The 72,089-nt window shown below is 26.8% G+C and overlaps 2 protein-coding genes across 2 annotated transcripts; both read left to right on the top strand.

The window, feature by feature from the left end:
* The first annotated feature begins 34,942 nt into the window (after positions 1 to 34,942).
* Positions 34,943 to 35,503, top strand: LOC124810026 (protein archease-like). Its single transcript, XM_065788730.1, has one exon. The coding sequence runs from the start codon at positions 34,994 to 34,996 to the stop codon at positions 35,438 to 35,440; it is 447 nt and encodes a 148-aa protein (XP_065644802.1). The 5' UTR covers positions 34,943 to 34,993; the 3' UTR covers positions 35,441 to 35,503.
* Positions 35,504 to 36,456: 953 nt separating this feature from the next.
* On the top strand, positions 36,457 to 63,995 carry LOC100204272 (porphobilinogen deaminase). The gene is made up of 12 exons (XM_065788729.1): positions 36,457 to 36,597; positions 47,137 to 47,209; positions 51,575 to 51,624; positions 51,843 to 51,898; positions 51,970 to 52,047; positions 52,197 to 52,274; positions 53,083 to 53,158; positions 54,507 to 54,620; positions 54,708 to 54,746; positions 55,478 to 55,597; positions 63,304 to 63,357; positions 63,442 to 63,995. Exons 1-12 carry the CDS (start codon positions 36,481 to 36,483, stop codon positions 63,748 to 63,750), a joined length of 1,164 nt encoding a protein of 387 aa, XP_065644801.1. The 5' UTR covers positions 36,457 to 36,480; the 3' UTR covers positions 63,751 to 63,995.
* Positions 63,996 to 72,089: the final 8,094 nt, after the last annotated feature.

Raw genomic sequence — 72,089 nt, 5'->3', positions numbered from 1 at the left:
AAGATGATACCACGGCTAAGAATCACTTCGTAATAACACCATTAGATAACTTCTGATTGAAAACGAGGAATTCATATGCATTGTGTTCATCGATTGCACTTAATGCCCTTATTCCTTTTTCAACATCATATTTGTGTGAAGCCAAGTTTTCAGCTACGCTATATCTTGAAACTAAAAAATGAAATAGACACAATATCAATTCAGATATTAGATCTGTTCTATCAAAAACTAAACCGAATTTTCAGATATTAATTGCCGTTAAGCAGTGCCAGAATTCCCACCGACCTGATTTTATATTATATATTTGGTAAGAAAAAATACTTTTGTGTCATTAATAGACTGACATATTTTTGCATAAACTGTCACTAGGCAATCTAATCAAAAATACCTTCACATTGTAAAAATTTTTAAGAGCAAAGGAGTCCTTGAAGATTTCATGATGTATCATTTGGGGAACGGGCTAGAAAAGGTTGGGAACCACTGTAATAGATTGTCAAATTCAGAACGATTGATACAGAGTTCTAGACTAAAAGATGAAAATGATCCATCAACTGGTGGCAATCGAGATAAATCGGTTTCATTAATTTAGCTTTTGAAGTTTATCTGTTTTTTCTAACACGTCCCAGATTACTTATAAAATTTTCAAATAAAAATGGGTAATATATTGCCAAAAGACCATATTGGTGTTTAGCAAAAACCTAGCAGAGCAATTCATATATTGTTTGCGTATTTTATCGTATTGTTTGCGCACTTTATAGCAATGTACCTTTACGCCATACCATTGTGCTGTATTATAAAACAGCAGTGCAAACACTCTTACAACATTTTATGGTCAAATTGGAATAGTTGCAGCACAAGACCATATAAAATAAACCAGTTTTTAGATTCGAACCTATTTTGACTTGTTCATTTATTCCAGAAGAGAGTGTGATCAATGACTTAAGTTCTGATCAAAGATTGTTTGAAAATATGTGGCTGAAAGAGATTGGAAAGTACATTCAGACAGAGATTGGTCCAACTTAGAATTAAAAAATCTACATACTTTATTGAAGGGCCAAGAATTTTACACACAACATTAAAAAGAGTAAAAACATTTAACCAAACTATGCAAGACTTTGCATTTTACTACACATTGTTTTAAGAAATGTCTATTGTCTTTTCCCAAAAATCATTCTTGTTTTCCTCCTTTCAGATGTTTTAAAAGATAAACAAAATAGAGCAGTAAGACAAGTATTAAAATGTCAAGACAATCCGTTCCAAGATGATAAAGTTTATGGTTGCATTAAAGTTAACAAAACCTCAAACACTAAAAATTAAAATATGGAAGGTGACACATGGAAAGAGCATGTTTCTGATAATTTACTGATCTAGGAGCCTTCTGCAATTTAGAGCTATCTCGTCAGGCACTTTTAAAAATAATTGAATGCAAAACAGATCCTAGTCAGCTAGCTAGCTTCTCTATTGCGCTGTCAATCTATAAAGTTGATTTTTGAAGTTTCAAAAAAAACCTACTTTAAACAGAATAGGCATGATTTAGCATTAGAAAAACAAAAAAGTTGAGTGTCAAGGAAAATATTTTGTTCTAATAACGATTAGGATGCATAAATTTTTATGGTCTTTAACTTTCTCAATATCCTATATTTAATAATGAATAATGTTATAACAAATTTTAAAACTATTAATAAAAGAATAGCTTTAAAAGATTTTTGTAAAAAACTATTATTTTCTTGAATAATTTTTCTAGAGCTCTACTCGGGCTCTCGACACGTGCAATAAATCTTTTGCACGAGCTGAGGATATTCTGAAAATTAAAAATATTTTTGCAAGTCTTTTTCAAATTTGGTGTTGTGTGTTAAATTTGAGTAGAAAGTTGAGTGCTCATTTTCATAAATATTTAATTTGAAATATGAATGAAAAGGGCTTTAATTGTGCTACCAATATAACTTTGTTCAGATAATCTTCAATTTTATTCTTGCTTCAATTGTTGGGATCAAATTTTTTTCTCCCTCCCCATCATATTATCGGGTGCTTCTGCCCTGTAAATATAAACTGTTTAATAATTAAAAATAGTATTTAGGTAAAGAATGAAATTGAAATTAGCAATACGGCAGTTTTCTCATTTTGAGGAAAAAATTTGATTTACAAAAATTATGATTTATAAAAAAAGTTTTATGTTAGAAGGTATGTTTTGCGGTTTTTAGTGAAAATTTAGCGTTAATTAGAAACTTTCGTTAATGATTTGCTTTGTTATAATGATACAGAAACATTTTTATTATAAACGGGGGCAAGAGCTTAAAAAAATAAAGTAATCTGAAGTTATTAAATCAATTCTTTTTATTTCCATCCATCAATTGCTACATACACTTTCATTTAAACGTTTTTACTTAGTATTCCTAGCAAATTAGAAAAACTTTGAATAAAGTTAGAAAAATAACAATGATTGATTTGACCAATGACCTTAAAAAAGGTGTTATAAAAAGTTAAGTTTGTGAGTTTAAAAGTGCTGAAATTAGTTATTTAGAGCTTCTAAATTCACAAAAGACTTAAACGCATAGTTCAGGCAGAAACATACTTTTTTTGCTAATTTGTTTAAAGTCAATGTTTTCATTGACCCTGGAGACCCCACTCAACCCTTATATTGTTGTTATAGAGAAATTAAGACCGTTGGAAATTTTACATAGCCATGACTTTTTTCTTTTTTTTTCTAGGTATCCAAAAAAGTCCTTTTGGTCTCACCAAAGAGTACCGCAGAAGAGCATTTGAAAGGTAGTTCATGCCTCCTTCTTTTCCGATATTATAAAACTTGCCCAGATGTGGCATTGAACCACGGATCTCTAGCTTCGGAGGCAAGCGCTCTAACCACTGCGCTACGACTGCTTTAAATTTTTGAATGTTAAAAGATTATCAAATAAAATTAAAAACGTGTTGATGAATTTAGACAATAATATAGCTTAGTACTTTTAACATAATGATCAGTATTTTTTTTATATCAATACCAGTAAGTTTTGATCAGTTTTTTAATTATTTTTTCCTAGTAAGACGGATAAAACAATCAGTAAATTGTTAAAATGACCACCAGATTTATTAAAATGACCAGTAAATAGTTCTAACATGACAAGCAAAAAATGTAATTATACCATAATTTATTTTAAATAAATAAATAACAGCACAAAAGGGGAAATGATTTGCTACTTCTATATATTCAATATAAGGGAAAGTTGCATAAGTTGAGCATGTTAACAGTGAAAATTATTATTATTATTATTATTATTATTATTATTATTATTATTATTATTATTATATATATATATATATATATATATATATATATATATATATATATATATATATATATATATATATATATATATATATATATATATATATTAATCCATTTATTTAACCATTAAATATGAAAATTTACAATAATATTTTATAAACTCACATAAACAAGGTTAGGTGTCACTTATATAGTTAAAAACAACTCAATGGAGTGACGCCTAAAAAAAAAATCACTATCATTGTAAATAATATTAATAAGATTTATAAAACAAAGGTAAATTGATGATAATAGTAATATTAGTAGTAGAGTTAAAAAAGACAGTATAAAGTAAAAGTAGTAATAGTTTTATAAATACAGTAATATAAAAAAAGCAATAACATTAAAAGATAAAATTAATATTCATTAAAGATATACTCAAATACAAATTTCTTTATTTCGTTTTGATTGAGAAGAAGAATGTTAGTAATAAAAGGGTATTTAGTAAAAATCTTTTTTTTTTATAAATGGTATTTTTTTATAATTTGGTTCGAATGAGAAATACATTGATGTTGTATAGAGAGCTTTCCATATTTCATAGTGTTGAAAAAGGAAGTGTGCAAGTTAAAATTTTCAGTTTTTCGAGTGTAATATTTGTGTGTGTCATTTGTTTTAATAAAAAAATTATTAAACCAATTTGGTAGTTTATTTTGAACAAAATCAAACACAAAGAGACAATTATAAAGCTTTACAAGATCTTGAAATTTTAGAACTTTAAATTCAGAAAACTTATTTTCGATATTAGATCGTAAAGGAGAAAATGTCATAATTCTTATGGAAGTGCATTGTAAACTGTTTATACGATGTAACAGAAAACCACCTTTTTGACCCCAATCAGTGCAGCAATAACTTTTATGAGAGAACAAGGTAAACTGATATTAAAATATGTTGGGGGAACATAGTGTCGTGTTAATGACAACATACTATTGGCACGAGAAAATTTTTTATTTAATTGAATTAGTTGATAGTACCATGACAAAAACCAAGGTTTTTGTCAAAAAATAGCCTGAGATATTTTATATATGTAGATGGGAAAAGTCTGTTACCATTAATTCTAATTTTCACATTATCAGTATCAATCTTTTTTTTTGGAGGGTGAAAAATAATAAATTCAGCTTTATTGATATTTAGAGAAAGACGGTTACTATTTAACCAATTACATAAATGATGGAGATCTGAATTAACTTTTATACAAAGCTGCGCGAGTGATTTTTTATGCATAAAAGAATAGTGTCGTCAGCAAAATGATGAACAATCGAATTATTTATAGAGTGAGGCAGATTGTTAATATATATTAAAAACAGTAAAGGTCCTAGAACAGAACCTTGTGGGACTCCATACTTAATAACTTTACTTGTGGGTTGAAACCCATTAGTCGAGATAAATTGAGTACGATTTTTAATATAGGATGAAAACCAATCATTAGCGATACCCCTTATACCATAGTGATATAATTTTTTAATTAAAATCTTATGGTCAAGTGTATTAAATGCTTTTTAGAGATCAATAAAGATGCCACGAGCAAAAAAAACACTTTCAATTGCACCACAACTCATTTCAGTAATGCCAATGAGTGCATGGGAAGTAGAGTGTTTTAAACGAAATCCAAACTGGCGGCCGAAGAGACACTTAGAGTTATCAAGAAAGTGATAGATACGAAAATACATTCATTTTTCAAGAACTTTTCTGATATTTGATAATAATGATATTGATCTATAGCTATTGCAGTCAAGTTTTGAATCCTTTATATATATATATATATATATATATATATATATATATATATATATATATATATATATATATATATATATATGTATATATATATATATATATATATATATATATATATATATATATATATATATATATATATATATATATATATATATATATATATATATATAATTATATCGGCTGCGTATAAACTTTTTTGAAAAAATATATATTTGTTTTTATTTTAATATATATTATTCGATATTTCGCTGATCTATTGTGATCAGCGCCATCAGGTATAATAAAAAACGTTAGAAAGAAAACCGTTATAATAAAAACAGACCGTTAAAAAGATAACATTAAAAAGAGCATGAGAAAATACAAAATAGGATTAAATGTTGACGTCAGATAGTCAAATAAATAATGGCCCCAAAGCTTTTGTTGTGACGCTATCACCAACATCCCTATTAAGAACATTTTCGCCACTTCCCTACTCTTGTAGAATTCTTGTTATTCCAGTTATTACGGATATATTAAATAATGACATCGATGACTTAAAGACTCGAACAAAACTTTCCCTTGTAGACATACACCAATTAATAGATCTTTCGTTGAGTATTTGCTATTTTTTATACGAAAACAAAATCTGAATAAAACCTAATTAAGGTCCAATAGGTTTGTCCTTAATGGTTGTTATTACGGAAGCGTTTCTACCAAATATAGAAAGAAAAGCACTTAATATAGCTACTATTCAAACAAGTGAACCAAAAACTTTCATGAGATATGTAGACGATTGTCACGCTCGCTTTAACTCAACAAAACAACAACAAATGTTTCTAAATATCCTAAACGAACAATATCCTGCCATAAAATACACTCGAAAACCACCAGGAACAACTTAATTTTCTAGATATTAATATTACGAACACAATGCATTGAGCTTATTGAATTTCAAATATATCGAAAAGAAGCAATAACAGATATTCAACTTAAACCAAATTTAAATATCAATCCTAGTATTATCACTGGCGTATTTAAAGGGTTTTTATGCTACGCAAAAAGAATATGTTCTCAAAAATACCTCCAACAAGAAATTGATTTTTTAATAAAAATATTTGTTGAAAAAAGGCACGACAAGAACAAATTAACTAATATCGCTAGAGATTATATAAAAGTAGACAAAAAAATACCAATTATCAACCAACTGACAACATACCATTTATAAAGCTACCATGGATACCAATTGTTGATCCCAAACTTAGAAAAAAATTTAAAAAACAAAACAAAAAAGTTATATTTACATTAACTCCAAATTTAAACTATATATTCTGTAACAATAAAACAAAACTTCCTCTATATACAAACCCAGACGTCTATCAAATAAAATGTTCATGCAACTCTATAAACATTGGTGAAACCAAAAATAAAATTGTATCAAGATATATTGAGCATCAGAAAAATAGTAAAAAAGGAAAATGGGCCAGTTCTGGTGCTACTGAGCATTCCAAATCATGCCAAGGTACGTTTGACTAGTTAAACCCAAAAACCACACCAGTTGCTCCAGAAAATCATAATTGGAAAATTCGAGAATTCCTCGAAATAAACAAAGCCAAAGTTCTACAAGACTTAGGAAGTGGCGTAAATGTTCTTAATAAGGATGATGATGGTAACGTCACAACAAAAGCTTTAGGGCCATTTTTTATTTGACTATCTGACGTCAACATTTAATCCTATTTTGTATTTTCTCATGCTCTTTTTAATGTTATCTTTTTAACGGTCTGTTTTTATTATAACGATTTTCTTTGTAACGTTTTTTATTACACCTGATGACGCTGATCACAATAGTCTGCGAAATATTGAATAATATATATCAAAATAAAAACAAATATATATTTTTTCAAAAAAGTTTATACTCAGTCGCATTAATTGAATTTTACTAACATCGTATCGTATAACAAGAAAATGACTTTCAAAAACTATATATATATATATATATATATATATATATATATATATATATATATATATATATATATATATATATATATATATATGTATATATATATATATATATATATATATATATATATATATATATATATATATATATATTTATATATATAACTAAACTAACTTAAACTAACACTACTGATGAAACATTGAAAGGCCTCTAGTGTTAAATATATTTTGTACTAATTTCTTACAAACCTTTAAAGAAATATATAAAAAAAAATTTTTTGAAGTTGAGATTTTGTTTGACATACATTTTTCATTGTATATATATATATATATATATATATATATATATATATATATATATATATATATATATATATATATATATATACATATCTGAAGTCTTATATCTCAGCTGAAATTTTTTATGATAAAACATTTTTAGTTATTGTGCTTCGTTATAGTAAAATAAATTTTAGAAACATCATAATACATTAAGTGTTTTAGCGACATTTCTTGTAGTACGTAAATTTATAATAAGTTATAAAGCATCCAAAAACAGCATTGTGCTAACTAATTTTTCTTTTTTGTGATTTTCGGTCTAATTTGTATAGACCATCATCAGACGTAAAATACCAATTTTCAAAATACATTAAAAGTACCAAATTGCATTAGTAAGTTTGCAAAAATCAATATTTGGTTTTTTTGTTAAGCAATCCAACGACAAAAGATTTATCTTAAACTATTACTAATTTTCTTTATTTATAAAAAGTTTATATTTTTTGAGACAGTATTTTTTATCCTCTTTTAGAATCTAGTTTTTAAAAGATATCTGGAATTGAACTTTTTGAACAGTATTAATTTCAGCAAAATGACTTTTTTGGGGCGTATCGGGACAAAAAGTCATTTTTATAACTGACTATATTACTACCATTTTGTGATGTTGTTTACAGCTTGATAGTTTTATTTTTAAATTAAAAGATTATTTTCCTTATTTAGAAAAACAGTATTAGTTATAAATTCAAAAAAGTTCTTATTTTTATAACTTAACTTCAATTATTATTAGAGTTTGATGTATACAAAGACGGTAAGAAATTATATGAGAAAGATCAATCATCCAAAATGGAATGAAATACAGTTTTAACTGTGAGTAAAAAAGAACTTAGAACTAGAAAAACTATATGCAATGTAGAGGAAACTTAAATATGCTGCTTAAATATGGCATTTTTAAGGTTGCTCTATATTGTATATAGCTAATAAGCCAGCTCATCAAAAATGTTGCCAAATAGTTTCAGGATATTTTTTGAGTGATTTATGTGATCCATCATACTATTTGTTTAATTTTACATTTAGTAGTAGTTATCAGTTTTATAATATATATATATGTTAGGGTAGAGCTGAGGTATTTTATAATAAAACACAAAAAGTTTTTTTTATATTAGTTGTTATTTTTTTTGTGGTGTATAGGTGTTTGGGCGTATAGGTTAAATGGGTATGTTATTAACGTTTCATGTCTGAACATGTTTAAATGATAGATAGCCTTCATTTTTTATCATTTTTAAAGCTTTACAATTAACGAATAACTGCTGCTTTTTAACTGTCCCATTTTGCCCTTGCAAAATGTAAAAATTTTGCTAGTCTAAAGTTTCGTTACTTGGTTGTCGTAGCTTACTTTTAGAAACTTTGTTTGTTTGTTTTTTTTGTTTTCTTATATAAATGAATTTAAGGCAATTTATAAAAACAGTCTTATGAGTTATGTTTCTCTTATTTCTAAAAATGTTTGCGATACTATTTTTTGAAAAAACTTTCACTCTTGAAGTAGTAAAATAAAGTTCTGTGGAGAATAACTTTAAAAAAACGCGCTTTTCTTAACAAAAAGCCTCTCATCTTGAGCGTCTCAAAACTTATTATCTTAACCAACTTCACCGAGTACTATAATAATTTAAATAGCATGACAATAGCATATGCATTATCTCATATAACCCATGGAATTAGCAGTAGATAAGCATAAAATATTGAGGATATAATAATAATTTTATTTCGTTCACACGTAATTAAAAAATGTTGAATAATAAAAAATATAACGGGGGTGAAATTTTTTTTTAACAATAAAACGATGAAAGGGATAAAGGTAAAATTAATGACAACGTCGAACTTGTATGAATATACAAAACCAAAAAAGTTCGCAAAAAAATCCGTAAAAGTGATTTTGCCATCTTAGGAACCTGCTCGTCTTATGCAACCTTCCCCCATTTAACATTGCATGATTTATGGACGATCCAAAATATTCTCAATTGACTTGAGCATAAACATACTTAAGGTGGTTTACCTATAAAAAAAAACTATTAACTAAAATACATTTCACCAATTTAATTTTTTTTAAACAATTATATAAATAATATAAAAATGAAAAACAAAGTTTGAAATAAATTTGCCTCAATTATCCATATTTTTTTTAGGATTTCGTGTAAAAAGCTTTAAACTCCATGACTTGACTACTAAAAAAGTTCATGGCAGCTATTAACAAAATTATGCATATTGATTTTTAAATACAATATCTTTTATTTGTGCCATGGACATGAGAAATAAATGCTCCCATGTGATATAATTACATTTTTTGTAAAGATTTCACTAAAAGTCACGGTCATTGCACAATATATTGTTAAATTAATCAAAACTTGCCATCAACATTATTATACATTTTGGGCACAAATGAGTTTTTTTAACTATAATGAAAAAAACTGTGAAAACTAAAGTTATACTATTTTGAATTTTTGAAAAATTGCAAAAAACAGTTTTTAGAAAATCAACTTTTCAAATATTTTTTAAAATTCAAACGAATATAAATAGAATTAACATATAAAAACCCATTGACCAACCCCTTCAAACCCCCTCAACATTGTATTCCATTTGTTACCTTGTAATCTTTTTAAGATCAAAATACCCTATTTTTATTATTTGATGAATTTTCCTTTTTTTTTAACAGGTTGTAGAGGACAGTGTTCCGTACATTTTAATTGTATAATATTTTGTTTTTGAACAATATTTTGTTATTTCAACTATTACAAAACAGTTACATTCAAATGTTAAAAAAAATTTCTCGGACACCTTTTACTTTATCATTAAAATGTATGACTACAGAGCATACTGCCATTTTGAAATTTTCAGTGATAATGAAACCTAAATATACTTTTGCCACACTTATGAAAGACATTATTTAGCTTGCCATCAAATAGAAAAGAGAAAATACGGTCTTACAATTAAAAAGACAAATATATTTATAAAAAGACAAAGATAAAAAAAAATTTTTACGTTTACTTTCAAAGATCGGAAACATATTGGATATATTAAAATTAGGTATAACAATTTTATTCCAGAGATATGGTGCTCAAAATGTAATGCAAAATTTGTTAAATTTTGTTCTTCAAATTGGTTCATATACAAAATTTTTATTTTTTAAATAAATATTTATTAATTGGGTTTAGAGAAAAAAGTCTTTAAAGGTAGGTAAAGTTAAATCTTTTTTCCACATGTAAATAAAGCATAAAATGTTATAAACATTGAACTCGTAAGTATTAATTATTTTCATCTCCATAAATAATGGTTTGGAATGAGTAAAACGATCTGCAAAATTAATCAGTCGGATCGCACGCTTTTGACGGCGACAAAGGCATTTTAACTTTTTTCGGTGCTTCGCCAAGCTATATTGGCATAACTTATATACGTGTGAATAAATGAGTAATAAAGTTGGGTTAAGGTTTTTTTGTTTAAATATGATTTGGATTTATATAAGTTACTTTTAGATTTATTTAAGCAAATATAGTCAATATGCGGTTTCCATGTAATGTTCTTGTCGAGAACCACTCCTAAAAATTTAATAAGAAAATCTCTTCTATTTCTATTTAAATCTATTTCGACTTCACCAATAAATATTTTGGGCAAGTCTTGGGGTAAATAGCGTTTTTTAGCGAGCGAATGTAAAAGAATCCATTTGGTTTTATTAATGTTAACCCATTGGGAAATTAGCTAGCTTTATAGCAATTTTAAAGCAATTTTTTTTTTCTTATTTTATTTCTTCCTAATGTCATTAACATCTTTAAAAATTCAATTTTTAGTGTTGAGTCTATTTTAATTATGAGAATAATTGAACTTTAAACATTGCAATTTTGTAGCAATGTGATACTCATTAAGTTTGAGGCTTTATTTAACTTATTTATATAGATTAAGAACAAAAGTGATTCCATGGTAGAACCTTGAGGAACACCACAGAAAATATTTAGAAGATAGCTTTGGTTATCGTTATCAATAAAAAAAAATTGTTTGCGGTTTGATATGTAACTTCTAAGCCATTTTTTAATTATATAGTTTATTCCGAAGTATTTTAGTTTTTCGAGCAGGATTTCACGGTCGACAGTAACGAAAGCCTACAACAAGTCAATAAAAACACCTGAAACGAACTTGAGATTTCTCATACAAATTGGATGATTACATGTTCAGTGGAATTATTTTTTTTGAAACTAAAAAATTGGTTATTATATAAAAGATTATTGGAAAACAAGATAATTATATACTCTATAGTACATAACACGCTCTTTTTGAAAAAGTAGAAAGGATAGATATAGGGCGATGTTACCGATATTGTAACAGTCCCTTTCTTTCAAAATTAGAATAGCTTTTGCAATTTTAAGTCAATTAGGAAAAACTCCTTGGCGGACAGATGAATTATAATCTTTAAAAAGAATATCTTTGAGATGATCAAAACAGTCAATAATTATGTCACCATTAATTCCATCAGATCCGATAGCTTTTTTTTTAGTGATTTAAAGGCAATTTTGAATTCATCAAAAGATAATTCTGAGTATACTTCTTGGGAACAGTTGCAATCATCGATTGGTACTAAGAAGTCATTAAAGGCGACTGGAAGTAAAGGAAACTTTATTAGCTAATTTAGGGCCGATTTCGATAAAGTATTAATTAATTTCGTCAGATATAGCTTTTGATTCATAAACACATTTGTTATCAATTAGAATCATTGGGGAGGGAAGGGGGAGGGATCCTGAGCATGTTTTTTGATTGCTAGTAATTTCTTTTATTACTTGCCAAGTGTGCTTTGAGTTATTCTTAAATTTGTCTAATATTCTAGAGCAGGGTTGTTATTTGTCAAATATGTCTGAGACATATTTTCTGCTGACATAAAATATGTCAGACATTTTTTCTATCGACATATTTTTACATAATTTTATGTCTGAATTATTTTCTGTTGACATAAGATATGTCCCACATATTTTCTATCGACATATTTTGACATAATTTTATATCTGAATTATTTTCTGCTGACATAAAATATGTCAGACATATTTTCTATAGACATATTTTAACATAATTTTATGTCTGAATTATTTTCTGCTGACATAAAACATGTCATACATATTTTCTATGGACACATTTTGACATAATTTTATGTCTGAATTATTTTCTGCTGACATAAAATATGTCAGACATATTTTCTACGGACATATTTTGACATAATTTTATGTCTGACATATTTGCTGTTTTTTAAGTTTTTTAAATGAGTAAGTGTTACTTGAAAAAGTAATTTACTTGTACAAGTAAAAGTTATTTACATTTTTAGTTTTACTTGTAAATGTAACTTACTTTTAATGGTAAGTTATGTAAACTACTTTAAAAAGTAATTTTGGTAATAATTACGTAAAAAATTTACATCGAAATGTAATTTGCTTTTTAAATGTAAAAAATTTTATTTATGAAATAAACTTACGTAAATATAATATTTAAAAGACATGACACTTACTTTACAAAGTAAAATAAAACTACATCGTAACAACAAATTACTTTTACGTGTAAAAGTAAGTAATTAGCAAAAACAGCTTACACAAAAGTAATTTGAAAAAAATTGTTATTTACTTTTACAAATAAAAGTAATTTTTTTCTTTGAAATTTTATACTTTACTTGGTAAGTAAAAAGTAAGTTATATTATTTACTTTCTCAAAGAACAGCCATGTTGATTTAACATAAATTTTGAGATAGGTAGCGTATTCAAATATATTGCCTGTTTTTTTTCACCTATATCGTAAAGGGTAGTTCTATTATAATTAGGGACAAATATAGCCTATACTAGTAGTATAGAGACGGGCTCCCTGTCGTTTGAGTACTAATAGAGGCTGCTAAATAATCATTGATTTTTAATTTCTTTTTGTTTGTTTAGCAAATTAGGTTAATGGCCATAATGAAAGTTTGTCGGGGGAAGATGGGGGAAAGGGGACATAATTTCTAAGCTATGGGTAATTCATGCATGTGTAAACCTTCCAGCATTTGTGTAAACTTAATAAAAGTACAAGTTGAAATTGTTTTCAGAGAACTGAAGCGAACTCCACTTTTTTGAATCTTTTTTTTTTTTAATTTTACTTTATCATTCCGGCTTTACTTTGATTTTACTTTATCTTGACAGCATTTGTGTAGTCCCGATGAACGTACCTGTTAAATTTGTTTCCTGGGCAAGGAGGTACCCTTACTTTCTCTGATATTTTATTTTTCTTTAAAGTTGGGGTTTATAACTTTTTAGAAAGAAAGATTTTTTGCATAAAAGCTTTAAAAACATTTTTTTGATTTATTTGTTTCAGTATTAATTTTTTTTTCGAGAGGAAATAAGTTAGTGGCCCTGATAAAAATTTACCGTAAATGAGCCGGGTATATTTGTAGTTATGCTGCTGCTTTTCGCTTCTCTTATTTAACGTGGTTGTTGTCAGAGCCGTCCCGAAGAGGTCTCTGATTGAGGAGGGGGTTCGTATGTGTTTTTTGCCAACTAGAAACACACACGCACACAAAAAAAAGGGTCCTCGATATTTGATATTTGCCAACAATACTTCAAAACTTGCCAACTAAATGTACAAATGTGCTAACTCAAATACTTATATAATAGCTTTTGGGTGGGGGATACCCCCTCACCTCCATTCGGCACTGGTCAACTCTGGTCGAAACAGTCACTCACAAATTAAAATTAATTTTATTTGTTTATTTATTAATAGCTATTCATAAAACTGTTGTCTGGAATGAAGTAAATTCAATTAGTCCATTCCAGAAAACAATTATTCCTTTATTATTCTATTATCTAACAATTATTCGAGTTGGTCATTTTCAGAAATAACTTTTTTTGGTTAGATTGGTTTTTAACAACCACGCTGAATAAAGGAAACCAAAATACAAAACTTAGAATAAAATTGCAAAATGTAGAGCCATTTCCAAAGCAAAAACATTAAACCAGACAGTCTTTCAAAAAAAACTTTCAAACAACTGATGTAAATAACATCAAGATTAATTTGAAAAAAAAAAGTATTAAAATTAAAAACGCATAAATGTAAAAGTATTTAACTTAAAAAAAATTTATAACTTTTTATAACGGCAAAAACCGCTTATTTTAATTTATTTAATATAGCGTATTTAGTAGGATGGTTCAAAAAAGCACACTTTCAAGTTTAAAATTATATGGTCAATTGTGAAAAAAATTGTCTTGATGTTGTTTTATCATACAGATGAAATAACATCAAATTCTTTTTTTTTCCAGTAAATTTTTGTTACTTTTTTTACTGTAAATTTTCAAAAAATAACAAAAGTGCAAATGACAATATTTAAACAACCAGATTCCAATCACATATTTAAAATCAGGCCCGTAGCAAGCTTTTTGTTTTTGTTTGAGAACTTAATTTTATGTAACGACATGAAGCAAACTCCAAACATTAATATATTCATGTTTATGTAAAGCTTTACAAAAGTATTGCGATAATCGGAGTCTGCTAAAAATAAACCCTTAAAAATGTTGACTTCCTTTTTATGCCATTGGTGTGAGAGTGATGAGTTTATAACATTTATAAATACATTTTTTTAACATTTTAAACTAAATTAAAGTTTATTAACTAATGTCATGTCATCAACTAATGTCTCTTAATGTTCAAAAACTATGTTAAAGTTTATTAACTAATGTCATGTCATCAACTAATGTCTCTTAATGTTCAAAAACTATGAACATATAAAATTTGAGCAACCTCTCCAATTATTTAGGGGATTTAAATGGGATTTGATAATTATCAAATTAATTTTTTTCTCAAATATAATTTCGTCATTGGTTGTTGTTTTTTTTATTATTATATAAAGACATTCTTTAATACAGTGATGGATTTTTAGTTTTTATAATTTTTTATTTTTCTTAATTTGCCGTAACAAATTATTAATTTACTTTTGTAAAATATACGAAAGGCGGGGAAAAGAATAAGACAAAAATAGTCCTATTGCCAAGCCTCTAAATATTCGTACATAATAATGACATTAAAAACTGAGTTTAATAACCTTATTTTAGTTGACAATTATAGTTTTCTATTTTTTGAGAATATATCTAAAAAATTAAAATATATGTATCTGAAGTACCTAATTCTCCTGTTTTAGTATGATATTTTAGAAAAAGGTGAATCTTTTTTTAAAATAACTTACTAAAACAGAAGAAATATTGCATAAATAACAGAAATTTTGAATAATTTTTTTTTTTAACATAAAAATAAAATGGTTTAAAAAAATTTTATCCATGAAAACATAAATTAAACAAAATACATGATTTAACTTTAAATGGATTTAAATACAGGTATTGTGTGATACATTAAAAGCGATGTAAAAAAGTTTCATAATTTGAAAATGCGGCGTATTCTTTTATTACCAAACCTATTAAAGTTACTTAATCAACAGCATCTTTAACTAATAGTATTATTAATAGCTACGTACAAATGAGGTCTTAAAATGTGTTGTTAAAAATAGCAACCAGACAATCTCTAATGGACTTATTATAAAAGGACAAAAATAGACTTCGACAAAGCACTAATTGCAACAATTTTAATTACAACTATCAAAAATGAATTGTCTATAAAAAATGTTTGTCTTTCTAGACAATCATTTTAAAAACGGACACTAAATGAACAATCTCGATTTTTTAATGAGGTATAGAAGATCTATTTAATATATAATTTGGACTTATAACGAGTAATTAAATTTTCACTGCAGCATCGTTTCAAAAACTGAAAACGAGCACAAAATTAAAAATACAATTTTTCTAACAGAAGTTCATTTTTTAATTTTTTGTCCAGCGTGTGCTGTTGATTAAAAAGTTAATGTCTATTTAAAAACCTCAAAATGGACTATTTTGTGCTCAATTGAAGTTCATTAATTACTCAGTTCAGTTGTTTTTCAATTCTCAGTGAATGTGCGTGAAAATTTATTTTTAAAATGCCCTCTCCAGTTTGGGATTACTTCAAAAAAGTTGAATGTAAGTTTATCATTTAAAAAATTTTCCTTAGTCACTAAAATCTTTATCACCTTCAATAAAATTATTTTAAAAATATGTGATCAAGGAGTTGTCCTTTATAAAATGTGGATTAGTAAGTAGAAGATTCCAATAGGTGTTAAAATTTATTTAGGTTTGTGAATAAAACAATAGTGAAAAAGAAAAATGTTTTTTACTTTCATTTTATTGATGAATATGTACGCAAGTTTTAAACAATAATTAATCATGGGCAATGATCGTCATTTGGAGTTTTGATGTCATTTCATTATTTTTTTAATATTATAAATTTACTACATAACAATCTTCAAATAATACGGTAATGAAAGATTTCTGGTTTTATGAAATCAAGTAAATTTAGACAAAATCATAGACACCAAATAGACAAAAAATTATGCTTTGTAGACTTATGAAGTGAAAATTATTTTTTAACTGAGCAATCTTAGGACACCATCAAAAATTTGATAGACACAACAAGGACAAAAAATTAAACATTTGTTGTGTCCATTACAACATACAGAATTGTCTATGTCTGTGTTGTAAGTCTATCCATAGACTAGTCTGGTAAAATGATTTAAATGAGTTTAATATGGTTTTTACTAGTTAAAAACCATATTAAACTCATTTAAAGACTATGGTAACCAACAATATAATGATGTCTACTTACGTAAACTCTGAGATGTAATATTATGATTATGAAAAACCAATGATTTTGGTTAATAAATATACTTTTGGTAAATAAAACATACTTAAGAGCCAAACTCTATGCTCTTGTTTATATCACATTAGAATGTTTAGGAAAATGTAAAAAAGTTTTACAATTTGTACATGCGACGGTTCCCTTTATCAACAAACCAATTACAATTAATTATTCAATAGCCTCTTCTTTAACTAATAATATTATTATATAGTTACGTACAAATGAGGTTTTCTAAAAACCTTTTTATGTGTTGTTAAAAACCACATTAAACTCATTTAAAGACTTTATGGATAACCAAATAACCAAGAACACATTGATGTCTTTAATAATTACATTAATATTACATCTCAAAATTTACTTTCGTAAATTATGAGATGTATTATTAATATAATTATGTAAACGCAATAATTTTGGTCAAAATGGTTTTTATAAGATTTCATATTAAATTTCCTTTAAAATTATGCAATGTTGTGGTATAAACAAAAACATAATTAAGTACCAAACTTAAGTGTGTTCTTGCTTATCACATAAGAATGTTTAGAAAAAGATTGAAACAACCACTTTATTTGGCGAGGATGTAAAGTTAGTGTAAGAAAACAAAAGCAATAAAAATTACTAATTTGTTGCCCTCACATTTGTAGTAGAGATGGTAAATGTTTAAGGGCATTTTTGTATCCAGGCTCTAATCACCACAATTTTTATTTCTTTATCTACTTATAAATGGTTTTTACGCTACAGCTCGGGATATAGGTATATTACACAGCGGCCAAGCAAAGTGTATTTTGTTATTAGACATACATGGCCAAGGTGCCCAGTTACTGTTTCTCAGGAGCAAAAATTTTTCTAAAAAAAAAAAAAAAAACTCTTTAAATATATCTTAGAGCTTCTGAACCTTGCTTCTGAACTTCTTGGTTTTATTGCTTGTGGGACCGTAAGTTTTGCTTACACTGGCCTTGCTTTATCTGAGTGTAGTATCAGTGGCCTAGCTAGGCCACTGATACTACACTCAGAGAGTGAACATTTTTGAGACGGTTTGATTCGGAGAAAGTTTATTATAGCTAAAACTATCCTGGACCAGCACTAGAGAGAGTTTTAATGATGGGCGGAAACCTTTTTATTGATATTTTCCAACTTTACAGGGAAGAAATAGCTAAAACCGCGCAAATCAAATGTTGCGGCAAACTAAATGTGAGTGCCTTAAAGTTTTATTTTTTTGCATTACTTTTGTACAAGATCCTGTCAAAGTTATTTCAAAATATAAGTAAACTTATTTCCTTACTTTATATAAATTACTTTACAAACTATATAAATTGTAAGCTTATGTAATTTAAATTTTATTTTATATAATTTATTTTTAATAAAGGTTTGTTAATACTTTTAATATAAAAAATTGCTACTTAAAAAAGATTATTTTATTTGTAAATTTAATTTACATTTGGTAGCATATTACTTTTATGTAATTTACTTCCATATGCAAGTTACTTTATAATATAACTTTTTTTTAATGACTTACTTTTAAGGTAAATGTAAATTACAGTTTGAGGAACTTTTATATTATGTAATGTAATTTTAAAAGTAATTAACTTTTAAATGTAAAAGTAAAGTAGCTTTTTCACGTGACTTACTTTTACACGTAAAAGTAAATTACTTTTTGATGTAATCTTCTTTTACATAACTTTTTTTTGAAAATAAAAAATCTTACTTTAAAATGTAAAAGTCTTTTCAAAAAAATAAGTTACTTATACGGAAATGTAAATTTACATAAAACGTTTCAAATTACTTATGTAATTTATTTTTTGATAAAAATTAACTTACTCGAGTAAGTAAAAAAAAGTAAGTAAAAGTGCCATCCCTATTGATTAGTATCGATTTATATTGGCAATTTCCATTATAAGAATGTAAAAACCATCTCAAGCTGAGTTTTTATTACTGAAAGTGGTTTTTATTAGTATGAATAAACTTAAAATTATTTTTTTGATTAAAAAAATAATAAAAAAAACTGTTTCAGTTATTTTTAATTAATAGTTTAATTAATATTTGATCACGAAAAAGATTTTTTTTTGAAAAATTGAATTCAAAAGATTCTATGAAAAAAACGGATCACATAATTTCAAAAATTTCGTGCCAAATTAAATTCGTTTAAGATGAAGAATTTGAAATATTTCGCAAAAATTATATTCAGCTCATTAAATTCATATTAAGAAGACTAATCGGTAATGATTTATAACTAATTACGAATAATATGCTTATAGTTATAACAGTTATAATTTATTTAAAAATAAAATAATTGACAATTCCTCAAAAGTTTTCATAATGAAAAATGAAATCTCAAAAGATTCTATGGAGACAAAATTGAATCTCAAAAGATTCTATTGCAAATTAAGAGACCTTGAGAAAAACATTTGTTTGACTAAAAGAAAATGAGAATTGTTTGTTAAATAAGTAAACAAGTTTTTTAAACGAATTTTATTTTATCAATTAAATCCAGATTGTTTTTTACAACCATGATAAAGTTTAAGAAATCATTTAAAATGCAAGTACGTAGATGGCTATAAACCAAAGCGAATCCAGAGAAATCACGTTCAACTTTAACGCTGGAAAACGCTGCACCGTAAACTACTTGTGAAATTTCATAGAGCCGATCCCATTTTGTTTTTTGATTTTTTTTCCAGTAAGCAAGAATGTTGAACTCAACGTCTAATGTCACTCGCGCTTCATTAAGATCCCATTTTAAAATTAGTTGACGAATATCTTCATCTGATTCTGAAGACGCATTAACAATACCTTGCCTTGTTCCTCCAGTATATTCAATAAAACGGCGTACTTTTTCAGCTTCAACATCTTCTGAGTTCATCGGAATTATCTCTTCAGAAGTATTTGATGAATATGACGCATTTAATTGTATGGATTCTTCTGTTGATGAAGAATTTGACTGTTCTTGTCGAGTGCAAAGTTTTTGATGGATTTTGATCAACTGTGTGATTCCTCTATTCAGCAGTTCTGTATTAAACAGTTGATGACCCGATGTAAAGCAAAATCTAGGATCCAGAACTAAAGCAGCAATAAATGCTTCACATTTTAAAAAAACTTGTTCTCGTGTATTAATTGCGTTGGTCAGTAACAATTTTAATCCAAAATCACCTGCTGGAACGTCCTCGATTTCTATTTTCATTTGAATCCATCGAACGTAGAATTCACTCATTGATAATTTTGGGGATTGAAAATCCATCATGGCCGAATGTATTGGTAAAAATGCGTTGAAATATTCATCTATTAAGCTCCATGATGCATCATTTAACTTTAACTTGTCGTGTCTTATCCTTTGATATGATTCTGCGTTGGTATGAAAATCTTTTATCATCAAAAAAGTGGAATCCCAACGAGGTGCAATGTCTATACGAGGCTTTTTTAGATTTTTATATGTTTGAACATATGCTACTTTTTTGGATTCAATAGCAACCTTTCTTATATTATTCAATGCATCTTCAAACATTGACGTTACGTCCTTGGCAGCTAGCTGACACACATGTGCGCCACAAAACATGGCTGAACAGAACAATCCAACCGATTTTTCAACGCAAACAGTGTGGGCTTCACTATAATTCCCTTCTTCATTCTCTAAAGCGCCAATATCAATTTCTTCGTCTTCGAAATCTATATATTCGTCACCATAAATTTCAAGGATTACTTTCATTTGATCTTATGCATTTTGGAGAATATTTGAAGCCTTTATCATATTCTTTCCCTGATCTGTGCAAGTTGTGTAGATATTATTAGCACATTTTCCAATTTTTCCAATCACATTTTCCAATTGAGCAGCCAAAATTTCGCCAACTGTCGACCTTCTTGATTAATTATGCCTAAGGTTCTGTCAACTATTTCCCCGTTCTTGATATATCTGCAACTAACTCCAAAAACGTTTCTTCCATATCGCGACGCACTATCAAACATCAACGACATAAGAACATTTTCAGTTTCTTCTCTTATTAGCAAAAAAGTATTTTCACATGCATGTTGAATGTAGCGTTTCATGCTGTGACGATTTATAAAAATATTGAATTTTTTGAATGCATTTTTTACTAAAAACATTTGTCCGATTTCATCAGCTGATGCTAAAGACAATTTATGGCGCATCATTAATCGAATCATTTCTCTAATTAATTGATTTACATCAACTTCTAGCTTGATTCGTTTAATTAATTGAATTTCATCGTCATTTCGATGCCTTGTAGCTGGGGTAGCTTCAACAAATTTAATTTCGTCGTCTTTTTCTTTGTGTTTTCGAAGAAGGTGATCTTTGAGGTTACTTAATTTGCCTTTGTAAAATTTTTTGCAAATTTTAGATTTTCCTCCTTCTTTACTTATTTCAAATTGAGTTTTCACTTGTTCATTTATTAAATTATTTTCCATTTTTGACTTTAAATCGTAAGGAAAACAAAATAAATAATTATTAATATATTTCACTCAAAACATTTTATGCATGTTTATGGCAGTTAACTATGCAATTATAATGCAATAGTCAGTTTTTTTAACGATAAATATATCATAACTATTATAACTATAAGTATATTTTTCGTAATTAGTTATAAATTATTAGAATCTTTTGAATTCAATTTTTCATAATGAAACCTTTTTCAAGATCAACTATTAATTAAAAATAACTGATAATGTTTTTCTATTATTATTTTAATCAAAAGAATAATTCTAAGTTTAGTCATACTAATAAAAACCACTTTCAGTAATAAAAACTCAGCTTGAGATGGTTTTTAGATTCTTAAAAGGGAAATCGCCATACTAATCGATACTAATCAATACTATCAAACGATGCATCAATACTAGTCAATATTAGTCACAACTATCAAATGATGCATCGCTAAAAAGGGCAGAAAAAGACCTTTATGAAAATAAAATTATTATAAAGCATAACTGATTGCAAAAAAGCAAAAAATTTGTTAGACTATTTTCACTTTACTCTTTAAATTAAGCTGAAATGCGCAATAAATTTGTTAGATTGAAATAAAATAATATGTCAGACATAAAATTATGTCAAAATATGTCAATGGAAAATATGTCTGACATATTTTATGTCAGCAGAAAACAATTCAGACATAAAATTATGTCAAAATACGTCGATAGAAAATATGTCTGACATATTTTATGTCAGCAGAAAATAATTCAGACATAAAGTTATGTCAAAATATGTCTATAGAAACTATGTGGGACATATTTTATGTCGGCAGAAAATTTGTCTAAAAATATGTCGACAGACCTGCCAGACATATTACGTCGTAACAACCCTGTTCTAGAGTAATAATTTTTTCTAAGCGTTTACGAATTTTTTCGAACAAATATTTATAATCTTAGTATAGGGGAGAGGGGGGCAAGTTGATACGGGGGTAAATTGATACAAAGCTAATAAAACAGCTATTACACTAATTGCACGAATAAGATTTGGTACGGGAAATAACTTTTTAGTTCCCTAACGTCCGATGTAAAAAGATTTCCGTTCATTTCAAAATTGATTAAGCTGGGAAGCATTTTATAAATCGAGCAACTTTCGAAAAAAACTGACAACGTGTTTCGTAAGAGATTTTACAAAAAAGGTAAGTACATTTAGCTCATCAACCCTTTGCATAAGTTTAAAAAAACATTGCTAAATGATTTTGTATATGTCACTTGTTTGTTCGTTGCTTCTGTTAAAATTCGAATTTAATGCAACGCGGTCTAAAGGTTCACGTTGATACAGACCTCTTGGGGCAAATGATTATCTACTACTGCAGAGGAGCAAGATCTTGTTAACTATCTGCTAGACGCAGCGAAAATGTTTTTTGGTCTTTCGCCAAAAGAAACAAGAAAGCTTGCTGTTGTTCACTTAATCTTTTGTGTTTGTTTACCTAATCTTTTGTGTTTGATTACTTAACTAGTTTTTTAAAGCTTCATTTTCAAGTCTTATTAAATGTATCAACTTGCCCCATGATGTGTATTAACTTGCCTCAGCATAGGGCAGGTTGATACACAAATCTTTATCTTACTTTTTGTTCTGTATTTATTTTAATTATGTTCTAATCAAAAAAATTGTGGTACTAAAATATGCAGGATACTTAGTGTAACATACACAAATTATTATTTCCACTCTTAATATAATATTTAGCTTTTAATGTCAGAAAATGTAAGTTGTCTTTTAAGCGAAATCAATTTAAAAAATTAAGTTGTCTTTTAAGCGAAATCAATTTAAAAAGAGGAACACAGGATTCACGAAAGTTTAAACGATTGCGGAATTTTTATCAAGTATGTTTGGTTTTTGTTTAATAAAAAAAAAACTGTAAAATGATATCGAATTATTTTTTTTATTTATTAAAGAAAAAGTAATTAGCTTTAAAATAAATATGAACATATTATAAAAATTTCAATATATAGTTAGAAAAAAAATCATTACAAAAAATCATATAGGAAAAATAAGAAGCACAAAAGTTTAAACAAGTAGTTCTTAACCTGTGGGTCGCGACCCAGCCAGGGGTCGAATGGCGGTTTGCCAGGGGTCGCCCTAAGACTATCGAAATATGGGGATTTTTGTCTCTATTCTAATATGTAAAACATGATGTTATTGTACAGATTTTTTCAGTGGTAGTTGTCGAAAATAATCACTCAAAAAACTTAATGGGACTGATTGAATAGGCTAATACTGAATAATATAATCATGAGGAGGCTAATTAATACTTAAAAGAAAATAATAAAGAGATCTATATATAGCTAGACCCGACTATTCAAAATATAAATATGACAGAATTCTTGAGGGTATGGAGAATTATAAGAGAGGTTTCAATAAAAGTGTTAGAAATTCACGATCCATATATATCAACTTCTTGGTGGGCACCCTCGCGAGTATGAGGTACATCATGCTTTTCAAAATTTCACATAAGTATGCAACATAAATAGCGGGAATACGTGATATAGAAAAGTAAATATAAATGCAAGTCATAAAGATAAAATTCATTTACTTGTAATTTAATTATAATTACAAATCTATTTTGAACAAAATGTAATTACATATTGTTTTGTGATTAAACATAAAACTTTAGCTATGTTCAGTTTTTCACAATGGAAATAATTCCTGTATATGCGGAAATTTATATTGCGATGTATAATTTTATATTATAACCAGTGGTTGTTAACCTGTGGTTTCGACCCCTGGCGCGGTTGCGACCCACAGGTTAAGAAATACTGGTTTAAACTTTTGTGCTTCTTATTTTTTCTATATGATTTTTTGTAATTGTTTTTTTCTAACTAAATATTAAAATTTTTATAATATGTTCATAATTATTTTAAAGCTAATTACTTTTTTAATTTAATTTAAAAACTTTATTTTTTGTTGATGGTTACGATAGTTTTAACAAGAATAAACTAATTAAAATCAACACATTTAACAATTATAGACAATACACACTCACATGAATCGTTAAAAACAATAAATAATAAATAAATCAAAAAAAAACAAAAAAAAAATAAACAAACTACAATTTACAAAATTATAATATAAGTTACAAATAACATTAAAAATATTCAAATTCAAGTTCAAATTACAACCGTTTCATTACAGAAAAATGAGTAAATATTGTATTATAATGTCAGGATAAATAAAAATAGTAATTAAAAACGACAGATTTTACAATAACAATTTTTTGCATACCAATTTTTGATATGTTTTTTGAACACCTCAGAACTTTAAGAGGACATGGTCTTGTTATCTAGAGTGTCCCATAACGAGATGGCTCTAAATATAGTACAACATGTATCCTTATATTTGGAGCCATTTGAAGGTAGAATCATTTTTTTACTACAACGAAGTTTAAAAGGAAGGTTTTTTGTATTTAATAAATCCTTCATAAATTGTGGATTTAGACAATTAATTGATGTAAAAACTTCTATCATAAGAAAGCGCAAATTTCTTAAGTGGATCCTCGGACTATTATCAAAACTTAACAATTCATCAAGAGATAAGTCAAACCTTTTATGGACAATACAAAGAGCTTTTTTATGAATTTTATTTATAAGATTGTCATAGTATTTAGAACAAAACATCCATATTAGGGGACAATAAGAAAAATTTGACATTATGAAGGCGTTAAACAACAATGTAGCTTTATTACGGGATAAAAAGCTTCTTATGCGTGAAAGAGCAAAACATTTACCATTAGCTTTACTGCATAAGTATTTAATGTGTTCTCCAAAACTTAGATTCTTATCAATTGTAACACCAAGTAGTTTCACTCTATCAGAGGCAAAAACAGTTATATTACCTATTTTTAGGTATTGATTTTTTGTGTTTTTTAAACCAACTAAAAGTAATTGGAATTTATCAGGGTTGGCAACCATCGAGTTAAACTTAAACCAGGCAATGGTATTAGTTGCTTCTTTTTGCAATCGAAAAATAACCTTTTCTAAGCTGTAATCACAGGCATACAGCGTATTATCATCTGCAAAGTTGCACAATTCAGTATCTTTAATAAAGAAGAATATATCATTTATAAATATATTAAAGAGGATGGGGCCAAGAATGGAACCTTGAGGCACTACCGACAAAATATCAACCCAATTAGAAACAGAAGGTCCTATCCTTACCCTTTGTTTACGACCACTAATATACGATATAAGAAATTTAAGGCTTTCTTTAGAGAAACCATACGCCTCTAATTTAGCAATAAGTAGGTCATGCGGAATGAAATCATACGCTTTAGATAGATCCATTAATAATGTTCCAACAACACCTCCATTGTTAATGCATTCATGCCACTTATTAAGAAAAAAAATAAGTGTATGCTGAGTACTATAACCTCTACGAAAACCACACAAAAGTTTGTCAAATTTTGGCTCCATAAATAACAAAATCTGTTCATAAATGATCATTTCAAAAACTTTTGAGAGAGCGGGTAGGATACTTATAGGGCGGTAGTTAGCCTTATCTGTTGGATCATTTTTTTTAAGACACGGTAAAACATCCGCCATTTTTAGAAATGACGGGAATGTTCCATCTAAGATGCTATTATTGATACAATTTGTAAGACTATCCCTAAAGTATATTAAATAAGATTTTAACATAAAAGTTGGTATTTCACCACTTGTTTTTTTTTTTCTCATTTATAGACCCTATAATTTTTGTAATATCATCAGGAGTAATACAATGAAACTTGAAATTATGTGTATTCATTTTGAATTTATTTTTAATGTTTCTTATACTAGGATGGTCAACATACTTTTTTATAGCTGACTCAACTGGGTCTGAAGTGCAAGTTGAAAAAGACCAATTAAAATGGTCGGCCATATTTATTAAAATATTTATTAAAAATATTAGTCAACAAAGAACTGTCTGAGATAATGTTGCCATTTTCAGTCAAAGTGATACGCTCGTTAGAATTTGTAGATTTGTCCGAAAAGAAAGGCTTAGTTAGCTTCCAGAGAGATGTATTTAAAGTCGAAAGTGTATTGATTTGCTCAAAGTACTTCTTCTTATTTTTTCGGTTAAGCTTAACCATCAAATTCCTTTGTTTTTTGTACATTAGAGCTGAAAAATCTGATTTATCAACTAAAAATTTTTTATATAATGAAGAGCGGAGCATAGTTGCTTTTCGTAAGTCTTTATTGTTACCTCTTAGGATTTTTGATTTAAGAGGGGCATGAATATTAGGCAAATTGCTGAATATCTCATTAAAAGTACTAATATCATAACAAGATTTTAAGTTGAAACGGAGTATTTTTGCAAAAATCTCACTTGAGAAATTTTTGAACGATCTATATATAAGTTTTTTAGGTGGTAACTTACAAAAAGTGGATCTTAGCATGGTGTATATTAAATGGTGATGATCACTCACACCCGTACCAAAGGTATTTGAATGTTGGAAGCTCAGCTTTCTGTTAGTAAGGATAAGGTCTATACAGGAAGGGTTATTGACCGATTTAAAACAAGTCGGTTGTTTAATTAAATTACTACATTGATAAAGTTGAAGGAACTCCTTCATTTTTTTTTCTGAAGGTTGTATATTAAAGTCTCCTATTAGAATAAAATCAAGATATGATTGCAAATAAAAGTCAAGCACTCCTTTAAGGTGATTGAGGAAATAGTCACAATTCTGATTTGGGGGTTTATAAGTGGCTATTATGAGCCATTTCCGCATTCTTAATTTAATTTCAAAAGTGATAATTTGAATGTCTCTGGGGAAATCCTTTTTAGCTAATCTTTTAGAAATGATATTTTCATTTATGTATACAAGAAGACCTCCACTATGTTGAGAGATATCAAGCCGATAAGGCGTTTTATAAAAATTGATTTATTGGAAAGGAGTCATCTAACTTGGTTTCACCTAATATAAGTATATCAACAGTTTTATTTATATAGGTAACAATATCTGAAAATTTATTACGAATTGAATTAATATTTAAAAATGCTAAACTGATATTTTTGGGATATTTGGCCCTTAGATTATCCAAATCAGAATTTAGACTAATTTCCTCAATAGTACTTGGTAAGGTAGATTGGTGATAAGAATCTATAGGGTAATGTCTATCAAATAGACTTTAGATATGCAATAAAGTTCATGGCAAGTCTACCTGATCCTCGTGTGTTTAGATGAAGACCACGTAGCCCAAGGTGTTCATTAGACAAATTAGAGTTATCAATAATATTAAATTTAGTTAGTTTTAATTTTTCGGCTAAGTGTAGCGACGTTAATTGAGCTTTAGCATTATCGAAACGACGAACTGGTGTAGATAAAATTATTGAACATGAAGGGTTAGATTTTGAAATGAAGGAAACAAGATCTTTTAATTTTGCCAAAGCAGATTCAGACGAATCATTTGCACAATTATTTGTTCCAACATGCAGGATAATATTTGAAGGTTCTTTTTTCAAAAGTGGAACTAGGTTATAATGCATATCTTCAATGGTAGCACCACTAAATACTCTTACTTTTACTTTTCCAAGTTTATGCATTTTTTTTTCGTTAATCCCCATCAAAATAGAGTCTCCACATATTAGCGTCGTTCCTACTGGCCATTTATATTCATCTGTTTGGTTATTACGAGGATTGATTATTTTAGTGTCATTGTTTACTTTTTTTTGTTTGATTTTTTGTATTTTTTACATTTCCAACCGCTTTTGTACTGAGGGAACTTGAAGTCAAAACAACACCATTTGATGAAAGATTTTTATACTTTAAAAAGTCTGACTGATAATTTTTTCTGACTGAGACGAGTTGATTTGTTACATTTTCAAAATTATTTATTGAATTACGCATTGTTTTATTATTGTTTGAGTTTGAGGATACAGCTAGTTCAGGAATATTATATTTTTTTAAATTTAAATATTTAATGTTTAATTGACGGCGAACATCTGCTAAGTCATTATTTAAACGGTCTTTAATCTCTTTACTTTTACTATCAATAATTTTAATACTACATTCTTGTTGCCGGAAGGCATTAATGGTTTCAGCTTTTGGTGAATTAATTGAGTTTTGGTTTAATGGGCTATTAAAATCAAAATCGTTTAAAAAGTTAAAGTTTTGACTTGATTTTAAATCAGTCACGGTTGATTTGACTTCTAGCTTATCGATTAAAACGGCAATAATTTTCCTGAACTCCGATAACTCCTCCTTTAGAAATAAATTTTCATCTTTTAAAATTGAAAAACTAATTTCACTGCTTTTTAAGTTTTTTAATTCGAAATTCAAAATTTTAATTTCAGATTCTAACGTTTTAACTTTTTTGTGATTAATTATACAAAGATCAGGTTCTAATTTTACTTTTTCTTTAATAAATAAAAAAAATAATTCGAAATCATTTTACAGTTTTTTTTTTATTAAACCAAAACCAAACATACTTAATAAAAATAGCAAAAGTACAGTTACTTAGGCCTATGAGCGTAAATAATTTTACAGTTGGGGTCGCTATATCATAGGGGTTGTATTAAAAGGGTCGCGGCAAAAAGGTCAAGAACCACTGCAAAAAGGTTGCCAACCGCTGGTTTAAACGGCAAAAAGGTTGAGAACCGCTGGTTTAAACGAATTGCACCATTCAAACAAAAAATGAAGAAAAAAAAGCAAAATTAATATTTAAACTGTCCTCCTTTATTTTTATACCAAAGATAAACTCGTTTATTCATTGATTCAACTAATTTCATGCACATCACGCGAGGAACCTTCAGCCAGTACTCATTCAAAAGTTGATTCAAATACTGAGTTGATTGAATTTCATGGTATGTTAGTTGATTGTCGATCCAAAACCAATTAGTTACAATTGGCTTGAGATCTGGTAATCTAGGGCACCAGGGCATCACATTGAACTTTTTTTTCAAAAAATATTCTAGGATTGAGTGAGCTGTGTGAGCTGAAGCCCCGTCTTGTTGAAAGATGAATTGCTTGCTTCTGCCATACAAGTGTCTGATTGATGGAACTAAACACGTTTCCATGTGTTCTTGTAGGTGTATTGGTTAATTCGGCCTTCGTACAGCTCACAGAAGCCTATTCCTTTGTGAGAAAAACATCCCTAAATGCCAACCGAACCTCCACCGCCTTGTCGACGATGTTGCAAAAATCTGTCTGAATATTTCTCAGTTACAAATCTTTTGACATTGAGTCTTCTCTTGCGGTTTATAACTTAAAAATTAGCTTCATCACTCCAAATAACTTTTGCTCACAGTTCTACAGACCAGTCCAGCCTTTCTTTGGACCACACTCGTCGTTTACGTTTATCCGTGATTGAAAGAATAGGTCTTACATCTGCTATGTACTTTCCAATACCTTTGTCCAACAATGTTCGTCTCACGAGCTCAATGCTAACTTTTGGATTATTTTCTGACTCGTTGAAGATTTTTGCTAGCATTTTGTAGCTGAGTCCGGGGTTTTCTCTGCTCATTCTGAATATACCACTTTTGTCACGGTTGCTGAGTTTGGGTGGTCTCCCAGTACGCAGCATGTCGGAGACGTCCTTGGTAAGTTCCCAGGTTTTGATGGTTTTTCGAATGCAATATTCAGAAACGTGAAGTATTTTGCCTATTTGAACGTTTGTATGATTTTTTGTCCTCGCCATACCAATAACTTGCCACTTGATCTCACTAGAAACTGATTTTCGACCCATTTGTACGCAGTTGAATTAATTTGAAATTTACAATACTTCATGTTGATTTTTAATGAATTAAAAGCTGCCTAATGATGTTGTGATGAATTTTTTGATTGTAAACTACTCATTTTAACTTTATTTAAAAATAAAAAAAAATTTCGCACCGGATTTATTGACTAATTAGCTAATAATTGATCCTAAATAAAATCGTTTAAACTTTTGTGACACCTCTTAATATGTATCACCTACCTTTTAATTTCTGAGTAAACAGTGATGAGTCGAAACCTACTTTTTTTATTTTTTTAACAAATAACCTATTTACCAAATTGGAAAAAAAAACTATTTTGATATCTATTTCCGTTAGATTTTTATTCAAGAAAAACCGAAGATTAGATCTTAAAAATCTGTAATGTTTAAACTTTTGTGAATAAAAATGTGAAGTATTATTAAGGTTATATTGTAATCGTTTAAACTTTCGTGTATAAAAATGTGAAGTATTATTAAGGTTATCTGAGTTAATCCATGTTTCAGTGAAGCAAATAATATTAAAAATTTTTTTGTTTCATCTAATAAATTTAGTAATTATTCAAAATTGCAACTAAGGTTTCTAATATTTATGGGAACAATTTTAACCTTATGCGCCATTCTGTCATTAAAATATTTAAAAAGAAATTCATCTAATTTATTTGGAAAATGATAGGAGCAATCAGTAAACGAATTGACAAAAAAGTTTACATCAGGTCGATGTTTTTATTAGTCATGAATTTATTTATTTCAGTAAAATTAAAGCTAAGAGATTCGAAGTCGTTAATTTTAGCTATATTTGTTGTTGGTAATATTTTATTAAAAAGATTTCTTTTTAAAGCTAGGTGGTATAGAGTTTCTGAGATCTCTGCAAAAAATTACATCATAACAAATAATAATATATTTACCTTCTTTGCGCAGTTTTGCTTTCGCAGTCAACATCTTCAATTTGGGAAACTTTGACCACATGTGAGCACATTGGATGCGAGGTTGATGTTGCACTACGTAGTTTTCTGATATTCCTATCTCAGACAATAAGTTATTCGTACAAAATGTAAGCATATATACCAGCCTGTCATTCAACTTTCATTCTGTTGCATAGTTTCTTTCGTATAAGGTTTGTTTCCATATAGAAGTCTTTGGATATGTAAATGTTTATGCCTTTTAGTTTAAAGAATTCTTGAGAACTTCGGTTTTGTCTTTAAAATCTAAAAGTTTCAGGACGGTGTTTTTTATTTTAAATTTTTTCCTGTCCTATGCGCTCTTACAATGTTAACTTTTAGTTCACAATCATTCCAGCTTTCGTTATCTTTTCGGGTATACCATCAATCCTAAGGTGGTTCCGCCTCGATCGATCTTCAGTTTCTCCAAGTTTATTGATGATTTTAGTAATCACGTCACTATTTGATATTTCAAAAGTTATCTTTTGTAATAGAATCAATTGTGGTTTTGATTTTTATTTTAAATAGGTCTGGATGAAAGTTTAAGCTAATTATAATTTCATCAACTTCCTTCATAACCAATGCTATTTTGTTTGAGTTCTCTAAAATCAAACGTTCCACTTTATCTAAGCGATCGTTTATTTTTTTAGTGTTTGAACTAACGATGTTAACAAAAGTGTTTTCCTATTGTTTCAGCATTTCTTTGGTCTCAATTTGAACTTCTTAAACATTTCCTTCATCAACTTTTTGACTTCCTCAAGCGTAAACAGACATGATTTAAAAACTTTTTACAAATTTATATACTTATAAACACAAATACTATGAAAAGTTTAGATGGGTTTTTTTCCTTACTTTAGAACGACTAGAGCTACTCTAGAATTACTTTAGAACTATTTTTTTTATAAATAAGCGCATTATTTCTGTTACTGAACATATTTTTGCAAACTTCTCAACTAAAACTTTTTTAGTGGAGAAGTTTGCAAAATGCCTACTCCCCTCCCACACACACGCCTGTAGAATTGTCCCTGAGTATACTGCAGCTGTTTTACGAAACGCCTGACGATATTAAATTACGTATTTCGAGGAAAATGCAATTTAAAAAAATTATTAGGAGAAACACTTTGTAAAACGATTTTTGAAACTAATTATTTTTTATGACTTTTTTAATAGTTCTTCAAAAATATCTATTTAATAACGTTTGTAAGCATCTAAAATATTATTCTAAAAAAGTCAAATTTGACCTTAAGGCGTTTTGAAAAACGGCTGCAGTATATTGACTGAAAGTGTCACTTAGACATTTTAGTATAAGTATAAATGCTATCTTATTAACTTGTCTCGAGTTTAAATTTTCTTTAAACTATCCTATTAACTTATCTTTAGTTTTTTAGATGTGATTATTTTTTATTTTCTTTTCCGATTTTCTTTCAGTTATAGATAAGTAACTGATCTGAACATACTTGTAAATATTTGTATATAATTTTTGAATGGTACAAAGTAATTGTATGTTTACATTTAATAATGATAATAAAATGTCATTATACTGAGTACATCCTCATGATTTAAAACTTGGATGGATGAAGATTTTATGGCTAACGGAAGGATGAATAAGTGATTAGACACTTGGATGGTGACCTTTAGTTGCAAGAGATCCAGCGTTCGAAACAAGCTTTGAGCATAATTTCGCGTCATTGGTAAGGAAGGAGGTGGAATTGCTTTGTTAAATGCTCTTTCGCGGTGCTCAGTGACAAGACCGTTAGGTCTTCTTGGGCATTTAAAACAAAATAAAAAATGATTAAATTAAAAAGAATATAACATTCTGACCACACCACTGACGGTTTTTAATCGGCAAAAAAAACTTGATTTTTTTTTAAATATTCTGAAAGCTGATTTACTAAGAAAGAAAACTATTTTATAAAATTCTTACGAGTCATTTTTTATTTTATAGTGTTTGAATTGATTATAAACATTATTCTTAAATTTAAACGGCGTTTTTTTTAAAACTAAGTCACGAAAGGCTTATTATATAAGTTTTGAAATGGAAGTTCCGACGTTTAAAAAATGGGAATAAATAAATTGCACCATTTAACGTTTTGTAATATAAAGCAATTAATTTTTAATTACGAATTATTTAAATACGATCGTAATAAGTTATGCATTAATTCGGTAATAGAAATTTTGTTTATAAAAAATGAAATAAAATACTTTGTACCAGATTAAATAACCAAATATATTATCGACATTACTGATTGCGTACTGGAAAATTTCTTTAGTTCAGTTTGTTATCTTATCATAATTTTAATTTATTTAATATACAACATAACACATATATAAATTAATGTATGTATATATATATATATATATATATATATATATATATATATATATATATATATATATATATATATATATATATATATATATATATATATATATATATATATATATATATGTATATATATATATATATATATATATAAATTAATGTATATATATATATTTATATATATATATATATATAATATATATATATATATATATATAATATATATATATATATATATATAATATATATATATATATGTATATATATATATATATATATATATATATATATACATATACATATATAAATAGTGCATACAATATACACTATTTATATTATATGTATATATATATATATTTAAATTATTTATATGTATGTGTATATATATATATATATATATATATATATATATAATATATACATATATATATATATATATATATATATATATATATATATATACATATATAAATAGTGCATACAATATACACTATTTATATTATATGTATATATATATTTAAGTTATTTATATGTATGTATACATTATATATATATATATATATATATATATATATATATATATATATATATATATATATATATATATATATATATATATATATATACATATATAAATAGTGCATACAATATACACTATTTATATTATATGTATATATATATTTAAGTTATTTATATGTATGTATACATATATATATATATATATATATATATATATATATATATATATATATATATATATATATATATATATATATTTATATATATATATATATATATATTATATATTATATATTATATATATAAATATATATATATATATATATATATATATATATATATATATATATATATATATATATATATATATATATATATATATATATATATATGTATATATATACATATACATATATAAATAGTGCATATAATATACACTATTTATATTATATGTATTTATATATTTAAATTATTTATATGTATGTATACATATATATATATATATATATATATATATATATATATATATATATATATATATATATATATATATATATATATATATATATATATATATAAATTAGTAAAAACACTTATCTAATTTTTAGTTGTCTTCAACAGCATGTTTCTCCATCAGTAGGTTCATCCTGATAATGGAGAAACATGCTGTTAAAGACAAGTAAAAATTAGATAAGTATTTTTACTAATTTATTATTGCTCTGTTCTTTAAGAACATTGAGCACTCTATTTATAGAATATACTAACATAATTTATATTTATATATATATATATATATATATATATATATATATATATATATATATATATATATATATATATATGTATGTATATATATTATATAAATACATACATACATATATACATACATACATACCTCTGAACTACATACACTTATATGTATTCATAAATTTTGTGCATAAAAGTATGTATTGGCAACAATTTTAAAGCAAATTTGAAATTAAACTTATTTCTTTAAAAAAAGATAAATTTGTAGTTTATGTATAAATAGGTCTGATTAGATTTGATATGGAATCTGATTCAAGTGATAACTATGGATATGAATATTTGGATCATCCTGCTGATATCCAGATTCACTCATGGGGCCTAACACTAAAGCAAGCCTTTGAGCAACAAGCAATAGGAATGTTTGGGATAATGACAGATTTAAATACTATTGAAAATTTACAAGAAGAAGTTATTGAAGCTGAAGGTCATGATTTAGTGTCTCTTCTTTATAAGTTTTTAGATGAATGCTTATTTACATTTAGTGTTGAACCGTTTTTATGCGCATTTGATGTTAATATAACAGAATTTGATGAAGAGAAATTTGTTATTAAGGCGGTTCTTAAAGGTGAGACATTTGATTTGTCTAAACATCCACAAGGTACTGAAGTTAAAGCTATTACTTTTTCTAACATGCAAATAAACAAAGAAAGCGCACACTGGGAATGTTATGTTATCTTTGATATATAAAATAATATGGTTTTTATTTGTTCATTTCTTAGATGAAAAAAAATTTATTCAAGCTTTTTATTATGTAGCAGTTTTCTTTTAAAAAATTATTACAATTTTTTATTTTATTAGTTCTACACATTCTGCTTTTATGTCACTATACAGTATAGTTATAAAGGGGTAAAACTACAGTTAAGCAGTCTAAAATAATGTGCGCCTCCACTGACAAGATAAATCTCGTCAGTGGTGGCTTTTTAAATATTAGAAATATTAATTGAAATTATAAAAGAAAAAAGGTTGTCCTATTTTTTAATGCTTATTGTTATTTGACTGATTATTTTAATTAACTTTAGCTTTCTATGAACTCTTTGTTGTGCAATAACCAGCTTCAGCCATTTATTTACATTTTAATGCTTTGATATTTGAATTAGAAGTAATAAAAAAAGAATCCTTATTTGTCTGAAAAAGTTTGTTTAAAAAGGCTAGATAATAACAACTAATTTATTGTATGTTAAGAATTATTTTTAAAATAATAGCCAATAGGGATGTGACTAAAAAACGTTTGCTTTGCTTTTAAGTCTTTTATATTAATTACAATAAAGATTATAACAAAAAGTTATAAATTTAAACTATTTACTATTATTTTTATTCATTATTTTTATTTAATATTTTACTACTATTGGATATTATTTTTATTTAATATTTTGCCATTATTTACTATGATTTTTTTCATAATGCAAATTTAATATGTATTTTTAGAATGTTAATGGGTATCCTTTGGGAAACCAAACCCAAAGTTAAATTAATTTATGATAACAAAAAGCATTGCTCCTATATCTCATAGTATAAAAGTGTGAGGAAACAGTTTTGAGCATGGTCATAGTTTTATGATTTAACTATTTCTAATGGAATTCTATGTTATTTTTAATGCACATAACTAATTTCTATTCATGTATATGGTATAATAAATATATGTATATAAGAAATTAATTACGTAGAAAATTAATTTTCATCTTGAATTTTACTTGAAATTTATTAATTATTAGATCTAGTAAATATAAATGTCTGAATTATTAAAAAGAAAAAATCACGAAACAGAAGACAATGATGCATCTAAAAAAAGATATACTTTAGTAACTGAAAAGACATCAGTTGTGGTTGGTTCTCGTAAAAGTCAGGTTAGTATATAAAAATGATTTTATAGACCAACATTATTTTTACAGACATGTTGGAATATTTAACTTAATTGCTCAATTTAAATAAAGTTTATTAAGGAAGTTAACATATCTTTTACATCAAATATCAAAACAAGGTCTGCTTTCCAGTTTCTGTTAACTTAATTTTTGTAGAAATTTTGTAATTATTTGATAATTTTTTGTTATAAGTTTATTCATATTTTTTAATTATTTGAGCTAAAAATAGGTTATTTTAAAATACAAATATTAAATGATCTGATATACCTAATGGTATATCAGATCATTTATGCATGGAGTATTAATTAAAAAGAAAGAAAGAAGAAATATATACACACAGTTTATTTTTATTTTTTAATTTTTTTCTGCTTTGGTATATTACAGGGTTCCCAATTAACATGCAAAGTGTACAATTTTTTATATGGACATGTAAAAGCATACTTTTTTGTTAGATAATTATGCAAAAAAAAAAAAAAAAAAAAAAAATTCAAATTAAATTTTTGTTTAGTTTTTTTTTATAAAATTTCATTCCAAAAGTTATTATTTACTTGCATTTTAAGATTTATTATTTATGTTTTATTTATTAATCATAAAAATTTATGTCAGTTAATTTAATTTTTTTTTTTTTTTTTTGAAAATCAATTATTCGTTTTTTTAGTTAGTTTTTTTTTTAAATCTTAAAAAAATATATTTAAAAGTTTAACATTAACTTAAATTTATTAGACCATTTAACAAATATTTTTAAAGAGTAAATTTAAATGGATTTTAGCTCTTAATCACAAATTAGTCTTAGCTTATAGCAATTTATAATAAGACATCATTTAGACTAACTTCTAGTAGTATTATTAAAACACGGTAGTAATAAAAAAAACATATTAACAAAAAATCATTTTAAAATGTTAAACAGTCAAAAGTAGTTAAATGCATCAAACTTTCTGATGTTGAATGTTTATATAGATGACCAGCTTTCTCATGCTAAAATAATACAAGCTTTGCAAGTTATTTTATTTAAGCAAATTATAAATTGTAATTATAGTTTTAAATCAAGAGAGAATGACAATTTAAGATTTAGCTTTGTTTACAATGATATCATTTACAATGCATTTTTAGACCAAGTTTATGACTTGTTGTCTTGACAAACCAAATCATTTATTTTACCTTCTTGATTTGTATCTTGTCTCTGACTCTTGTGGTCAGTTTCTCCTCATTCTTCTTTCAGATTTACCTATCATCATACAATTATTTTACTTCTTAACTTATGGCTGACTAGGATACCTTTTATGCCTACCAAAGAAAATCTGGGAGGATTTAAAGCAGGCATAGAAAAAAATTAAATTGATAAGTATATACCACAGGCATTAAAAAAATCCACAATGACATATACTGAACTATTATGAATTAATCATACATGAAATAAATAAAATCTTTATAATTTACACTGCATTGCAGCGTATATTATAAAAATTTTGAGAGCCAAGAAAAATGAAGAAAGCAAGCGTTGACTAAAATGACAATTTTAGTTTTATCGATATAAATTTATTTAGGTTTAATTTAAAAAATTTACGTACATGTTAAGCAATTTTACGTAAGACTAGAGCAATTTCCATGAAGCAACTTTTTATCATTTTTAAACTTTTAAATTATTCTATAAGCGTTAAGATAAAAGAAGTTATTGATTTTATAAAAAATGTTAACTGTTAAATATTGATTATGTAAAAAAATTTTAATGATAATTATATAAGATATAAGCACTATTTACGATTTTTATGTCATCAATAGTTAACAACAATTTTTTTTTTGTATAACAAGTTATTAATCGAAATGTAAAGGAAAAAAAAAAAATTAAAGAAATATTGAATAGAGCACAAGAATATTTATACAACTTTTGTTGTATAAATATTCTTGTGTTAAATAGAAATTTAAGTAAATAAAAAAAATTTACTTAAATTTCTATTTAATAATGAAAAATAAATTAATAGTAATAAAAAAAATTAAATTTCATTTTATCCTTCTTTTATATTATGATATTATATTTTTATCTATTTATTTGTTTAATTGTAATGATTGATTTTTTCACTCGAAAAACGTTAATGCTTGAAAGCAAAGCAAAGATTATAATTATATAATTAACTCTGATAAAAAATAATATGATTTAATTTAAAACTAATTTAATAAAAATATAATTTTATTCTGATAAAAAATATATAACTTAATTTTGATTTTAAAAACATATAATTTGATTCTAATTAAACAAATATATTTAAGTTTATTAAAATTGATGCTTGTGTTTACCTTAACTTTTATTTTAAAGTTCATTTTTATCGAAAGTGATTTATCGGTTTTCCTCCAAATACATTTTTTTTTTTTACTCAAAATCAAATTTTAAATAAACGTTTTCTGAGGCTGCATCAAAAATTTGCACAAAACGTAAGTTTTTTTTTTTTATAAAGCAAGTTAAAGCGCATGGATTATATTTTAATAAATTATATATACAACAATATAATTTTAATAAATAGTGTTTAGAAAAATAATCTTTGCTTTCACAACAAAATCACTAATAAAGTAATAAACTTTTAATAAAATAAAGTAAATAAATTAACGTAGTTTTTTAATTTTTACTCGCTGATTTTTTTTTAATAAAAAATCATTTTTAGTTGCAAAGCCGCAATTATAAATTTAAGAGATAATAATTTTTTAAAAATTTAACATATTTTAATTCATTTATGCAAATATCAAGAAAAGAAATTTGTTTATATCAAACATTTTTTTAAATGTAATATTAAACTTAATTATTTTAAAAAAATTGAAAGAAAATAAACATTCCTTAATAGTAATAATAAAAAACGAGTTGAATAATATTTAACTTGTTTTACAGTAATTAATATTATTGCAGTAATTTGAAAAAGTTAGTGTCTATGAAAAATAAAAAAATAAAGATAATTTTATTCCGTCAAACTCATATTAGGCTAATGCATTAAGAATTTTTTTATTTAAAACAAGGCCTGCAACTTGTCTTGGCTCTCAGGCCATGTCTCACTGCGTGTCTCAGGCCGTGTGCACAACATTGCACAACAATCTGTTTCTTTGGAAAAATTAATTATTTCACCATTGCGATTAAATGCTTTTTGTTGCGACTTTATATTTTTTGAATAAATGTCACATAAATGATATCAAAAGATAATTTAAAAATTCCAAAATATAAAAATTTTTGCATAAAATTGCTGAATGTGTATGAAAATAAAATGAAGTTTATTATTCAAGTCAAACTTAGCTAATAGACAAAGTATATATAAAATATATAAAGTTTAGAAACTTAATTTTATTTGAACAAACAGTATAATTTAATGGTTATTTATTTAATAACAATAACAAGGTTTTATCCCTACATTTGATTGCATACTTTTTTAATACTATTTTTTGCTAAAATGCTTTTGTATGGTATTTCCTAATGTTGCATGCTTTCAATTTTAGAAGTACAAGCCTTCTTATATAACCAATTTTTTTTTGATAACTTGGCCATTGTTTTTTGCATATATTGATAATAGGGCTGTACCGGATTCAATTTTTCCAAATCCGGCCGGAGCCGGATTTGCTGGATTTAAAATGACAAATCCGGCCGGTGCCGGATTTTGAAAGCAAATTACAGGAGCCGAAATCCTGTAAATCAAACAATGTTTGAAATGGTAAACAATGGTGACCATTTTCAATACCAAGTGACAACTTTTTTCTGTTAAACTTTTTTTTTTTTTTTTAAAAAATAAGGAAAAATTTTCAAACAATATAAATAAAACAATATAACAGAACAAAATAATTGATAATCGATTTTTTTCTATTTACTAAATTAATCTATATGCATAAGACTAAATAGTATTTAGTCTTTGATCAGTTTCGAATTGTACTTAAGAAATATTAGACGAGCTGCATTATGTGGAAGGAGTGATAAATGCGAGCTACTGTCACCAGAGCTGGCAATCTCTGCATATTTTTACTCCATCACTGTAGTGGATCAGCGAGTCTATTTATTTCTGGTTCTGCCAGATATTGGCTTAGCTGAGTTTCAATGCTTGTTGGCAATTGTTGTTCAGGTGCTGACGTAGATTGAACAATTTCATCAATACATCGCCAGAGTAATGATGATGTTGAAGAATTATCCAGCCGGATTTTTTTTGCTGGAACTTCTTCAATTTTGTTAATCTGCTGCTTAGCATGCTCAGATTGACTTTCATCTTGCATCGATACCCTCTGCACTGTAACTTTATTGAATGCAAGCAGAACCGCTGCCTTTGCAGCTGTCAGTGTTGTCTGTAATGAAAAGAATTTAGTTTTAAATCGTGGATCAACCAAAGTCGCCACTGTATAAAGAGGTTTCTCCTCAATGCCTTTAAAATGCTCATCCAATGACTTAAGTAGTCTTGACTTCATAGTCTTTACACCTGCATCATTGCCTTCATTTTTCAACAGGTTCTGCAGAGCTGTTACAATAGGGATAATCAGTGATATATGTGCTGTTTCATAGCTAACTTCACGAGTAGCCTCTTCAAACGGAGCCAGCACACAAACTACATTCTCCGCCACAGACCATTGATATGCAGATGGGTAATAAGTTCTATCAACTTCTGAACAGTAGACAGTTAATGCACAACGCTGTTCACATAGTTGGCGCAGCATGTAAAATGTTGAATTCCACCTTGTACTCACGTCTTGTATTAGTTGGTGGTCTGGTAAACAAAGTTCAGCCTGCAGCTCCTTGAACTGACCAGTCGCAGACGAAGAATGCCTAAAATGACTAACTAATTTCTTAGCAATACTTATTATATCTGATACTGCCCACTGGTTGAGCAAGCCATCATGTACACATAACTGAATAGTATGTGCAAAGCACCCAAGGCTATCTATGTTGGCATCACGGAAACATTTCAATATGTTTGCCGCATTATCGCGAAGTACGACATGACAGCGTCCAACGTCAATGTTCCATTTGTCAAGCATCTGCTGAAAAGCAGTCATCAGTGCAGGGGCAGTATGATGTGGCTTACAATCCAACACAAAGCTCATATTTTCAAAGTGCTCTGTTTGCCAGTGGGCAGTTAAACTCATGAATGATTGCACAGTATTGCCTGATGTCCATGTATCAGTGGTAAATGACAGAAATGGAGAAGTTGCTGGATCTAGTATTACCAATAGTTGAGCACACACTTCATCGTTTATTTCAGGAATTAATCGCTCTGAAAAATATTTCCGTGATTGAACAGTGTACCGCCTCTCTAAAACTCTCATCAGTTTATCGAAGCCTGTCTTCTGAACAACCTGAATCGGTTCCATATCAGTTCTAATCATCTTAGCAATGGCACGGTGAATTCTAATTGATGAGCTGTTGTTGATATCCCATATTTTCATGCATGCAACTTGTTCTGGAATTATGTACTGAACCATGGCTTTACTGGTTGCGGCAGTTGCACTAGGCTTAGCATTTGACAGTGCTACAGTTTCAGCTTTCTTCTGTGAGTCTGGCATTTTGAGCTGTCGCTATCCTTTAATTTGAAGAATTCCCAAACTAGACTGCTTTTATCATTTTTTCCTTTGCCTGCCATCTAGTTAAAAAAAGTTAAAACAAATCTTATGAATGACTATACAATTTTTGCAAAGTAGTTGAATGTAATATCTCAACATAAATATAGCTAAACGTTAGAAAATTATTTATATTATATTCTTAATTATGTTTGAAATAAACAACTTTAAAAATTTGATATTTTGAATAAGCGTGAATGATTTGATTAATAAGCGAAAATAAAGTAACAAATTACTTCTAAAGATTGTTTATAATAAATAAATTTTATTTAAATTATCAAAGAAAATATTATATTATGTTAATAAGGTAGTTTTATTAATTAAATACTTTAAATAATTTAATTTTTAATTAAGTATGTATTTTTATAAATTTAAATCTTTCAGAAATATTTCAACAACTAATTTTTTCGAATTTTGAATTTTTTTTGCTCTGAAGTTACCAATTTTAATTGTCGCAATGAATGGAATCGATAACTTCAAAGGGGAAAAGGAATTGTAAAGAAATATAAATACAGATACCTTTACAAACATGGAGTACATAGAATACAGAATTACAAAGAACATTGATTTGTATAAATAAAAGCAAAAAAGATGTAATAAATAACTGACCAAAATTTAGAAATCCGGCTAAAATGTGGCCAGATTTCAAAACTTTTTGCCGGAGCCAGATTTAGGTCGGATTTGTAAAAATGGCCAGATTTCAGCCGGAGCCGGAATCCGGTACAGCTCTAATTGATAACTTATGTGTTTTAAAAAATGCGTTGAAAAAAACAAACTAATTAAAAAAGAAAGTTAAAAATAAGCCATAAACTGAAAAGAGAAACTAACTTAACAAATGATAAAATAAATAAAGAATAAGCCAGCAAAAATAAAAGCATAAAACTAATGGAGTAAAACCGAGTCAAACTGCACACTTATCAATAAAAATTAAATAACTTTTTCTTTTTTTTTTTTTTTTTTTTTTTTTTATTAGATAGGTAATGAAAAACTACATAAGATAATATAAATGTATGTTAAAAAAATAATATTAAAATTATCAAAAATATTAGTTGTAAAGAAGAAAAAAAATGTGCAGTTTTATGCGACATTCTGATAAAACCGTACACATAAGAAAACATTGAATTTTTTAAATTTAACTTTTTTTATTATTATTTTTTTTAACACAACTTATATTTAGGAAACCAGCATTTGCATGCAAGCATGTAAAACGTTTACCACTCTTGTACAGCAGTTTAAGAGTGGTAAACAGTGGAAATTTTTGTTTATCTAAATTCTTACATTTTGAGTCTTTGTAATACTTTGTAAGAATTTCTTTCGATGCTTGTTTGACATGACAATAGACACCTTTATCCAATGGTTGTAGAATATGTGAAGAATGCTTTGGTAGACAAATCAAAATTATCTTGTATTTTTTGCACAGCAATACCGCTTCTAAAGTTATGTGAGATGTATGCCTATCTAATACTAAAGTATGACTACCACCAATTTGTTCAGTTTCGGGTATAAATAATTCTTTCAGCTATTCAATAAACGTATCATGCTTCATCCAACCTGATTTTGAAATTGAATATTTGGTGTATATGATTATAATAACAAATAACATAGTTGTTTGTTAATATAATCATATAGTTCATTTTTAATTAAACTGGAATTAACACTAAGTTAGTTAGATAAGCGCTTAGTCCTTGCAAAAAACTAAGTTATTAATCGAGTGTGGAGTTTTATCAGAAAAAAGAGTTTTTTTACTTTTTTGATTTTTGATTTAACTTTTTGTTCTAGCTGCATAAAAATTATACTATCAGAATTAAAATTAAACTTCCAGCAATATAGTGCTAAAATTATTTTTATATCAGTTTCGGTTCGAGCGCTATTTTGTTTGCAACAATAAAAAGTATATAAAAAATTTTGACTCCTTGTTAAAGTTGTACAAAAATGAAAAAAATGGAGTTGAATCGGCATAAAATTTTATCAATTCAAATAGAGAGATAGTTCTGTATTTAAATATATATATATATATATATATATATATATATATATATATATATATTTAAATACAGAACTATCTAAATAAACTAACTAAATACAGAACTATATATGTATATATATATATATATATATATATATATATATATATATATATATATATATATATATATATATATATGTGTGTTTATTTATTTATTTTTAGCCATATCCGTTTATTTGATAATTTCGATCAGTGTGTGGAATGATATGGTTTGTGATTTGACCCGGTTTTACTCTATATTTATAAATTTAAAAGTGCCTCAATTAAATAATCAAACTTAATTTAAAAGTTCCAAATAATTAGCTTAAAGCTAAGAATTTTTCCTTTATTGTTGTAGCGCATAGTTGATTAATTGTGTCATTTATGAGGCACAACTGCCTCATAAATGACACAATTAATCAATACATATATAGAGAGAGTTATAGAGTTGGGAGAGGGTTGTAACAACAATTAAGTAGTGTCCTTGTCTGTAGTGGCCTTCTTGACTTTGGTGAGGTGAATTAACAAACAAAAAAAGAGCTATACTCATATATGGAGTGAACAGAACTTTGGTAATAAGTTTGTAACAAAAGTACAATCAGAATTGTATGATTAGTGTCAAGTATTTGCTTTTTTGCCTTAAGTAAGAAACAATGTAACTTAGATTTATATCTACATCAGCTTATTAAAAGACGGGGTGCAAGGTTGGTCAATTTAAATTTTTTGCTTACCTAAAGTCCTTTGCCTATGTAGCATTCTACAAAAGAGTAGTTAGTTAGCAAGTTTGCCTATATGGCATTCTACAAAAGATTAGTTAGTTAGAGTATTTTTATTAAGACACCATCTCTTGCTTAAACTCAACAAAAAGCATATCTTACAATGCAACAATGAAGCAGGTTTTAGTGAGTACTTTTACACATGTATTTGTCTAGTGTATATGTTTATGTATTTTCACGCAAATCACGATTACTTTTCGCACCTTTGCGATTAGTTTTTTCTTACAATTTTTTCGGGATCTTTCTTTTTTCCGTGATTATTCTTTTTTTATTTTAGTAGATTGATACTCTATTTGCGAATATTTAGTGTTCTTTTACAGTATAAAACTACAGTGACTTCTGTAACGATAATTTTTTTTTTTAAGCGGAGCATAAAGTAAAAGAAAGAAAAATAAAAGATTTAGAAAATCAATTAACAAAAATGTTCAAATGCAGGAAAAAGACCGATTGTTTAAGGAAGGAAAAATTTATAAAAAACAACCGATTAAATACCTACCTATCAAGAAATAAAAGATTTTGATTGAAAAAAGAAATAAAAGGTAATTGATTGAAAAGTCACTTTCTTAACTCGAATTCTCAAGGGCTTTATTCCGATTTAGCTCATTCATTATGAACAAATTTAATGATATTTTTTTAAGTTTATTTTGCGAAGAATAGTGGGGCAGTATAGACTCTAAATAGTTATTAAAAAAAAACTTTAAAGTTTGTTAGTACACTAATTTTAAATTAATAGCGATAAATGGATGCAAATAAGGACCACAGATGCAGATTATCTACAGTTAAAAAGTGGGAAAAATATTTTAATTGCAAGTTAGAATACTATTTAAATGGAAATGAAGTTATAAGATTAAGATGCAGTTTATGTAAACAATTTGAAAAACGGATAAGTCAAACAAAATTGTTTTCCATGGCCTGGATCAAACCAGGAGCAATATCAATAAAAAAAGATTCACTGGCATTGCACTTAAGCAGTGCGCAACATAAAGAGGCCACGTGAATTCATCAACAAACAACATTAGGTTCAGGCTCATTATCTAACCATGTTATTCATAATACTCCGATTGGGCGTGGTTTACGTTAAATGGCCGTAAAAGACGCTGACTCTTTACGGAAAAAGTTTAATATTGCGTATTACTTGGCAAAACTTGAATCAAAAATCAAAAAAAAGTATTAGATCGTAAAAGATTCTATTATTTAGACACATTTTTTTCTTTCGCTTTATTTTATTGAATGATAAAAATACATTGAATGAAAAAGCAATAGATAGAAATATCATGGGAATTTGATAAGGTTACTTAGATAAGAAAACTTACTTAATAAGAATTTAATTATCATTCTTGTTTGTGATTGTGCGGGTTTTCGTAAAAACGTTAAGTTTTAAAATTTTATCATGATAATGTTTTCGTCATTTTTAATAGTTTTTTATAACTGTTTCAAATTTATAGATTGTTTTGTTAGAGTTTTAAATAATTTTTTTACTGTTAAAAATTTATAGAAAATTAAATATTCTAGTTGTTTTAAACAGTTTAAAATATGTAAATAAAATAGAAAATGAAATAATTAATTAAAAGAAGATTATATCAAGTTCGTCGATTTTACAAAAATACAGCCGTTAGATTTAATGCAATATAATAATAGGAATAATGTAAATTATAACTAAAGCTACTTTGCAACCGTTGAACGTAAATGTTATGACATCTTATGCAAAAATGAGACTTATTATATATGTTATTATAAATAAGTTAAAATAAATAATGCCCCCTCCCCTCGGGCGGGAGTGGAGGAGGGGTTATGAGCAACAAAAAAATCGCGATTAGATTTTTTTACATTATTTCGAGCCCTGATTTTTATTTTTATGTATTTATATTTATACATATTTTTGCATATATGTATTTGTGACTCTAGTTTAACAATTCAACAGGGGTTTAGTGTTAGTGTAAAATTACCTTATCAACAAATAATTTGTTATATAACTTTTAATTTTAAAAAAGTTTGTATATGGTATTGTAATCATAAAAATATTTGGTACTGTATAATAAATATGTGGTACTGTAAGCATAAAAATAATTTTTTTTTTTAAATATGTGCTTTTTTACTTGAAATATTTTTACTTTTTTTTTTTTTTTTTTTTCTCTTACAAGCTGTAATTTTCAGAAAAAAAATTTTTTTTATTAGCTTGCTGTTATTCAAACAAAGTCAATTGTTGCAGCTTTGTGTCAAAAAGAAAAAGATGTTGAGTGCATTATAGGTACTTTTATTGCAACAAAACAAATTAATTTGCTGTTTATACTATTAATATATAAATTAATTTTTTGTATTTAAAGTGAATGTTTTCTGCACTCTAATATTTAAATATGTTTAAAAACTTGCATATAACATTCATACTAAGTTTTTTTTTTATAGATTTTAATGAAATTTTTTTGACTAAACAGCAGGGATGCAGAGTCCCAAAAGGACTCTGGCTTTATATCTCTATGTTTTTCAAGTCTGTAGTGTCCAGAAGCTCTAAACATGTTTGTTGACTTATGATCTGCTATAAGAAAAAAATTCATGACATTTAATGTCTTGAAACTTATTGTTTTTAAGCCTGGAGTCCCGGAGTCCTTGCCGCTATAATACTTAAGGACTCCGGGTTCAAAAAATGATTGTTCTTCTAACCTAAAAGTTTTAATTCTTTTTCTATTAGTAGTCCATAAACTTATTTATATTTTTAGAGCTCTTGAATACCAAAATCTAGGATAATGTAATCTTTTTGTTACTTTCAAATCCAGAGTCCTTTTTGGAACTCCGCATCCCTGCTAAACAGTTTTAAAAAATAAAGATTTTTTTGTTGTTGTTTGGTTATTTAGCCATTTAGCTCTTGGTTTTTCATCCATAAAGGTTTTTAAAAACTTTAAATCTATGATCAATAATTTGTTAACATTTTTCCAAAACTTACAGCAAAATTAAAAAACAGTTTGTCTATTTTGCGAACAAATAAATTTCTTTAAATATATTTTTTTTTATTGTTAAGTTAAAATTTAATAATAAAATTAGTTTTTTGGTATAAAATTTTAAAGATAAAAAAATTAATTAAATAATTTATTAAAAAAAATAATAATAATAATTAGATCTTTTTTTGTTGATGAGAAACATAACAGTGAATTGCAATGACAGTTCATGAATGAATTTCATGATCTGCCATTGTTTAAGTTATCATCTGCTAAAAATCCCCTTTTATCTTAGGCCAAACCTAAGGTAGCTTCTTTTCCTACAAATACTATCATGGTATTTGTAGATGTGTAGAAATGTGTAGAAACTATAATTTCACTGTCTCTTGTACTCTCTCTTGCTCCGCATACCAAAATAAATTTTTGTGTGCCTTATTATTCAGCATCCTTTTACTGTAACTGTTTTTTCATGCTCAAAGAAGTTTTATTGGTTTAGTTTTTTTTTTTTTAAATATCGATATTTTGGATTTCTCTCTCGACTTCATATTTTCCTGACTCATACAGTTTACAGTTTTATGTTTTCTATTCTCTTAATAAGTAGTTACTTGCAATTACTGATGAAGTTGGGTTGACTTATAGTTTGGAGGAAGTAAAGAAAAGATTTAAATAGAACACTGATGAAGTTGGGTTGAGCAAGAAGCTGACAGAAGATTTTTTTTCTGTTTATTCCCCAGTGTTTTCTCTATGTTTTTCCATATGTTTTTTATTTAAATACTTTATATATTAGTGGTTGCAAGCTAATTAAGTAAATAAATACTAATTAAGTAATTAAATAGTAAAAATATTTAATTAATTTTTAATTATCCATAAATATTTACCACTAATTAAAGTAAGGTGAAAAAATCATTTCAACATAAAAAAATTTGTAATAAGTAATTAAACTGTCAGATTTTGATAAAAGTTTTTTTGAACATGATGGCATCCTGTGTTTTTTATTTTTTATATACCATAACATTAAATTCTTATTTTTAATAATTAGATAATGTAAAAGTTATTAAAAAACTTATTTATATTCATAAAAAATTGCGACTGCATATTTTGCAAATAGTTTTGACAAATAACAACAACAAATTTACAGAACTCAAATTAAGCATATTGCAATTGCTTAAAAAAAATGTTTTTGCTTTTTTTTTTTTTTTTTGACTTTTTTTTTTTTTTTTTTTTCTAGCTCTTTTTGGTCATTCTTAAAAATATAGACTAAATTTTTTTTTTCTGAATTTTTTATTAAGGGTCATCCATAAAGTATGTCATGCTAAATTTTACTTTTAAATAGAAGTAAAATCATTTGCTCTTTTGTGCTGAGATTTTTATTCAAAATGAAGTGCTTTTGAATTTAGATTACTTTATAAAATAAGCCAATAATTTCCTCCTTCTATTTTAAAGTTAAATTAAGTGTGATTTACTTTATACATAAAGTACATCACACTAAATTTAGTTATAAAGTTAATCAAAACAACCATAAAGTTAAGTTACAAAACTTAAGTAATAAATATACTTGTTTTCAAAAGATTTCTCTCTCTTACATCTTATTCTAATCTAACTTTTTCTTTTCAAAGCTCCCCTTTTATTATGTTGCAATATATTAATAAATTTTGCAATGACAGAAGAAATTAAATAAAAGAATAGCATGGTGTCTTTTATAGTTGTATTTACCACATTTGATTTTTTTCGAAATTGTTTCCTTTATATTGCTTATTTTCCAACATTAATACGAATTACTAGAGATAATGAACTTTACACTTTTTATCAGTCAATAAAGATAATTTGCTATGCTAGAACTATGAGAAGCTTTGTTAATTTTTTTCTTGCGTTTATTTGTTTTGACATCTTTTTGCTTTTAAAAACGTTTTTGCTATATAGACGTTTTTTCTCAATACTTATATAATAGGAAAATAAGAAAATAAGTTGCTATTTATTTGTAAAATATATTATTTGATTAATAAATTTTGTAATGATGGAATAATTTAAATAAAAGAATAACACGGTTTCTTTAATAAATGTATTTCCCACATTTGATGCATGTCTGAAATTGTTTCTTTTATATTGCCCAATTTCCAACGTTAATACGAATTACTAGAGATAATGAACATAATGATTGCTCTGTTTGAAAAACTTATTTAAAAACTTAAAAAAAAGTTTCATATAGGCTCCTAAAAATTTTGTTAAAAAAGTTCAATAAGTTAACATGCACTAGCAACAACAAAAAATTGTTTTACCATTTTACCAAATTGTTTTATTTAAAATTTAAATGAAAAGTTTGTTTTGCCCACAAGCTTTTGGATCATCATTAGTAACAATAGTTCAGGAAACTTAAATTTAGATATTTAAATACACAATTTGGAGAACCCAACAAAAGTGCACACTATTTCACTATTTATTGGGGTTAGTGAAAACAACTAAAATATTTTTTATTTGAACATTAGTATTAATGACCTTTTATTTTTTTACGTGAAAAACTTGTTAAAAAATAAAAAATATATTTCACAAACTAGTTTTCTGACTTTCCTCTGCATTGATAAAAACAGTAAAGTTTAGCAAAAACATTTAAAAAATCTGCGTTTTTTCTTTCCTTTTTTTATCTGCTTTTTTCCTCGATTTATATCAATTTTGGTAGTGGAAAATAACAAATGCCCTTTTTTTTCTTTAACAAAATTTTTTTTTTTAATTTTAAATTTATTTTAGCTTATTTTATTTAGATTTTCTATTTTGTAAAGTATTTCCTTTCTTTGAGTATTGCTGCTTTATTTTCTGTAGTTTCATATAGCTTTATTTTGCCGCAAATTCTTAAAATGCTTACTATATAAAAATGTGGTCAAGTTATCTAGAAATGTTATTTGAAATGTGGGCCAACTAGCCGTTGGACCGCACGCTTTTCCTGGGAAGGCTTTGTACATAAAAATAATTAAGGTATATCGAATATTTAATTGAGTTAATATTTTTAAACATTTTAAAGATTCCAGTTTGTTTGAACCTGATTATAAAAATCTTTTTTTTGATCAGGTTGTATTTTGTTAATACTATTGAGTTAATAGTAGTGACAAAAAAGAACGTATTTCCAGATTTACATTTTATGTGGGGAGTAAAAATCTACTATAACAGTAAAAAATTTAATACAAATTTTTACTAGTGAATATAAGTATAATAGAAAATTTTTTACTGTTGAGTAAAAATTTATTATTAAAAACAATTTCATACTACACTGGAATTGAATTCTATGGAGTAAAAAAATCTCCATAGAATATTATTTGGCTAACTCAAGTGCTTTTTTTTTTTATTTTGTTGCAAAAAATTTTATTTTCCGAAAAAAAAAATTTTTGTAAAAGTTTTGATTATTCGAAAAATTGAATTCAACATGAAAATAAATAATTTTATTATTTATCTTAATGAATATTAAAGGCTATTGTATTTTTCAATTATCTTCACAGTATCTAGTAATTAAAGTTAGGAATTTAGTGCTATGGTTACAAAATGAAAGCTTTAGCATGATGGATGGCTGATAATATATTAAGCTTTGATCAAAAACTGACAATTTATTTTAGTAAACTTTTTTTGTTGAGAAGATTTCCATTGTTTATCGAGTCTGATTAAAAGTATATATTTGTGTATATTATTTTAATTTTAAGAAACAATGGACACTCTTGGCGACAAAATATTACATATTGCTCTTCCAAAGGTTAGAGATGTTATAAAATCCATTTTTATAAATAATTAAAAATTTGTTGATATTATAAAGCAGTTTTGGCTTCTTTTTTTTATTTATTTTGATATTAGACAAAAATAAAATGCCTAATTATAATATATTTAATATATATTATTATATTAAAAAAATATGTGTTATATATAAATAAGCAAAAAAAAATGCAGTTTAAATAGAATGGAGACATTTTATAGATTGGTGAAAAGAGTTTGTTCACTAAAGATTTAGAGTTAGCATTATCAGAGAAAAGGTATAGATATTTTTAGTAAATACTTCTATGAACAAATTTTTTACGAAATAAAAATTTTAATATTTTTCTAGAGTCGACTTTTTAGTTCATTCTTTAAAAGACTTACCTACTACATTGCCTCAAGGAATGGCTATTAGCACTATTTATAAGTAATTTTTTATATGTACTAAGAATATGTACTAAGAATATGTTGGGATATGTAACTTGTGGATTGTATTTCAAATTAAAAAACTTAAGTTTAAGTTTAATTTGATTTTGTTTAAAATGACATGTGTGATTAAAATTTTTTTTTTTTTAGGAGAGATGATCCACGTGACTGTATTATATTTCATCCTAAACATAATGGTAAAAAGTTGGCTGATCTTCCAGAAAATAGGTTTTTTCTTTTAATTATTATTTAGACCTTCCAAAAGGTAGCATAATAGTGTTTATTTTTTATATTAAATTTTAAAAAATTAGACATGTGAGACTAATATACTTGGACTCTTGGTGGAGGATTATTGCTGTATGGTTCTCCTTTTAATACTTTATTAAAATAATGTATGTTTATAAAATGTCACATCTAACCCTAAACAAGCGCAAAAAACTCTCAAGTTGATTACATTTTTATACAAAAAGTTGTATAAAAATCTAATCAACTCAACTAAAAATAAACTAAAAAAAAATAAGTTTAAAAATATTTAAATTTACTTTTATGTTATCAACCTCTATTTTTAATTTAATAAAAATCTCCATACATGCCAGTTGTTTAAATGTTAGCAGTTAGTTTGAATGTTGTTTACTTTTAATTGTGAGTTTTCTTTTAAAAAAGATAAAGATTATATATCAAATTATTATTATAAAAGTGATTTAGTTTTTTATTATGAATTTAAAAGCATTAAGTTTTTTTCACTTATTATGAAGGTAAAAATTAACAAAATTGACTGTCCAAAACGAAAAAATTGATTACAATTTACTAATTAATCACAATTTAACCAAGGAAAAATGCACCTGCTTATTAAAATACAATAAACATTTTTTCGATATTTGTATCTTTAAAAAGAAAAAAATTTATTTTTATATACCTCTAAACATTTAAGACTTGTTGCTGCTATGCTATTTATTAGTTTTTAAAGAATTTTTTTTTAAGTTGTTTTTTAGAATAAACAGATTTTGATTTGTTATTATATTCTTTATAATATTAGTATTATTGGAACAAGTTCTCTACGAAGGGTTGCACAATTGAAAAGAAAATATAATAAACTTACATTTCAAAGTGTTGTATCTTTTCTTTTAGTTTTTTTCACTTAGCCAAGGCACACACAAGCCAAAAACCCTTTTCTTTTAGTTTTTTTCACTTAGCCACTTAGCATAAATGTTATTTTTCTTAATGCTATTTTTTTTGTGTGTGTGTTTCTATGCTTTTATTTTATTAATTATAACATCACATAAAAATAATTTTTGATTAATTTTATGAAACATTATTGATAATGCTTTTTAATAATTTTTTGATAATAGCTTTTTCTTAAAGTCAGTAACTTATAAAATCTTTTTAAATATAGTAGTGTATAAAAATTTTGAAGTTTTTTTTTTTAATGTAACTTTTTTCAAACTTTATTTAGCTGAAATTATCACCTATTGTCCTTAAATTAATTTAGTTCTGTTGCAGTTCAGAAAGATTCAAATTCAACTTTCTCTTGAAAAAGAATCAGGACTAAATTTTAGTATGTGAAAGACGAAAAAAAAAAATTTTCCTGTCAAAAGTCTTTTTTTCAGACAAATCAATGTCAAAGCATTGTGTTTGATCTGTTAAGGATTATATTTAAAAACAAAAAATTAAAAATCTTAAGTGGGTTTTAAATATTCTTTTTGTGTACATCTTTGGTTGTACATCAAACAGCAGTTGGTTTGTAGAAAACCAACCAACAAATATTATTTTGTTGTTTTGGTTGGCTAATGTTGATATAACATTCCTCAGGATGTTCTCATCAATATAGTTAACTTAATGCATTGTTTCTATTATGCTGTTTTAAATAAAAACGAATATGCTATCATATGCTAACTGTATTTTATTGAAAAACTTACATTTAATGATTTTAATGATAACTTTTTATCAAAATTTTAATTATTTAAAAATTTTTTTTAATGCAAATTAAGATTTAGACTTTTTAATAAGTATGAAATAATTTTACGCAATTTGTTTTGTCATTTCAAATATAAGAATATAAAACTGATCAGAAAGGTTGCACATTTTATTTCTTTTCTTTTGCAACAAATCATTTTGTTTTTACAAATGATAAATTAAAAAAAAAATCATTACAATAATCAGTCATTACATTTTATCATTTTTATGATTCATGTTATTGTTATTAAATAATTATGAATTTATTTGATATGAAGATATTTTATAAAGGTTTCAGCTGATTTTAGAAGATATTTGATGTAAAGATATTTAATAAAGGTTTAAGCTGATTTTAGAAAGTTTGTGAAAAGTTTTGCTTTAAAAAATAAAACTTTTGCTTGCTGCATATTTATTGTATATATTTTGTTTTTCTATATTCTTTGTTTTTCTATTTACTACCTAATATCAATTTTTTACAACAAGTTATGCTCCTTATTTTTGAGTTAGCGTGGTAATTTAAACACACGCCTCCAAAAGTTAGAAGAAGAATCTTTGTATGATGCAATTGTTTTAGCAAAAGCTGGCGTTGATCGAATGGGATGGACTGAGAAAATTGGACAAGTATAACATTTTACAGACTTGACCTTTCAGGGGTTTTTTTTCTTTTTTTTTCTAGGAAATAATTAAATTATATTTTTTTAATTTTAGATTTTGTCAGAAAATGAATGTCTTTATGCAATTGGTCAGGTATAGTTATACATTACACATATTGTTTGTATTATGTTTTTCTAGTCTTAATATGTTTTGTGCAATTAATTAATTTTTTGAATTTTTTAATGTCCAATAATGCAATAAGAAGTGACATCTATTTGAATAGACTTCATATCAATAAAAAATAGTTAAATTTAATATTATTAAGAATGTTAATTTTAAAATTTTGTTTTACAAATAATAATTTTTATATATTCGAAAATTTCCTGCTATTCTAGAAAGAAGAAAAAACATATTGTTAAAAAAATAGATATTTTAAAATAAAATAAAAATATTTTGCAGTTACTTATAATGTCCTTCTATGGTTTTTAAATAACTTATAAAAAAACTTATGTACAAAACACTTATACAAAAAGTCTTCAAAAAATAACTGATAACTTTTTCTCCCAATGCAGTTTTTTTTACTTATATGCTTCAGGCATGGCAAGACAACTTATTTGAAAAAGTTATGTGTATATCTTTATTCTTAAATACTAATCTGATAATCAATTTTGTTGAAGGGTATAAAGTTTTTATCAGAATCTAATAGTGCTTTTGGATAAACTTGAAAAGTTATGTAATGTTTTTATTACATTCTATTAACAGCAAAGATTTCTTACATTGTGGTTTTTTCGTCTCATAAAATATATTCTTTATTGTTTATGTTTATTTTATTTTAATATTGTTATATTATTTTTAATATTTGTTATATAATTTTTAATTTACAGGGTGCTATAACTGTGGAGGTTCGCAATGATGATAAATATATAATATCAATTCTTGCTCAATTAACTGATATGGAAACTTTACTGGCTTGTGTGGCTGAACGTTGTTTTATGAGGACCTTGGTAATTTTACTTTTTATATCTTTTTTGTTATATCTTTCAAGTTTTTTTTTTTTAAGTATTACTTGTTTTAAATATTTTCAATCTTATATGCAAATCAATTTTTATATTCAAATCGATGTTTTTAGGAAAAATGATTAGATACATATATATTTGTTGAGCATTTTCTCAAATAAGCAGTAAAAAATATCGCTTATGTAAAAAATATCAGTAAAAAATATCGCTTATGTAAAAAATATCAGTAAAAAATATCGCTTATGATAAAACCAATATGAAGCAAAACAAATTTTGTTATGTTTCTTTAAAACTGATATGAAAAAGATTTAAATATATGCAACAACTTGAGTATAAACCAACTTTTTGGTTTAAATCTTTTTTTAATAATTATTATACTCATAATTATTTTTTAAATAATAATTTAATTTTTAATAAGAATTATTAATTAAAAATTTATTTTTAATTAATAATTTAAAGAATTATCAATTTGAGCACTTAAGTTTTTAGTTGGTAAGCAACTAAATACATTACATTAAAAATATTTTTAAATTATTTAAAATATAACTAATATTTTAAAATATAATTAATAATGATTCACAGGTAGTTTGACAATAGATTTGACACAATAGAACTTAAAGTTGGTTGAATATATACAACCAACTTTTAAATTCTATTTAAATTCTTTATATTCAAAGTTTCTGTTTTTTTGAAACAAAGAAAATTAGAAAGCCATTAATAAGAATTATTAATTAAAAATTTATTTTTAATTGATAATTCTTTAAATTATTAATTAAAAATAAATTTTTAATTAATAATTCTTATTAAAAATTAAATTATTATTTAAAAAATAATTATGAGTATAATAATTATTAAAAAAAGTCTTTTTTAAAATAATTTATTATTTTATATTAATTAATTAAAACTTTTTCTTCAATTGGACTAAAGAAAGAAGAAAATAATTTTTTCTTTATTTTTTTTTTATATTTATCAAATCACTTTGATTATATTTAATCAAATCACTTTGATTATATTTAATCAAATCACTTTGATTATATTTAATCAAATCACTTTGATTATATTTAATCAAATCATATTGATTATATTTATCAAATCACTTTGATTATATTTAATCAAACATATTAAAGTATAAGTTAATTAAATCTAGACAAAATGAGAAAAAAAAAATTAATAAATTATTTCTCGTGATCCAAGTGTAACTTGTATCACAAGATACAATTTATAGAAATCTAGTAACTTATTGATCGCATTTTCACAAAATGTTAGGCGGGTTATGTTATTAAAAAAAAAAGGTCTTGTTAATTGGAAGGTGCTCAAATAAGCTTCTGAGTCTGAAACATTTTGTTGTTGTAAATTGGACATACTTACAACACAGTGAAATAAAAGTGGTTAAAAAAAAGTATCAAGGAACTTTTAATGAATTGATTTGAACAAGATGTATGCCTTACCTAATAATTCTGCGTTTTCCTTAGTTGTAATTGGTTGCATATATTTAAACGCATCCATTTCTACATATACATCCATTTCTTCATTGTGTACCAAGTATTCCAAACAATGCAACATCCGCAGTCTGTGTAGTATGAGTAGGTAACAATACCATATGCACTTCTGGATTCTGTACTAAATATATAGCTGCAAAAAATTTTTTTGGGTGTAACATGGTGATGGAGTATTAACAAAGCCTTAAATTATTTTAATAGTTTAACATCTCTAATGAAATGTTTGAATCAATCTACAAAACTTTCCTTTGACATCCAATCTTTTTCTTGAGTTTTATATACTAGAGATATTATGAATAGTGATTATGCCAAAAACCAAATATTCCTCAAGGCACTCGTCCAAAGCACCAAATTTTCAGATGCTGAATATTTGGTGATACAGTTGATTTTGAAGGTTCCAAGTTGCTTCATTAAAATAGATGTTTTTTTTTTCATTTATGACGAGACCATGTCACAGCACGCATTATTTGTTGATTGTTACTTCTTTAGCTATAGTTATGTATTAGAGATGGGAAACGAACCGAACCCGAACCGAACTAGAACCTTATCTACGACAGAACCAAACCGAACCCGAACTTTAGTTGTTACTAAACCGAACCGAACCCGAACTTTAAAACTGTTGTGAACGAGCCGAATCAAACCAACTGTTCTTGCCCTAACCAAGCTAAATAGAGGCTTGAAAAAGTGAAAATTTTGCAAATCGCACATCACTACAATACATAACATGCTACATTACCTAATGTGTAACATACATAACATAATTCATTACCTAATGTATAATATACCACGAGTTTAGAATTATTTTGTTCTATCTCTCATATTAAGTGTTGGAAGAAAATGAGTTAGTAATTTTAGTAATTAATAATTACTTTTAAAATATATTTTAATTTTTAAATTTCTTCTAAATAATTTGTTTAAATCAAAATTATTTAAAGCATAAGTTATTATTTCTTTAAAAACTAGCTAAAATTTTAAGTAATTTTTACTTTTAGAAAAAAATGAAAAATTTTCTCCCAACGTTTAAAATGGGAAATAGAACAAAATAATTCTAACCTCGCGATAAGTCTACAATTCATAACATTACCAACCAAAATGGAAATGTTGTTTCTAAACATTTGCAATATTGAGGTGTTGTTAATGTTCTGAGTTTTTATTCATATCTTAGTATTTAATGATTGCAATAATTACATAATATTGTAGTATTACATAATACATAATTACATAATGAGTAACAGTAAATTAACTCGTAAATGGACTAAAAAAGTGTTGGAGAAATTGATAACAGACGGAGCGGCTCGCTTAGTACCTGCATCATGGACAAAGAGTGAATGCTGGACACGCTTCCGTTGCGTTGAAGTTGGGGATGAGGTTTGTAGCTATACTTACTGCATATAAAATTATTTAGTTTTATAAATATTTCAATAAATCAATAATCACCTGCATCTCTCAGGCATTGCATATTGCACACAATGCCAAACTGAGCAGCATTCAGGTTTGATAATTAATTGAATATCAAATGCTAAATAGAGTCAATTGACCTTAGTTATAATACACTTTATTGGATTTTTGTATAACTGTGAGTAATCATGTTATGATCAACCGGTTGTCAAGGAGTTTGCCGTTTGTAAGCAGTGTGGATTATGGTTGTCAGTGCCAATTGGTCATACTACAACTTTACAAAGACATAATACATCACACATCAATAAGATCAGTTCAGAAATTGGACAATTAAAAATGACAAGCTTTTTACCTAAAAAGACAGAGGTTAATAAATATAGTTTGCGGATCTTGCTTTTTCCTATTTACTGTTTTAACTTTTCACTTGCTACCATTGATAGCAAAATATATTTGTTACAAGTTGTTAGCAATATTTTAGAAATACAATGTTTTTTGTAGTACAAAAAAAAAAGGCCACTATGTATTGCTATGTGTTTAATGTCTATTGTTTATTGCTTTATACTTTACAGGTTCCTAAACACATTTGTGAATATGCTCAACGTGCAGCCCTTTACATGATTGCAAAAGACATTCAGCCATTTTCGTGTGTTTAGGATGATGGGTTCCGTCACTTTGCTCAAACAATGATTGATATTGGATCGAAGTATGGATCAGTGAAACTTGAGGATATTATGTGTGATCGAACAACGATGTCTAAGACACTACTACCAAAGTTCTACAACAAATGTGTTCGAAAGCTGAAAGATGAACTTGCTGGGGTTACTCATATCGCAATAACAACTGATCACTGGACCAATGACATTCTAAAATACTCTTATCAAACTTTTACAGCACATTACATTAACAGCAGTTATTGCCTTATAAGTAAGTGTGTTGAATTGTTTGAGTTTAGTGAGTCTAAGACTGGCATTGCCATAAAAGCAAAGACAATTGAAATACTTAAAAAACTTTTCCCTCAGACTATAAAAAGTGACAATTTGGTATTTGTGACTGATAATGGGAATAATATGAAGTCGGCTTATCGCAACGATGTTAGACTTAGTTGTACAGGTCATAATCTTAATTTAGCTGTTGAAAAAGCTTTGAAATCCCCTGGTGCTAATTTAGTTCATGAAATGATCAAGACTTCAAAATAAATGGTGGGCTACTTTAAACATAGTGGGAAAAACCAGGAACTAAATCACACTCTCAAACAGGATGTTGCGACTCATTGGAACAGTCAATTTTTTCTTTTGCAATCACTGTCATGCCAGTTAGATCATGTCAAGTCAATTCTTGCTGATTCAAAGCAGTTTGACAAACTTGAGCAACTGAACAACGTTAATGAAAAATTGTTGCATGACGTTGTAGAATTTTTGCATCTCTTTCACAAGACTACTGTACAATTGTCACATGACAATGTGCCGACGTCCCCTGATGTATGGCCAATTTTTTATCTTCGATCAGTCTGTAAGATCAATGGTTCAGACAGCGACAATATGCGTGATTTGAAGGCAGTTTTTCTGTCCAGTTTGAATGAAAAGTATGTTATTCATCCTTTGCACAAGCTATCAACACTTATTGTTCCTTCTTACAAATACTTGTCTTTTGTCAACACAGACGATCGCAATTTTGTTTATTCAGAAATGCGTAGTATGGTGGACAAAATTATTTCTTCTTCACCAAATCAGGTGTTACGAAAGGACTCAGGCAATACAGATATAGACAGCTTTAGTGAATGCAGTCATTCAGATCAGCTGCCTCCTGTAAAGAAGAATAAAGCTGATCTTGAATCGCATGATTTGCTGGCAGACTTAAAAACAGTTGCCACTCCATTGTCTAAGGCCGACAGTAATGACACAAGACATGAACTTGACAAATACTTGGCACTGCTTGTGACAGCGTGTGATGCATTGCAATTCTGGAAAGACAATGACCGTGAACATAAGCTTCCGACGATGGCATTGATTGGTAGAAAGTTGTTGGCTATTCCTGCTACAAGTACTGCCAGTGAAAGAGTGTTTTCAGTGTGTGGGGTGACGATGAGTGAGCGCAGGGCTCGCCTAAACCCAGAAACATTGGAAATGCTGATATTTCTCAAATACAACATGCAGCCCTGATTACTAGAGTGACAGTAAGCTACTTAAGCTACCGTTATCTGTGTTCAGAAAGTTACTGCTTTAATGTTTTGTGCACTTTAACTGCAGCTATTAGCAACTGCATTGTTTTTTGAACTTTTGAAGTTGCAGTATAAAAGCATTGCAAATTATTATTATTCAAGTTATTTGCAATGCTTTAACTACTTAATATTACTTTAATTTATTTGTGTTTTATCATTGTGGATGTAAAGCTTTGTAACTAATAAAAAAACAGTTGTGTTGATACCGAACCGAACCCGAACTGTGCTTAAGACCGAACTGAACCGAACTCGAACATTAGATATAACCGAACCGAACCGGACCCGAAGTTTAAAAAAAGGGTTCGATTCCCATCTCTATTATGTATAAAAGTGTCATACTCTTCAGAACATTCAAAAAGATTACAAAAATAACTAGCTTAGGTATATCTTTCACTTCTGATTTAAATTATCTAAACAGGTAACATTAAAAATTATAAAAACAGTTATTAGGGATGAAAAACAGAGTAAAGTTAAACTATCAACATATGGAACATCACTACATGTACACCTTAAAAAAAGTATCTCTCCAAAAAAGATTAGTTTAGACACAGTACAATTCAGCCCAAATTGTCCACCTTCTCTAAATTGTGCTATGTCTATCAATAGACATAGCACCTTCTGTGCTATGTCTATTGATAGACATAGCACAAAGAACTCTAAAATTATTAAAAATCATATCTTCACTACAACCTGAACTTTAATGGGTTTAACTTATGGTTTAACTTAAATGGGAATGTCGATTATATGGTAGCCTTTTTTATTGATGCACATTTCAAAACAAATTTTAAGGTATTACTTAAAACATAACGAGCAAAACTCTGAGAGCTTTGAGAAAGATTATGTCAGCGAAGGATTAATCCTTCTCATTGAAAGGCTGATTGACAACAATGAACCATCACCTGTACTTAGTAGCACTGGTGATGATTCATCTCGACTTTGTTAGAAAAAGTAATGTAAATGAAAATGATCAAACAAATCTCTACAAAAAATATACATATATGAAGACATAAAAAAAAGCCCGATTGCAAATGAAATTAATTTTTACATGAAATTGTTGGCTTAAATTGATCAACAAACCCTTACTTGTGGTCAGCAAGCCAAATAAATTATCCTAACAGAATTTGTTAAAATTTTCTTAACATTTTAATTATCATAATATTTGCCGGTGGCAGTGTACATAGTGAAGGGCTATTTTTAAATGTATGTATAATTTATGAGGAATTTGCAATCTTTTGTTATCATCAAAAAATGAAAATGTTTTTATCATAACCTACCACCTTAGATTTAAGAATCAAATATGTCAATTATATATTTAAATTAAAAAAAGTTTTTATCCGGTTTTTTGTTACAATCTGGTATTCGGTATGCGGCCAAATAGTTTTTAATATTCCGCTGAATACTGAATAGTAAAAAAAGTAGCCAAATACCGAATATTCTTGAAATCTCTACTAAATACGATTCCTGGTGATGCACTATTTGTCATTTCTGGCTTAATTTTTTTGCAACTAATTTAAACTAAATTAGTCTTTCTAACCTCAGGTTAGTTTTTTTTTCAGAATAAATGAAAATATTTAATGCGCCCGCAAATTTATTTTTTCAAATGTATTTGTTTTATAACATGTCAATAATGACTTTGTTAATTTGATATCTGCAAATCATGGCTTCGAGAATTGACCCAACTTTTAGAAATGTTTTGAGTACACAATTGTACACATTTTGCAGACTGCTAATGTTTTTCATTAGTACTCAATAAAGATATTATGCGGTACTAGACTATTGATAGGGTTCAAATCCACCCTACGTCTCTGGGTATCAAGCTTATTATATTGTTTTTAATATACAGGATATTTTTTTTGTTATGCAGAGTTTGTTGATAGATAGTGTTGTAGAATTAAGTTGTGAAGATTTAAAAATACCAAATAACAATGATCAGTGGGCCTTTTTTTTGTACGTATTTTATGAAATTATTGGTGAAGACTGACAAAAGTACGCTAATTTTAACGTTGGTATCTAACGTTGGATTAAATGGACACAAAACATTTTAAACAACTTCAAATATTTAAAAAAAAAACTTAATGCAAAAATGGTAGTTTATATACCATAAGATTGTATAAAGACCCATTAATTAACATAATTAACATAAATTAGCAGGTTTTGAACTTACATTACTTATTTTTACTCTGCTCTATCAATGGTTTGTAAATTTATGGTTCGATTGAATTTTTTAAAATATAGCTTTGAATTAACTTTATTATCATTAAAAACTTAAACAACTTAAGTTGTTTGGGTTTTTTATGGCTTCCACCCCAAACTTTGAGTTACATTTTTACGAAGCCTATTAGTTCAGATGCAACCTTTTGTATTTATTAAAAAAACTTAAAAAATTGGCTTTAAAAAGATATAATAAAAGAGATTACGATAATAAAAAACGCTGTTGTATTTATAGTTTAATGAATTGTTTATAAATAAATAATGTTTTATATTACTTTTTATTTAAGAAGTTAAAAAATTATGCACAATTTTATAAAAGATAACGTGCAATTTTATAAAAGTTAACGTGCAATTTTTAAATCTTTCAGAATGGTGGGTGCAGTACACCGATCGCGTGTCATTCTCAATTTAGTGGAAATAATGTATGTTTTTATGTTAATTTTTTTTTTACAAAAAAATATTTATACATTTTTTTATTAACTTAAAAAACGATTTATTCATTTTAGTATTCTTTAAGAGGCATAGTTTTAAATGCGGATGGAAGTCGTTTTTTAGATAGCACAGTTTCCACGACCTTGCAAGTAAACATTTTAACTGACCAAAATAAACCGCCTTCCTATACAGTATCAAAATCTGGTGTTGTTATAAACAGTTTATATATTGATGAGTTCATTAAGGCAGAAAAATGCGGAGAAGAACTTGCCTATTGTTTAAAGAATTTAGGTGCAGACGATGTCTTAAATGAAGTGCGTTCAAAATTACCGAATATCTCTAATATTCATGTTCCAATATCGAGTGATTACATGAAATTGTAGTCTGGATTAATTAAATGTACGAAAATTGGTTTTTCATTCGAAATGCTGGTTATTTCGTCTGAAACCTGAGTCTTCGAGTTTTATTAAAGTGTAATATTTATGTGATATATATATATATATATATATATATATATATATATATATATATATATATATATATATTGGTTATGGGGACATGCCAGAGGTGTATTTATTTATTTTTAAGTGAGCATCAACACTTACATGAAATTATCGTTTCGCTTTTATTTGACAGCTTATTTTTTCAAATTCTTAAAACTTGAGGTAAATTATTACAACTTGCATTTCAATTGAAATTTTGAAAAAAACAACGGGGTGTTGCTTATTTTTAAATTTAGAGCAAATAACTTTAAAAAGTATATATTTAGAGAAATTCTCAATAAAAGTTCGAATACAAAAGATACGTTAGGAATATCAAATATAGGCATTTAATTTTGAAGAAAAAGTTAAAAGTATGCTGACTGAGGGTTTACGTGTAAATTTATAGAGCAAGATCCCGTGGCCGCTAGACCTACGTTATTTTATAGAAGTTAAAAATTTTTTAGCGTGTGTTTCCAACACAAGTAGGAACGATGGTTATCTATGTATTTTAGATCATGGTGGCTTTGGCTGGTAACAGGTACCAAAGCACACTTATCATGGTGGCAACTCCTTGCCAGACACCCTTAAACTTCGAAAAATTGCATTTAGTAATAGCAATATTGTCGGTTTTATATCTAAAAACGTTCTAGCGAAAACCTTAATTACATAACTTAAAAGCAATTACAGTTTGCTTGCGTCAAAAAAGTTTCTATTAGCATTTAATAACAGTTTGAATCTAAGATGAAAATTGTTATAAAAATGAAGTTAGAAAATGGTTTTAATAGCTATTTTGTTCAACATAAAAATAAAAAACAAAATAGTTATCTAAAACATTTTTTAACTTCATTTTTTATTACAATTTTTATCTTTGGTTCTAACTTATCTTAGGTTCTAAGTGCTAATAGAAACCAGTACTTTTTTTTACCTGTGGTACCTGTTACTAGTCAAAGCCACCATGATCTAAAGTTAGGGTTAAAAATTTCCCGGAAACTTTCAGTTATTTTATAAATAATGGGTAAAATTTTATGTCTTGTTTAGGCATTTGTTAACGACAATTTTATGGTAAAATACTATGAAGCAGATTATACTAATTTTGGAAAGCCCCCTTTGAAAAACACTTTTTTTGGTATTTTGTTGTGTTTTGTTATTATAACTATAAGTAGAAACTATGATCATTTGTTTTCAAAATTTTCTAAAACTGTTTTACCCTGTTATTTGCTAGGCATATTGATGTTTATTGCCGTATATGTCAATATCCATTAAATTAGTCTACAAATTACTGAAAACTGTAAGATTATAAACAAATAGACGTTATTGATTAATGAAAAAGTGAGGCAAATTTTTTTTGCTAAATTTGAACTATTTAAAAATAAAATTAGCAACAAAAAAAAAGAACTAATAATTTTGAGGTCATAAATTCCACCGCTAAGTTTAAATAACTGCGTTTAAGCCGTAGCGCAGTGATTAGCGCGCTTGCCTCAGAAGCTAGAGATCCGTTGCCCAATGCCACCTCTGGGCAAGTATACAACATTGGTAAGGAAGGAGGCGTAAACTTCCTTTCAAATGCTCTTCTGCGGTGTTCTGTGATAAGACCGTAAGGACATCTTGGGACACCCAAAAAAAACTGAATTGTGTCAAATAGCCAACTAAATTTGTCAAAAAGGCAACTATAACTTAAAAATCACCTTCTTAACGGGGGTAAAACATCCCCTTCCTCCACACACCCTCCCTATAAAATCTTCTTAACCCAAATACTACGATGATGAAACGCATATTTTTGAAACAAAGAAATGAGCTTTATAAAACTATATAATAACTTTGAAGTTTATTGTTATAAAAATTTTTTGAAAAGTACATTTTTCTAAAGTACATAGTTGACTATTGTTTCTACTTGTGTTAAGAGTATGCGCTAAGAAATTGTCAGCCTTTATAAAACAACGTAGGTCTGGCGGCCACAGGCTCTTAGACTATTAACTTACGATAAAAATAATAGTAATAGTAGAGATGCCACGACTATTTGATATTCGGCTAATTTTCTGACTATTCGGAGGGTTGAAAATTTCCGGAAAATTTTATCATCGTGGTATTTAAATATTCTTTAATCATTCAACCAAAAATATAAACCCACAAGCGAAAAATACACATATTTTTTAGTGAAAATTTAATAATTATTATATCAAATTGAGAATCGCGCGTCTTTTAAAAAAGCAATAAAACGCTGCAGTTACCAACTTTACGAAATCTAAACGCCATCTGCAACCACACTGTACAAAATGTTGACAATACGCACGCGTGAGCTCAGGGTAATACCCTAGTCGCGTTTTAAAGTTCTAGGCCTGACGTAAAAATTGAAGTTTTAGCATTGAGTTGAAAACCGTGAAATAGTTATGAAAACGTCACAAAGTTTTGGTTTGGTTTTTTTGTGGTTTTTAAATTTATATCGTTAAATCGGCTAATTGTTTTTATTTTAAATCTCAATAACTAACTTTATATTACATTTATATATAATAAATTATAAAAAGGCTTTTATAAATAATATATGTATGAATACATATATATATATATATATATATATATATATATATATATATATATATATATATATATATATATATATATATATATATATATATATATATATATATATATATATATATATATATACAAATAGATAAGGCAAAGTTAAGTTATTAGATTAACGTCGTAAAGTAATAACAGATCTTCATCGCTTACTATGTTATCAGAATGAGAAATAAGTAGCTGATTACGAACCTGGGATAATTTTATCATAATAACTTTAAAAAAAAGGTTTTAAATTTCGTTTCTTTGTTGTAATGTCGTACGGAATAAAATTTTTACTTCAAAACAATAAGAATTTTTATACAAAAAAAGTCATACGGAAGAATATACAGAACTATACAAAATTACATAAAGCGACGTTTTCACAGTAATTTTCGTAATGAGATTTAACTACGACAACGACGACTTATAATAAAATTGTAGTTTCTACGTTCTTGTTGCAGTAGAATTGTTGCTGAATTCATTAGTGTCAATGGGAAACGTTAAATAATTCCCCACAATATAAACAATAAATAGGTTTTTATGTTTTTATATAGGTATATTTAAAATATAAATTAGGTTGTTGCCGCTGCTATCTATTTAAAAAATGGTTGCTGAGCCAGCGCTGGATTTATGTAACTACGCATATGGTTGTAAAATAGAATTAAATTAAAATCTGTAGTATCCATAATACTTTTAAGTTTTCTGATTAACCCATCCGTATTTCGAGGCCTTTCTCTCTGTTTGTAAGTATGCTTTAAAGAAGGAAAAAATCCCTTTATTAGATTAAGCTGTGGCGTGTATGATGGCAGATACTTAACAGCTATGCCATGAGAGGCTGGTGTTTGTCTAATAGAAAGACTCCAGCGGAATTTACAATTGTCCAAAACAAGCACCGGTGCTTCCACATCTGCATTCCCAATCGCTGGTGCCAACATTTTAGTAATAAAGTTACAAAATGAATCTGTATTCCAGCCTCCAGTTTTTCTTTTATAAGCCAGCACTCTCATTGTTGAAACAGCACAAAATAAACTAACATTCTTGCCACGATTTGCATACGACTGTAAAATTGCTAGCGTACCTCATAGCGAATAACCATATTTGCTGTTTGAATGCACATTAAATCCAGTTTCATCCAAATAAATAAGTTTTTCATTTGAAATTCCGTTTATTTTGATCGTAAATGCATAGCGTGCATCAATAACTCGTTTTGAGTTTCGTTCTTCTGGCACATGCGCAACGCGCTTTCTTGAAATCCATGCGTTTAAGTTTTTTTGAAACAGTAAGCTGAGACATGTTGAAGCCTGCTGCAGAAAGATTTTCTTTTATTGCTTGCGTACAAACATTGTTTTCTTGTACGCATAATTTGATAATATATTTTATTTGAGCGTTTATAGGTCTTTTACCTCGTTTTTTATCAGAAAACGACTTGAATGCAGTCATGTCGTCGAATTCTCCTCTGTTTAACTTAACGACAAGATTTTGAACTGTGCGCTTAGATAAATTAAGAGAAGTGGAAATGCTTGTTAAGCTCTTTTATAACATTTTTTACGATAGGCACTGCTATTTTCTTTTCCATCTATAGGGTAAATATTTGATATAATTAATAATTATCAATAATTAAACGTAAACCTAGATAAATGAATAATTAGATAAATCATAACTTAATCAATCAAGAAATTTAATAATAAAATTAAACAAAGACCTAATTCTAAATTAAATAATCCTTCGTCGAATATAAAAAGTCTTCGTCTTAAGTATTTTTAAGCTCGTTTACTAGGAAACAAGAATAATTTGTTTCGAAAAAACAAATTGTTTTTTCAAAACAAATTGCTTAAATATACTTTTTTTTTACGCATATAAGAATGAATAAATACGCATATAAGAATGAATAAACAAGCATAAAAGAATGAATAAACAAGCATATAAAAATGAATAGACATGCATATAAGAATAACCCTGTAGTAGTAATATATTTAAATAAGTCCTCGTAGATAAAATGACAAATAATTAAAAACCAAACAAACAAAATTATACAAAAATTTATGGTTTGTATAAGAAACAAAATAAATTTTTGTAAGAAACAAAATAAAAAACTGAAAGAAAAAAAAAAGCTATTTTTTCTCCTACATCATTACATTACACACAAAAAAACTATTTTTTTTATTGGTACTTTTTAAAAAATTAATTTTTTTATGTTTTGAGAAATTGAATAAATAAACTGAAAAAAAAAATCGCTAACATAAAAATGAAATAAAAAAAATAAAAAACTTTTTTTGTTAAAGGTATTATCTTTTATTGTGTATGAAAAAAAGTAGCGAATTTTTTTTCGTACACAATAAAAGTTAAAAATGCTAGTTTAGACCATCAAAAGTACCCAATAAATTAAAGATAATTCAAAAACTTTCAAAAAAATTCAAAATTTTAATAATTATAAAATACTTATAAAAGTTTTTTTATGAAGTATAAAAATGCTTGTCATCTTTCTATTTGCATTTCTAATCGGAAATGAATTTAGGAAACATATTATTATTTTACAAATACTCTAATTTCCTCTTTTACATAAATAGTACTTATATCTAAAATACATTACTTCATTTAAGAAAAGAAAAGTTAAATAATATTTGTTTAGAAATTTAATCCGCCATTTGTAAAATGGGTAAAAGCGGCTTCATTTTTCGGATCGAAGTTAGTCATCTAGTTTATATAATACATCATAGATTTGACTTTAAAAATTTAGTCAAATCAAATGACTTTTCTAAACATTGTGTATAACATTTTTAAAGCGAAAAACATTTTTCCAAAGTTAAAATCATTGAAAAAACGTATTAGTATAAAAAAATTACACCCGAACTACAGTGGTTTAAGCGTGTGACTTTATTGTGTTTACTAATAATTTTTTACAATTAAAAATTTCTAATAAAAAAAGTTTTTTTAAACAATTTTTTAAATATGTTTGTTAGATACGCTTTTAATTTGACACGCGAGCATTTACTGCCTTACTCCCTATACACTTAGTGCCAAGCGATCCAAAGCTGTGGCCGTGGTCACCATTTAGCAGAGGCGTAGAAAGAATTTTTTGGTGTTCGAGATAGGTAACTTCCAGACATGGAGCAAACTCCAAACATTTATACGTTTATACTTATATCAAATAATGAGGGTTTGCAAAAAATTGCGATGATTGGAGGCTGGGAACAAAAAAGCCCCAAAATTTTTGCCCCCCTGCCCCAAACGTGAGAGCAACAAGTTGATGAAGTATTTTTTGTACTATTCTTAACTAGACTTATATTCATCGATAAATTTTAAGTTTCATAGTATTATCTATTAGCGTTTAAAAATTATTAACATATAAAATTTGCAACCCCCTCAAATTGAGGGGGGTTTAAACTTTATATGATCATAATTTTTAAACGCTAAAATATTTTAAAATGAAATCTTAAATTTATCGATGAATATAAGCCTAGTTAAGAATAGTACAAAAAATATTTCATCAACTTGTTGCTCTCACGTTTGGGGCAGGGGGGCGAAAATTTTGGGGCTTTTTTGTTCCCAGCCTCCAATCATCGCAATTTTTTGTAAATCCTCATTATTTGATATAGGTATAAACATGTCTGGAAGTTACCTATCTTGAACACCAAAAAATTCTTTCTACGCCTCTGCCATTTAGGAAGTTCTTTTGGCGCCAAGTACCATTTAAATACCTTCATCGAAAAATGGTTATTTTGGTCAAAATGGTTAACAGCAATGTCATATTACTCATTTAGCTGAAAACTTTAAATTCAGATTTAGCTTAAAACTTTAAAACTCGATATCTGCTCGCAGTTTAAAAAAAAGCGCTTCATTCATGCACTTCTTGGCCAGTTTTCTTACTTTTTGTTAAGGTTTTTTACTAACTTAAGTTTGATTTGTCTTCCTATAAAAAATTTAAACTCTGATGACCCTTATGCTTCAAATTTTCAATCGTGTTTAAAAGTGATGAAACACAAAATTGCATTCTCCTTGCTCTGGTGTAATAAATTTATATAACACAGGTCTACAAAAAAAAATACTTTTTTTCTGTTGCACGAAATATTTATATTGATTTTTATGTATTTTTTAAGGCTTATTTCAAATTTAAGCTCGGTTTTTATCGACAAGCTCTATTTTAGTTTTTTTTTGTTTTTGTTTGTTTTTTGCAAAAACTAATTTTTCAAAAAAATGGTTTTTTATAAGCATTTTAATTAAATTTTCAGAAAAAAAAGTAATCAAAAATATAATATAATGGCTTTTCAAATCAAGAAACAAGTGTATGCATAATCTTCATTCATTCTGTTATATCTGTTATATCAGCAACCGTGGCGCAGCGGTAGCGCACTTACCTCAGAAATGTAAGATGATACCCCACCTCTAGGCAAGTTTTGTGACATCTGTTGGGAAGGAGGTGTGAACTTCCTATTAAATGCTCTTCCACGGTGCTCTGTGATAAAACCATAAGGACTTCTTGGGGTACCTAAAAAAAAGACGAAACAAAACTAATTTAATCATTGCATATGAATAGTATCATGATATTAAACTTGGTGGCCAAGACAAATAGTAGGCTCCACATATTGAGTGCAATATTTGCGGAGAGAGTCTTTGAGATTGGTCAAAAGGAAAAAGAAAAGTTTACCTTGTTCCCTTCTGCACTTAACTAATACTTATTCGCAAATTGCTTTATCTCTTGGATCTCTTGATATCATATTCGACAGAACTGAGAGGTTATCATATTTGACAGAATTGAGAGTTTAATTAACCTTTCATCCGTCATTGTTGATCTTTTCTTTTATAAAAGATATTTTGAAAAAAAATCGTTCTGCTTCGCAGCTCGTTATAGGTATTGTTAGGTAAATTTTAAGAATTCTACAAAGATTCGGAAATATATATGTTTTTTTTTTTGCCATATAAATTTATTACAGTCGTAAAGCATAATTAATACAAATAGCAGGGGCAAGAAGAAGACATAATTGGTCTTATCACTAAGCCCCTTAGTCTATACCGTAAATATAAGACAACAAAAATTAAAAAACGTAACACTATATTATATAGTGTTCTTCAGAAAAACGTTTTATATTATATAGTATATAATATAAAACGTTTTTCTGAAAACCTAATAAAATAAAAATTATCGGTTCTAAAGTCCTACTTTAACTTTTTGTTTTTGTATTGGTTAAGAAAAATAAAAAAAAAAATAAAAAAAGGAATTACTACAAAGAAACTACATTACTAAAAAGCATACAAGCAAATACGCATAATCCTGAAGCTTTCCTTTTACATCAGCATATACCTTGAAATATGTGAATAATTCTTATAAACCATAATTTTATATATATATATATATATATATATATATATATATATATATATATATATATATATATATTTTTTTTTTTTTTTTTTTTTATAAAGAAAAAAAAGAAGAAGAATTTAAGTGGCACAATCTTTTTCTAAGATCGTCAAGCCCATAATGACGAACCTCTAATTGTTGGATAAGTTTAACAATAGCAATCGTTAAAACTTCAAAAAAAGCTGAGCGCAACGTCGTTCATCAGTAGTTTTTGCTTCAATTTATTCTTAAACAAATTAAGCGTAGGAATTGTTTTAAGGTCATTAGTTAATATTTTATTTCATAATTTCGACCCTCTAGTAGAAATTGAAAATTTGGT

This window comes from Hydra vulgaris, chromosome 01, assembly GCF_038396675.1.
Source record: "Hydra vulgaris chromosome 01, alternate assembly HydraT2T_AEP".
Classification (NCBI taxonomy): domain Eukaryota; kingdom Metazoa; phylum Cnidaria; class Hydrozoa; order Anthoathecata; family Hydridae; genus Hydra; species Hydra vulgaris.
Note: the sequence above shows the minus strand (reverse complement) of the source record. Positions and strands in the feature narration are given on the sequence as shown.

Excerpts from the sequence above, each read along its gene's own strand:
- LOC124810026 (XM_065788730.1), top strand. The coding sequence starts at position 34,994 with ATGGAATCTGATTCAAGTGATAACTATGGATATGAATATTTGGATCAT.
- LOC100204272 (XM_065788729.1), top strand. The coding sequence starts at position 36,481 with ATGTCTGAATTATTAAAAAGAAAAAATCACGAAACAGAAGACAATGAT. Across the intron at positions 55,598-63,303 it reads GTTGTTTTATGAGGACCTTG|AATGGTGGGTGCAGTACACC; the intron begins GTAATTTTACTT and ends TAAATCTTTCAG. Across the intron at positions 63,358-63,441 it reads CTCAATTTAGTGGAAATAAT|TATTCTTTAAGAGGCATAGT; the intron begins GTATGTTTTTAT and ends TATTCATTTTAG.